Source organism: Rattus rattus, chromosome 11, assembly GCF_011064425.1.
Source record: "Rattus rattus isolate New Zealand chromosome 11, Rrattus_CSIRO_v1, whole genome shotgun sequence".
NCBI lineage: Eukaryota > Metazoa > Chordata > Mammalia > Rodentia > Muridae > Rattus > Rattus rattus.
The window spans coordinates 8,498,882-8,557,550 of NC_046164.1; the positions used below are offsets into that span (position 1 = coordinate 8,498,882).

Genomic DNA, 58,669 nt, shown 5'->3' on the forward strand with positions numbered 1-58,669 from the left:
GTCTCTGCTCCAAACTTTGTCTCCATATCTCCTCCTATGAATACTTTTGTTCCCCCTTTTAAGGACTGAAGCATCCTCACTTTGGTCATCCTTCTTAAGCTTCATGTGGATGATGATAGGTTTTGCTGCCCTCACCACACTCCATACCCCACCCCCACTCCCAGGCCCCTTACTCTCAATGCACACAGAGTTTGACTGATCATTGGAAGAAATGTAGTTGAGTTTGAAATTAAAAAAAAAAAAGTCTGTTAATTTTAGTCCAGTGCTTGAAGAGGACATGAAAGCAAATATTGTTTTGGGAAGAGACCAGCAATGTCTAACACATGTTCGGTCTGTTTCTTCACTTAGGTGTGAGGGGAGACAGCACTAAAATGATTTAGCTGTGCAGAAAAGGTTCTGTTTGGACACAACAAAGGAAAATTTTTACAAGGATGGAAACCTTTGAAAATGCAGCCTGGGGGGACCTAATCTAGATATGGGGTAGGTCTGGAAATCCTTCTTAGAAAGCAGATTTTAAACAGAAGGATTGAAATGAAGAAGCACGTGGGAAATGGTTCGTTTGTGGAGGGTTCGTTTTCAAACTCAGAAACCCAATACCTTCCTCTAATCTTCCTTCACAGTTTCTCACGATTTCCATGAAGCATCGAATTTCATATGGCTTCTCCTTAAGTTGCATATTTGTCATTTTTCCTTATGGCGAGTGTGTGTGAGTGACTAATGCGGTGCGGGGAGGCACTGGTGCCACGGAGTATGGGTGGAGCTTACAGGTGTCATGGCGCATGCGTAGAGAGGCCAGGGCTAACAACTTGGTTTCCCTCCTCTCACATTACTTGCATCCTGAAAATTAAACTGAAGTTGCCGTGCTTGAAGCGTCTGAAGTTGACATGTGCCTATACCCACTGAGATAGCTCCCCGGCCTTACATAGCTAGAGCAGACTAAAACCAAGGGACAGTCTCGGTTATGGTGATTGTTATACAGCCATGAGTTCATCAGAACTCAGTTAAGTGCACTTCAGAAGATGAGTTTTACCACATGGATGTTTTAAAAAAAAAATCAAATCAAAATGCAAATTAACCATGCCGCTCGCTACTGCCATTCGGTTCCTCTCTCAGTTTCACACTGAAAGTTCCATGGAAGAGTAAGCGGAATTGTGTGCTTCTGGTAAACCCTAATACACACGTACACGCACACGCGCATGCACACGCACATGCACACGCACACGGGAATGCAATAACCCCTCTTGTTTTTATTCGTGAACTCCTAACAGAAATGATAGGCCTTCAATATGAAGGCCGACTAGGGAAATTCTCAGACGAAAGTACACTCCATAACTTCCTGATTTGACGAACGGAGGGCCATTTTAAGGCTTTATTCTGGCACCACGAGGCAAGTGCCTTTGTTATCTGGAAGAGATACAACTACCCTCGTGGAGAACACATGATGTAGCCAACTGAACATCATTATCAGTAAGGTAAGGCTCGGGAGTCCACTGTCGCTGTCTTCAGACACACCAGAAGAGAGTATCAGATCCCATTACAGATGGTTGTGAGCCATGGTGTGGTTGTTGGGATTTGAACTCAGGACCTCTGGAAGAGCAGTCAGTGCTCTTAACCGCTGGGCCATCTCTCCAGCCCACATCTCTGATATTTATGTCAAAAGAAATCCCTTGCGACTTTAACAACTTCCAGTTGAATTGCATTTTCTTTACAGAATTGACACCATCTCACTTAGAAAGGGGAAGCCTGTTTGAAATGTGGTCTGCCACTGCCCGGGAAGGATTTCCTGTCCGTTCTTGTGCACAGGGTGGGCAGGACTGATTCACAAGCTACGCCATTTTCACACAACCAGTACAGGAGACAGACCTGGTTGCTGTTTCTCCTTTACAAAGAAGGAATACAAGGCTCAGAGAACTTGGACGATTGCTCCATGTTGGAGAGCCAGGAATCTGGAGCGGGAAACCTATCTTAATAGAATTTGTGTGTTTCCTGCTCCCAGGCTGTTGGAGGAAACACCATAGGACAGCTCATCCAGCCAGTCCTCCTCATCCTAATCATCATCATCTCTAGGGCCTCCTGTCTTTCGAGGGTTAGGCATATCTTATCTCACCGAGGCCAGACCAGGCAGTCTCCTGCTGCATGTGTTGGGGCTTCCTAACAGCTGATACATGCTGCCTGGCTGGTGGCTCAGTGTCTGAGAGATCTCAGGGGTCCAGGTCAGTTGAGACTGCTGGTCCTCCTATGGGGTCTCCCTCCTCCTCAGCTTCTTTCAGCCTTTCCCTAATTCAACCACAGGGGTCCCCGATTTCAGTCCATTGGTTGGGTGTAACTATCTGTGTCTGTCTCAGTCAGCTCCTTGTTGGGCCTCTCAGAGGACAGCCATGCTAGGCTCCTGTCTGTAAGCACACGATAGCATCAGTAATAGCGTCAGGTCTTGGAGCCTCCCCTTGAGCTGGATCCCAATTAGGGGCTGTGAATTCGACCTCCTTTCCCTCAGCCTCTCCTCCATTTCTTTTTTGGTCCTGCAGTTCTTTTAGTCAAGAACTGTAATGTTTACGTGTGTGCTGATTTCTTCCTGCTTGAGTCAGCTCATGCTGGTACCAAAGTACAGATCCTTTCCCACCATTGCCATGGACCAAAGCTTTAAGGAGCTATAAGCAAGGAGGCTTTGCTTGGTTAACCATCCTAGCAGGGATGGTGGTGTATTAAACGTCAGAGAGTTACGAAGGCAGGATGTAAATGTTTTCTCCTTCCTGTCAATGATCAGAAAGGTAATAGAAATTCTTAATAATAACTTCAAATGTCAGTGGCAAGCCAGTGCTAATCCGGTCTTTAACCCTGGCACAGACCGTTCCTTTAATTCTCGTCTTAGCTCCTTTGTTTGTAGCTGTCTGGTCCCACCACCAGCTTTGCCCAGTCTGATTCTTTCCCTTAAAACACACTGACCTTTCAAATTTCTAACTTGGAGATGTTCAATTCTTTTTCACTAAAAAAATGCCTATTATATTTAGACACGCGGCGGCGTGAAACGTCTGTCCAAACAAACCCCAGGCCGTATCAAGTGGTGTGGTTAAAAGGTCCTAAAGTACTTTGCAACTCTATCTGAGCAAAATTCTTTAAGCTTCAGATTTGTCTCTCGGTTTTGAATGGATGGAGAAACCGATGCGGAAAGGAATGAAGCTCTTCTCGTCTCTAGCAACTTACATGGCATGAAGTTATTCCGCTCAATCGTGAGGGTTTTCTATTTTTGGGCTACCCCGGCGCGAGAGCGGTTGGTGTAAAATGTTCTAAGGTGGAGACCTGGAGCGAAATCCCTGTTTTTAAAGAGTAGCCAGATGTCTATCCACAGGCCCCCACACTGCAAACTGCTGCTGGGGGCTTCCTTCTGCGTTAAAAGAGATGGCGGTCAACTGTAGCTCTTACATAATGGTAGCAGCAGAAACCGATGCTGGCGAAGACCTTGGAAAGCACACGTGGGTCTTTATAGTCATTACCTTCCTTTCTTTGGCATTGTTGGGGAGGGGGGAAGGAAGGCAGCTACAACCTTCCCATATTCACTGGAATTGCCTTGAGGCTGCCCAGAAGGCTGCACCCGCTTGTCAAAAGATGCTAGGTCGTCCCCTTCTACTGTAAATCACCATGTTCAAAATCATTGATCTTATTTTATTGTCCGCACTTCTCCGAGTCAAATGGATGAATGAAGACCCTTCTTATCACTGTACTTACGCTTTTTGTGTATTTGGAAACTGTCATTTAGACATATTCAATGCAAAGATTGTACTTGTGCAGTGATTTTATGTTCACAGTGACACTCAGGCTCTCATTTTCTCCTAAAACAGCAAAAGACGGGAAGATAAAAATTGTCCCCTGATCTTGCAGAGAAGGAGCATTGAGTTCTGAGGGTTGATGGAGGCTCGTCAGTGTCCATGTGTTGGGGTGGGCTGTAGGATTGGTTCCTGTTATCAAGTCCTTCGTTTTGAAGCACTGTGGGCTTCATCCTTCTCCGCTCATGTGTCTTTGCTTTCGTGTAGGTAGCACAAAGAGCTGGGCTCATCTGTCACACCGTCCCTGTCCTCTGGTACCGAATCCAACTGCGTTTGTTCCTCCAGCGAAATCCCCATAGGGAGTGAGGTCTCATAGCTTATGTGCTGCGAAGTGTGTGTGCACAAGAGCGAGAGTGAACACTCGAGGTGTCTGTCTGTCTTGTGTCCCTGTCGCAGATGCCTACCCCATTTACCGAGTATGTAGAATTGAAGCGAACTTCACGGCACCGTTGGGGCAGTTTGACACATTCACAAAGGATACCATGAAAGGGAATGCCTGACCCCGTCCTCCCCTTCAAGGTACCTGAGAATTGGTTCTGGCATGACCCAGTCAGATTTGTTTATGTACTCTACATACTTATTCGGTACCCACAGTTTGTCAAGCATGATTTGTGGACATTGGTCTAACTTTGGACAGAGGAAATATTCTGATTTCCATCGAGCTTACACGCTAAGCAACCGATCGACACAGCCGGCTCTCACAATCCTGACGTTCTCCTACAGCAGCTTAGAGGTGATTAATTACCACAAAGACTCAAAAGCCTAGCTTCTGGGACAGACTCCTGAGCTTAAACCTCAGCCTTCCAAACTACATGAAATAAGGGTGTCTCTCGGCTTCTTTGCCCCTCGTGTGTTTTTAGTGACCTAAAAGAAACGAGAAGATGGTTCCTGTTTCTGAAAAGTTTTTGTGAGCATTTGGTAAGTTAGTACCTGACCAGAAGGCTTGCCTTACAGCACAGCCTTTCACACGTTTGTGAAAATAAAAATAAAAGACAATCGCTGTCGGGGAAAGAACCAGAAAGCAGCGTGGATATCACAGAGGGGTTTTATACTGACTTGCTCAGATTTGAGAGGAAAACATCTGAGGAGAGGTGATGGAGTTAGTCAGACGTGTATACCGGAAAGCCCAGACTCAGCAGAAGCAGCAGCCCTGGTGGCCAACGGGAGATAAGGACGTGGTTCCTGAGGGGAAGCCAGTGTGGCCTCAGTGGGGAAAACCTTATCAGGTTGGTGCTTGAAGGTCACTGATGACACTTACTTTGAATGGAAGGAGAAACGATGGGGAGTTTTAAGGAGGGTGTTATGAGCTGAGGATAACTTTCAAAAAGATTACTTAGCTACGCTATGACGACGAGACCAAATTGCAATTGCCCAGGGCCCAAAGCAAGGAGCTCTGAGGTTGGGAACATTCACATATGGTGTGATGGCTGCTTTGTTCCAACTGTGTGCCATGGGGGAGGGACAGGGGGATAAAAGGATTCTTGATGAATTGAATATGGAACATGCAAGAAGAGAAAACCCAGCAGTGAACCCAAGAGTAAAATCCTCTAAATGATTCTTTTGTTGTCCCTCTTCCCCGTGCATGATTTTTTTTTTTAACCTACCTTAAATTTCCCTTTGGGGTTAAGTGCAAAGAGTGTTATGAGGGACAATAGGACAGAGACAGGAAGCACACCCATCTGGAGGAAGAAGGAGGGCTGGCAGCTCCTATCAGAGAGCATCATGGGGAGCTGTTCCAACTCAAGCAGGTGCAGATGGATCCTTAGAAGTCCCAGCTCTGTGGGCAGTCTTTCACAGCACGAGGCAGGCTCCAGAAGTTTCCCGGTGCCAGTATGAATTTCTATACATATTGAGCCAGGGGAAGAAAAGGTTAGAACATCTGAGAGTGAACAGTGGTGCTGAAATCTCGTTGGAAAAGAAAAACCCGTGAGCGTTTTATTTTTGCTCCTTCTCATTCCTCAATGCCTGCTCCATTTTGCCCCTTCCCTTCTCCATATGAGGAGAGAGACTATTGTCAATTCTAACCTGTCCAGGAAATACGGATTACTTAGGAAATCGATTATGGTTTTTCCAGTGATGTCTAGTACAGCACATTTGACTGTCCCCTCGAAACGCCACTTTTGTGCCACCAACTCCCTCAGAAGGGTCCTTTTCTGGACTTCTATGGAGAACAGGTTTGTCTAGGCTTTTCTGTTAATATCATTGCTTCCTTTCCTTTCATACCCCTCCTTCTAAATTACCAGGTGGATGATTACCCAGGAAATCATTCCTACATGGTGGTAAACTACAGCCTCCTTTAAAAGGAGTTCTCCTGGACTCTGAGCTCCTTCATTTGCTCACGAGCAGATGTTGCAGCCCCAGGCTGCATTTCTCTGAGGCAGACAGAGGAAGGCCAGCAGCCTCATGGACATCTTCTGTTAGAAGTCAGTAAGCCGCCATTTGTTCGTCCTGGGGGCCCTAGACAGTTGCTCATCCTTCCTTCTGACAATTGCAAAGGTTTCCAGGACCCTGAGACAGCCCTGAGTGGCTCTCCTAACAGGTGTTCCTCTGAATAACCAGACAACAGGTGTTAGCCTGGAATGGCCTGCCAAAAGCCAGGGAACTGGACTAGAAACCAGAGTGCATTATTTGAAAATGATTACTATAATTAAGATCTATGGTAATGCAAATGATGAAAACAGACACACACACGAGTGCTCACATACTCATGCATCATAGTCACCCAAATCCTCGGGCCACTTGGTTAAGGAAATGATGGAGAGTAAATTAGCCAGCACCGTTAAATGTTAACTTCCCAATGTTAAAAGTGCTCACCACTTTTGCGGAGATCTTTAAACAATTATTCAGCACCACTGAAAACATTTCCCATGAGGACCCTGCCCAGGACTCGCTTTCAATGGTGTATCTCAGGAAAAGTGAGACACTGTATACTAAGGAGAGAACAACGGTATGTCCTTTCCTTCCGGAGTGACTGTATCACCACACCCAGTTGAAACTGTGTATCCTCTGGTCACCTCCGGAACTGCTTCATTTATAAGCAATACAAATTTCCATTCTTGAGAAGATGTCTCCTCTGCTCCTTACTTCTTTCCATCAGAATCGCCCAGAAACCTCCAAGACAGGGCACCCAGAGTGATTTACAAAAGGTAAACCCTCCCCCTACTTCTCCTCCTCCCTCTCTCTTCCCTCTCTTCACTAGACAGGATTTTGCCATGTTGCCCAGGCCACTCTCCAACTCCTGGGTTCCACGTGATCCACCTCCTCACTGAGCTGGAACTGCAGGCAAGTCTTACTGACTGCTGTGCCCAGAACTCCTTCCCCTTCCCTCTCTCTCCTTCTCTCTCTCTCCCTCTCCCTTTTCCCCTCTCCCACCCTCCCACTCTTCCTTTCCCTCTCCCTCTCACTCCCCCTTCTCCATCTCCCTTCCTCATCCCCCTCCCCCTTTCCTTCTCTCCTCCTCTCCATTTCCCATTCCTCCTTCCCCTTCCCCTTCCCCTCCCCCTTCCCCTCCCCCTCCCCCTTCCCCTGGTCTCCCATCCAGCTAGGAGCTAGGCTGGAAGCCTTTCATTGCTCTAACCCAGTCAGCTACAGGAATGACCCAGGCAGGAATTATAGTAACATGATTTTCTGGTTGTGTATCTATGGTCATAATAATCAAACTGATCCACATAGGTTAGGCCCGGGTTCTACTTTAGATTTCTTGGTTTGCAAAGGAGAGGAATGGGGGAATTGGGTAAAGTTCCATTCCAGCTAGTATAGACTATGGGTTATCAATAATTTCCACACCACTTTGAATAAACAGTCTGGATTTTTAAGTTAGCTATTGCCTGGTTAGGAAAGACTGGCTTGAAGAACCCAGAAGGACTGTCCAGTAATCCTCCTTGTAGAGACTGCAGCAGGAAGATGGCTTCCTTCCTTCCTTCCTTCCTTCCTTCCTTCCTTCCTTCCTTCCTTCTTTCCTTCCTTCCTTCCTTCCATCCTTCCATCCTTCCTTTCTTTTCCTCTTTCTTTCCTTCACTCTTTTATTTTTTCCTTAGCATCTTTTGGCTGAGCTAAAATCACTTTTTTCAACTTCTAAAAGAAAGTACACAGCGATTCTTTCTCTACAATGTTTTGCCTGAACCAGGTGTGAGGTGCACACCTCTAATCCCAGCACTTGAGAGACAGTGTCAGGTAGATCTCTGTGAGTTCAAAGTCAGCCGGGTCTACATAGAGAATTCTAGGTCAGCCAGGGCTACGTAGAAGATCCTGTTTCAATAAGCAAACAAATAAATATTATGTATTCGTTTTTCTTGGAAGAACAAAAACTATCATCAAACCAAACTTAAGTAAATACCCACATGCTGTTGTTGACAGCATCTTTCAAATTTGGTATACACTCTCCTTCCTATATCTAGATCTTCCTCCTTCCTGATCACATGGGAAAACAACTTACCACCCGAGTGTACAGACTTAGTGTGAGACAGCATCTTCAGAGTCCCTCACTGAACAAAGGCTGGTGAATAGACAACATTGTGAGGTCGGCAGCAGCGGCCCCGTCAGCTTAGGGCCTGCGGTTCCTGTTTACTTCCCACCTTTTCCATTTGACAGGAGCAGAATCTCCCAGGTGACAACACTTCTCTTCTTCCTACCCTCTGCCCATCTTCCGTACTGCATTCCCATTTGCCCTGTCTTGCCTCTCTTGGTACAAATAAACTATTCAGAGTGCTAGAGGGAGCGATCTGAAGAACAGAGTTGATTTTCTTCCTTCTCCTTCTTCACATATGTGAAAAGCCTATGGTTTCCCACCCAATGTCCCATGGTAACCTGCTGAGACTCAGGACACTGCACTTGTCCCATGTTCTTTGACATGATTAGAGATAGATAGCGCCCAGAACAACAATCTGTCACGTTATTGTCTGGGGATCTTGCACAGGGTTGCAGGGGCCTCTGTATTGAAGGAGGGCTTGAGTTATGACTTTGGTATCCATATGTAGTAAATCCTCCAGACATCTCATCTTCTACCCCTGACCGTCGAATACCCTCAGACTCGTGATTTCTCCCACTGTTGGATCTTGTGCTTTGAGATAATTTGGCAGTGTTCTGGGGGAGTTGTTGCATGAACTTTAGCAGAAGCTCAAACGTGAACAGTCACTAGGTTAGTTCGAAAGCCTAGGAACTGAGCTATACTGAGAAAGATATGGCTGACTTTGTTGAGTTCGTTCAGGTTATAGGAGGTCTCTTTTTTTATTTTATTTTATTATTTTTTTTATTAACTTGAGTATTTCTTATTTACATTTGAATGTTATTCCTTTCCGGTTTCGGGCAAACATCCCCTAACACCTCCCTCCTTCTGTATAGGTGTTCCTCCCCACCTCCCCCATTGCTGCCCTCCCCCAACAATCACGTTCACTGGGGGTTCAGTCTTAGCATGGGACCCAGGGCTTCCCCTTCCACTGGTGCTCTTACTAGGATATTCATTGCTACCTATGAGGTCAGAGTCCAGGGTCAGTCCATGTATAGTCTATAGGTAGTGGCTTAGTCCCTGGAAGCTCTGGTTGCTTGGCATTGTTGTACATATGGGGTCTCGAGCCCCTTCAAGCTCTTCCAGTCCTTTCTCTGATTCCTTCAACGGGGGTCCTGTTCTCAGTTCAGTGGTTTGCTGCTGGCATTCACCTCTGTATTTGCTGTATTCTGGCTGTGTCTCTCAGGAGAGATCTACATCCGGCTCCTGTCGGCCTGTACTTCTTCGCTTCATCCATCTTGTTTAATTGGGTGGCTGTATATGTATGGGCCACATGTGGGGCAGGCTCTGAATGGGTGTTCCTTCTGTCTCTGTTCTAATCTTTGCCTCAGGAGGTCTCTTTTTACCTGATGCCACAACCGTCGATGAGGGTGGTGACCAATTCCAACCATCACCCTTCGTAGAGAGACCAATGGACTCTGAACACGAGGGAAGAGATCTACTCCTCTTGTGCTCTCCTTGGCTTTCTTCTCCCACAGAAGGCCCTTCCCACCCTTCTCAACCTGTTCAGCCTGCTCCGGTAGCCACAGGCAATTTTACTGCTGTGGTGGCTGCCAACTTGGCTGGTGGGAAGCCAGGCCTGGAGGTGAGTGACGGTCATGGCAACAGCATGGTCTGAGGGCCCTACAGGTCAGCTCCAAACTCTTCCCACAAGGCAACCTTGTTGCTTTTTGTCTTCAGCTGTTTCAACAAGAGTTTGTAAGATAGGATGGCTTAGAGAACATGAGGCTGACTATGCAATCGGGAGTCTGGGAATTCTCAGATCAAGCTACCTTATGGTCAGGCTCTTACGCGGAGGCAGGGGTGGGAAGGGAACTAGGTATTTCCTATCCCTTCCTATAAGAACTGATTCATGAGGGATCCATCACCAGGGCCCACACACTCCTCAGAGTTCCATGACCGAATACCACCATGCTTGAATTTAGGGTTCCAATGTAAACTTTAAGACAACATACACCTGAGGTCCACAGCAAACTTCTTGAAAAATTGTATGGCATCCCTGAGAACCTGGTTAGCCAAATATGACGCATGTTGCTCTTTGAACATAACCTCTCTGAATCTCAAAGGGAGACAGGACTGGAGTTAAGACAGCTTTTGTAGGAAATAAAAAATTCTGATTGTCTCCTCATATCAAGGAGAGGCCTTACCTTCCAATCAGACCCTCAAACATTCAAACTGACCAAGCACTTGCATCTCTGGGAGCAGAGATTTGACTCAAATGAAGCTTTGGGGCAGAGGTCTAGGCAAGCCTCTGGCACTGGAGTCTGCTTCCAGCTGGGAGGGCCTCTAGCACGGCTTGCACTGCCTTGGGTGCTGCACCCTAAGCCATTATCTGCATCTTTGCCTACATCCTGGTCCTAGCACGATACACATTTAGGAGGGATGCCTCGGCGAAGCTAGGCCTTGACTTACAACCAGTGGAGCATCATTAACCATGAACCTGTTCCTTAGGTAAAAGGAAGCCTTTACCTGAACCTGAAGCCTTTACCCCGTCTTCTCGGACTTCTGAGGTCTAAGCTGAGGATAGGATATTGTGTCTTCCTTACAGATGATTCTTGGGGCTAGAAACTGAATCAATGATGTAGCTGATATTCTTCTCAAATAGGAGAGGCCTGGAAGGGTCTAGATACTAGGGCCAAGGAAAAGGGAGTCTGAGATGTCAGGGCTTCCAAATGTGAGGTTTAAATCAATAAAGTGACAGCAAGTGAGCCTGAGGAAATACGACCGTAGAAGGCCACCATGATGGGGTAGGGTGGAACAGACTGCACACCCCTAGCCTGGAGCCTAGGTGATTGGTGGAATCTATCAGCTTCCTGAGCTTTTCAGGCAGCAGTGAGTACTTGCACACTGCCCTTCCAGAATGAGGACGAGCTTTGCAATGCAGACAACATGGGTTTTCTCCAGGTCCAGCTTCTCAGCTCTGAGAGAGTAGGGAGTAGGGGATGACACCATGGTGCTGGCTATAGGCACAGGCTTTTAGGAACTGTGTCCAGGTTTCAGTGGCTCATATATAGCAACTGGGGTACTATCCCCAGCGGGGGACTTAGCGTGATAGCCTTGTAGAAAGCCACCCGAGTGAGTGAGTGAATGTGGTACAGTGTCTCACTCATTTTGGGAGCAGCCAAAACATAGAAATGAGAGATTTTTACCTCCAACAGTGAATTTCCTCTGAGCCCAGCTCTGGCTGAGACCAGCTAGTCATGTGTGAGAAAGGATGTGAGCACTGTGGGCTTGCACAGCACTGGCGTGCGGAGCATTAACCACAGAGAAAAGCTGGTCACTCAGCTCCCTGGCAGGTGACAGGCATGCTGTCATAGCTTCAGTTCCTTGGCTCAGTTTCGGCAGCCCCCACCCCTTAAAATAAATGCAATCCCAGTTTAACAGTTTTTCATCAATATAAAACTAACGGCAACTTCGCTACTTGCTTACGTGCCACAGCAGGCAGAGGGTCTTAGACGCACACGTAGACATTTCTGCCTTCCGAGGAGAGAGCTAAGTTGCTTTGCCAAATTTAATCGCTTTCCAAGGCAGCTGGGGTTTGTCTCTTTTTAGGGAGCCCCACCCAAACTCTCAAATGCCAGAAAAAGCTCACCTCGCCAGTCCCCGAACTGAGACAGTCGAAAGCCTGAGCAAGTGTTAGCCTTTCTAGGTTACCCTTGGATAAGGAGTTGACCTTCAACTTGGCTCTTTCCAGGGACAAGAGTGACACAGAGATACTGCCTCAGCTGAGACAGAGCTCAAAGAGGAAAAGGTCAAGAGGTTGAGTTTCCATTTTAGAAAAGTCCCAGAGTCCTTTGCTCTCCCCTACTCCCCACCTACACACCCTGCAGCAAGGGGCATGATCTGACACCTAACAGAGAACTTACTCAACTATGCGTTTCATAGACTCCTACGATGGTGGCCGGTGACCCAAGTCAGTCATAGGCAGTGGATTGTGTCTTAGTGATGTCATCCAGAGACACCAAAAGAGGCCCAAACCATGTAAGACCAAGTGTTTCCTCTTCAGAAGGCACATCTCAGCATGCTAAATTCATCCACCCTTGAAGAAGTGACTCTTCAAATGGGACTTTTGGTAGGAACCTTGGTGTTGTTCCCAACGTTCACAAGCTAGAGATTCACGCTGCAGAGCTCTGTACCAGGGACACAGCCTCAGGTCACTATCTTTTGTGTTGGATATCCCCTTTATTCCCTATGGTGACTTCCCTGTGTTGATCAGGTGACCGGCTGTCTGTCATAAAGCTGCCTTGCTGCCCCATACTCTGTGCCCTGTCCAGGGAAGATTTGCAATTCCGAAAACAAATCTACATCTGTTTTGTAGGTTTGCACTGTTCAGAAAGGAAATCCGAAGCAGATACTCAGTAATGAATAAAGCCATGTCTTAGCATCAAGCATGATTGATGTGAGTTGACCTCCCGGTGGTGGCCGGTTTCATTGACTCTTCATTGAAATGACCAATGAGCGATATATCACAGTGTAGTTTAAAGTTTCAAATATGTCTTCAGACAGAAGTATTCCAAGAATGTAAGTCAGGTATATTTCTCAGATAAATAGCAGCCATAGCATTGCATACAGGGAAACTCTCCCTTCTCAGGTTTCCCTAGCTTGGGATTCAGGGGCTGCCATTAATCATTCATTGGGGTCTGGGGTCGCTCTTCCAGTCACTGGAAGTTGAAGAGTGCTGTTGGCTGACTCCTTTAGGCAAGGGATCATGGGGTCAGAGAGGACAACTGGGCAGTCCTGGTGTCCAAACTCAATTCATCCTTGCCTGGAGTTCAAGTGTGTGTGTGTGTGTGTGTGTGTGTGTGTGTGTGTGTGTGTGTGTGTGTGTGTGTGTGTGTGTGTTCACCTGTTTCAACACAGAAACTGGTTTTCCTGAAGAAAAAGAAAGACATGTCGTTCATTGACAGAGTTTCTTACAGGGCAGCCTGAGTCCTGACATAAGATTCAGGGTGGCTTTCTAACGGAGAAATAAACGCCCATCTTAGTTGTTTAATAAATCTGTAACAGCAAGAAACCAGTTTTCTTTCCCACCTGGGCCACCCCAAAGCCTTCCCAAGTTCCGTGGCCAATCAGTTTTTGGTTCCCTTCGGAAAGTGGTTCCCAGGTTCCAGATGGCAGGGGCCAGCTCGCTGGAAAGCGGGTGCTGGGTGGGACACATGTGACCACAGAGGAAGGGAACCCGTGCCCACGTTGCCTGCGGTCCGTCCGTGCCCCTTGCGTGGAGAGCAGCGCGCGCGGAGCCTGATTCCGGAGCAGCTGGCTCGGGCAGGGGGTGGGGTGACTGGGTGGCCCTCCGGGTTGCGTGGCCCGTGCGTGGTCGCAGCCAAGGTCCAGGGGGCAGCTTCTGAGGGCAAGACACCTCCTCCCACTCCCGGGCTCGCATCTCCCTCCTCCTTCACACCCCCGCCCCCGGGACCACGGCGCTCCCTCCCCGCACCGGCCAGTGAGTACACAAAGCGGCGGGTGAGGGGAAGCTTCGCAGGCGTGCACGGAGCAGTGAGATCACTGGCGTTATAAATATCCCGGTGCCAGCGCCGAGATCAGCTCGGGTGGCCCCTCTCTCTCTCTCCCCCTCTCCCTCTCCCTTCCCCGAGGCTATGTCCACCCAGTGCGGCGAGGGAGGCAGCGCCAGAGGCACGCAGCCGCGCGGGGGCTACGGAGCCCGGAGCCAGCCCTGCAAGATGCACTTCGGACCCCCGCGGCCGGAAGAATGAGCCTGTCCTTGCTCTTCCTCATCTTCTGCAGCCACCTGATCCTCAGCGCTCCGGCTCAAGGGGAGAAGCGTCTCACTCCCGAAGGGCAACCCGCGCCTCCTAGGAACCCGGGAGACTCCAGCGGCAGCCGGGGCAGAAGTAGCGCGACGTCTGCTTCGTCTTCTGCCTCTTCCCCAGTCGCAGCTTCTCCGGGCAGCCAAGGAAGCGGCTCGGAGCACAGCAGTTTCCAGTGGAGCCCTTCGGGGCGCCGGACCGGCAGCCTGTACTGCAGAGTGGGCATCGGTTTCCATCTGCAGATCTACCCGGATGGCAAAGTCAATGGATCCCACGAAGCCAGTGTGTTAAGTAAGTTGCTCACTCTCCAACAGAACCTGGTCTGGGAGGGACGGTCAGTGTTCCTTTGGGCCACGGGGCACCTCTAGGAACCCCAGCGTCTGGGACTCAGTTGGTTCTGGAAATAGTCCGGTAGGGTTTCCGCGGAGATGCGTCTACTCGGGGCGAGCAGACGCACCCCTCTGTGGTAGCAGGCATGGCTAACCCCAGGTGAGGTTACTGAGTGAGACAAGCAGCTCCTTTCTAGAATGCCCTGGCCGAAAATACCAGCCACGCACCATAGCTGGAGGAAAAAAAAAATAATGAAATAATGAAAAGAAGTAACACTCTTCCTCCTGGTACAATTTCTTTCTACTTATCAACCAGAAGCGCATTTTTCTTTAAGCGTCAAAGTCTATCTCTAATTCCCTGTACACAATTTACGTTAGTTTATGAAAAGAACAGATCTGAGTACTTCCAGTGTCCAACTGCAAATATCCCATGTAGCCCATATTATGTTTTTATATGAATATGAGTATGTAACTTTATATGCACAGGCATCTTTCACACGTGTGCATACATATACACATACATACATACATAGATACGCACACAGACCAACTACATATGTCTACGTAGGATTTATGCGGACATACATCGGGAGGACAAAGTTCTGCTTGCAAGAAAGCAACACTATCTGGAAAACTGGACAGACGGATGGTAACTAAGTCGGGTGCTGGGTTCATCAACGTTTAGTAGGCTGAGACCCTGACAATACTTTGTTAGCCTTTGGTTTCCAGGGACAGATGAAAGTTCTTAATTTTAAAAGAACTACAGAGGAGGTTGAAATGGTTGTAAATTGAGCATAACTTTAAAAAAAAATCGACAATCCAACTTGAAAATTTTCTGAGTTCTCTCTCCTTTCCTCTTTGCTTCTACCCCACCCGCGTTCCATTCACTACATCCCACCCGCGTTCCTTCCACTCCATCTGCCTTTCGGGACCATCACAGTAGCCATTTGCACTCCCCTCGCTGCTCCTAGGCCGCCGAGGTGAGCGGTGTTTCCGAGCGGTGCGAATGGAGCTGTCTCGGCAGGGTAGACCAGCGAGGTGTTTTCTCACTAGGTTCACCTCGCGTTTCCAGCAGGGCTCAGTCCGCCAGATAAAAGCCACAGCAGGGACCGCTCAGACAACCGTGGAGAGCGGAAACCGGGCAGGAGAGAGTGCTGTGTGGTCACCTGTCCCCTCTGGTTTTCCTGGTGACTCTCAGGCACACCTCACTAGACCAGTGTCCCCAGAAACTAGAACACTTCTGTTTACTCAGCTCCAAGAACCACGGACTTTATCGGCTGGGGCCTGTGGAGAGGGTTTGGAAATTCAAATACAGGTGGCAAGGCTGACCCACCAGCCCCTTTCAGTGAGTTAAGAGGATCGGCTCGTGAGGACCGACAGGTGCCGCCTGAAAGCCTGCAGGCTTCCTGCTTTGTCTTTGGAGAGCACTCCTTCAGCTGGCTGAGGTGCAAGTGGAGAGGCTGTGCCCAGCAGAAAGGGCCCTAGTCTCTCTCTGATCCTATTAGAGTCACAGGGCTTCCAATATGGTCCACACTGGACCTCCTCTCTTCACGAAAGAACGTTGGTCTTTGTGTATGAAAGGAATTATCTGTTTCAGTAAGGATGGAATTTTCTGATGCTTCAGGGAGATGTTACTTCTGTTTCAGTATTTCTACTCACTCTCCTAGTTTGACAGGATTCAGTTCTACCTCGAGAGACAGCCTTTCTCTAGTTTGCTGCTGCGGGCGAGCAACAACTGTGTGTAACCTGTGCTTGCTCAGGAGAGGCCCAGGTTGCAGGGATCCAGCAGTAGATTGGGATGCCCTGCCTGGGGTAGCTTTGGAGTACTAGGGAGTTCTGGAAGCAAAACACTTCAGCCCAGTGAAGCTGAATGTGACTACAGTCTAGGCCCCACTAGAAGGACATTTACAGAAACACAAATGGAAAAAAGCGAGAACAGATAAGCAGACTTCATTTATCCAAAGAAGAAACTGGCCAGCTACCCATTATTTCCAGGGGCTAATTTATTTTAAAATCCTCATGGAAAGGTGGCCACAAGCCAGCAGGAGATGTATCCTAGGCAGAGACTATTAGAACTTTGTAAGTTGCCTTTTCCTAACTCCCAACCTTGCAATTTTAAACAACCGTTCAGAATTTAATTTGTATCTTTCAAAAGACTGGCATTCATTCATCATTGATTCATTAACTCATCCATTCATTCACCCAATGTAGGGCACCTGCCTCACCATGCATGCTCTGATTACTTCCCTGCTATGTTTTCTTTTCCCTTTTGCATTTTCTCTGGCTTTGCCTTCCGCAGGAATTTCTCAAAGGAAAGCATAACTTAAATCTCACAGTCGTAGCCCTTTGGATGTCAGGAGTTCCCAACACACCTTTGTGAATGATTTTATGTGCAGTGGGAGAGGCATGGAGTTTGGAAATTTAAAATGTCTCTTTACACTTAGGTAGCCATGGAAGAAAAGGAAGCATCTACTTGCAATTGACTACTGTAGGGCACTTTGAAGATATATATACATATATATATGCATATGCCTTGGACTATATTACTTAGACTATATGTTTGTGTCTCATAAGAAAGGCCAAAATGCATTGAGGAAAAAAAAAACACCCTCAGAATAAAAGTTATTTTTTATTAGATGTCACAATAAGACTTTTTTGTCAGATAAGATGTCAATTTTTACTTGATAATCAGTGTACTTGCCAATCATGAAAATTTGTTTGGTTTGACTATCAAAATCATGCTCCAGCCACAGATACTAAAAGGTCTCTTTAGGTACTTGAATTAGTAAGGCCCCGGTTTGCCTCCCTCAATAGTGGTACCATGCTTTAAAGGCAGACTGTGGTATTTAGCATCTTGCATATGAACCCTTGTAGGAAGGAAATGCTGGGGAAAGAGGAAGGATAGACAAGACGAGGGGTTATGAGCTCTGACCTTGAAGAGAAAACATCAGCTGCTCTAACTTATAAGCTGTCAAGTTTAGCTTTCAGACAGTGCTTTCCTTGAGCCACTTAAACTATGAAATTAGATAGTTAGCAGTTCAGAGGGACAGCTTTAGGTGAAGGATGTACAAAGTAGCCACACAAAATACGAACATTTCATTCACATGTTGGTTAAGACAGTCCTCAGTTGTACACTTTGTTCTGAAAGTCTGATTCGACTATCCATTCTGGTATCATACACTCATCAGACATTTCCCCAGGCTGAATAAACCAGAGTTTACTGTGCAGAGAAATTCAAGGGGAAATTTTGTGACTAATTTAATCAGCAAAGACTGTGCTAAATTGAATCATTCAAGACGAAGATTTGATAACTTGGCAGAGCATATCTGTTGTCATGGGTGAGAGTAGAGAAACCTCGGTTCTCCATAATTTTTCTTTGGGAATTTTCAAATGCTTTATTGAAAGCTTTGAACACGTGTGCTGTCTATGTTGTTCTAGCATGCACTTTCCTAGTCTATAATAATGTGTCCCCGGTCATCAATAGCACCTTCTGATATTAAGAGAGCTAAAGAAGAGCAGGAAAGGAAGCTGTGCATGCTTTTCCTTACTAAGGTAAACTTATTCTTAAAGGGTAGACATCCTTTGAAGTAAGTGGATTAAGGACCAATGGTAGAGACACCAAAAACTTTGTCTCTTTCAATCTTGATATCAACCTTGATTATTTTACGAAGAAAGGCCTTTTCCTTCCATCTCTGTCTCTCCTTTTCTCTTCTCCTAACCATAAGCATCTTGGGAAAGATAACACACCATCTTTAGTACCCACATATGAATTAATTTATCCTGAGTTCTCTATGCCCACTCCCAAACAGGAGAGAGACACAGAAAATAGTAAGAGCAGCTCAAAACACATGTACCTACAAGGGGTTTGTCCCCAACACAGTGCAACATCAAAGGCAGTCACTGGCCCCTACATGAGTCTCCTTGGGGTGTCCCCAAGACAGTAGATCATACCAGATAGTCACTGGCAGGTCTGTAAGACAATTGCCTTCCACAATTTTGCTTAAGGACACTGTCTTAACATCCACAGGGTGAACACGAAATTTCCCTTAAGTTTATACTGAATTTTTTATAGTCAGTTTTAGAGAAATGTTTCTTGGGAGGCGTTAATTCATGATTTAATGCACATGGGTTTACAGTATTTTCTAGAATTCTTTAATGAGTTACTGAGATTTGCATTATGAAGCAGATAACACAGATAGATAAAGAAAGCCCATTGTGAGTCGTGCAGAATTGGGCCGGTATTCTAGAAAACCAGACTGTGTGAAATCATTATTGATATTAGTTTAGAAATTATGATTTTAACAATAATTCCAATATCAGGTAAAAATTACATTAAGGATTAAAAGATTAATTACCAACTTGCAATTCTTATATACACATATACATATTCACATGCACACATACATACCTGCATACACATACACACATGATTATTAAGCTTTCAGGAACACTAAATCCTAAAATTACATACTTTCCATTATAGGGCAATATGTGCATTTTATATTAAAATTTATCATACAAACAATGCAATGTGTAATAAAACAACACTTTTAAAGGCATTATTTCATCATCTCCCCATATTTAAAATTAATTGCAATGAAAATGTATATAATGAACACAAATAGAATAAAATACGCAGTGTATTGAGATACAAGTGAGCTGAAACGAGTTCTTAAAAAAAAATCTTAGGTCAGAAAGCAGTTGTTCAGTTAAACAAGGACATATATGTTTTGTAAACCAAGTAAATATAAAATTATTTAATTTCAACATCTCAAAAGTTAGACTGAAAGTGCGAGAGTTCGATCTTTGATCCTGCTGTATATTTTCACTAACATATGACCAGTTTACATTAATAAAGCTGAGTACATCCATACAAAGAACAGAACATTCTTCAAGTTCATTGTCATGGCTTCCTAATAATTAAGATACAGAATATACTGAATTTAAAAAGGCATCAGAAAAATATTTCTTGGGCTGCATAAGTATGTGAGTTAACTCGTCCCCAGCCACTTAAAGCCATGAGTACACTGAAGACAACCATGAACAGCTCATCATCCAGCCCTATTGCCCTCCTGTGTCAATCACTCTACAAAGAAGAGCTCTCACAATGACCCTTCTGTGCTTCTGATCACATGTGTAGTGTTCACACGTTCATCCCCAACCAGCTAAACGCTGGAACTCTTTACTGATGCTTCCAATATCATTCTTAAATTCTGACTCAAACATAGCTTTTCATCAGATATGCCAGTCCTGTTTTAATAATAATATGTAACATCTTTATAATTTATTTTATTAAGTTAAATAACATACGTGTGAAGTATACTTTAAATTTCAGAAGGTTAAATGCACCATGTGTGTGAAACCTCTTATACCCTATATAAACTGGTGCATGTGCCTTTACAAAGTATTCCGTGTGCTTCGCCAGGATCTGGTAATGTGATGGTGCTTCTAACTCCTCGGACGCACATCACAATCAAACCATTTTTATATTAAGTTCTACACAAATTAAATTTTAGAAATATTTGAGAGGAAATGGCATGCAGGACACTAAAGTCTATTAACACTCCTCTAACACAAGATCCTTGTTAGGTGAGTTTTGTTTTGTTTTGTTTCTTTTTGTTAGTTTGTTTTTGGTTGTTTTTTTCTTCTTTCTTTTTGTTTCTTTTAATTCTCACGAAAAGACGACAATGCTAGAGTGATTCCTGCAATTTTTCCAAGATGTTTTTCTCATTCTGGGCTAAGACTGTTCAAAACAACAATGACAAAACAGTTTCCTGGGTGTTCCCCTTCCTCTGTGGAGTTTCTAAGTGTTTGAACAGGCAGAGCTGAGCGAGTACACTGCGGTATTTGTGAGAACCACAGGTGCCCAGCTTGCACTGTGCCATGTAAGTCTTCAATAAGTCGATTCACCTATGTGGACTCAGCGTCCTTGTTGGCAAATTTAACCATGGTGCACATGGGTCAAGTCCTGCAGGGGACATTGCTCTTTCAAGGAAACCTGAGGAAAATGTCCCCTCTGTAGAGTTCTCACCACATACCCTAATCAGGGTACAATCTTGAAACAGTTGTGTCCAAGTGTTGAGATCTGCCAAGTGTTGAGATCTGCTTTCTCCTCCTCTGTGTTTTCTTTGTTTTTTTTTTCCCTTAGCTCTGATGAGCTATATTAATATATTTCAGCCCTAATGAAATACACTATATATTTTAACAATATCATAAGTACAACTAACAAGAATATTGTCTCTACTCGTATTTATATAAATTCCTTTGTGACTTTATTACTGGAAAGGCAGGCTTTCTAGCTCTGTGCAGAATGCACACTGAATCTAATTTAAAGCCCTCAATGAATTGCAGTGAACAGTTAGGCACATGGCTGCATGAAATGACTGTAGGAAATGAAGAGACAGGGTCTTGGCACACAGACTGCACATTTCACGGTCACAACACTATTCAGATCATGACATTCTTTTCTAGGACATGACTTAAAGTGCAATCCTTCTCCAAATGTAATTCATTACACCATTCACAGAAGTAATGTCATTTATATCTTTTAGTACCTTAGGTGTGGTTTTTACAGTTTTAAAAAGATTGTTTTATGTAAGAAATTATACATTTCCAGGCTTTTGACTTTTTCTTGCTGGTGAAGTAGCAACAAATTAGAATATTTAAAAAAATATTTTAAAAGCCTCTTTCAATACCTTTAGGGGTTGGAAAGAATTTATTGTCAAATTTACTAAAACAAACAAACAAACAAACGAAAAAACCCAACAACCTGCTATTTGCAAATACAGAACTACTGAGGAAGCAGAATAAAGTTTCTGAATCTTGAAATAAGTCGTTCCGAGTGGAGACTCAGTGCTACCCATTCTTTAACATACTGAATCTCGCGAAAGGTCATCACGTGTTCTTTTATTTGGTCTCAGTAGTAAAGACTGAGAACGGTCTACGTAGACATTGAATTCTTCACAGTTCTGTGTAGAAGAGTCTGTGTTTTATTTTGGGATTTTTTGTCATCCTAGGTATTTTGGAAATATTTGCTGTGTCTCAGGGGATTGTAGGAATACGAGGAGTTTTCAGCAACAAATTTTTAGCGATGTCAAAAAAAGGAAAACTCCATGCAAGTGTAAGTAGAAACCGCTTTGTGTTTGTTAAAAAGTGCTCCACACGTTTTTACATCTGTAACAAAGTGAAGTGACTGTTTTCAAAATGAGTAGATAAGATAGACAATTTGCTTAAGGAACTTAATTTTTTTCCTCTGGTAAAATTATATGTTTGAATAACCAAATGTGTATATATCTGTAAGTAATCACTGGGATATTTCGCTGTCTTGAGAACAAATAGAACCTCCGAGACTGTAAAGGGCAAATGTATTTGTACACAGCCTTTGCACATGAATGGACGCTGTTAGTTTTCTAGAGAGCCCTTGGTTAGTTCTCTAGAGACTTGTCACAGCAATGAGCCATTCCGTGGCATCACATAAATTTTACATTTGGTGGCATGTGCGTTTGATAGATAGGGGAGTTCTTAATTGATTTAACAGGTCATTCATGATATCGAACTCGGGTCTAAGTGCTGTCATGTATTTCCATATAAGGAAGTAAAAGACAAGACAAAGTCTGTAGAGCCTCTCACCTCCCAGAAAGAAACCGTGCTCGATGAAGCAGGGGGATTTCTCTCTTGTATTTTTGTCATTTCAACTATAATTACTTAATATCAATCTTGCATTCAAAAGTTTTCTTCAGACGACTTACACATTTCATAATCATTTTAAAACTTATTTGTCTCTTTGCTTGCACTATACCTAGAATTTATTTGTCTTAGTGTCTGTGTACGGCACTTAAAAATTACTTAGGATTTTTCTATGACAGAAGAGTCTTTTTAACACCAAATAAATTTAAGAGGCAATTACTCGTTAAAGGTAGTTCTTTAACTAATAGGAAATGAATAGCTGAATATTTATTTTGTAACTTTCAAAGCTAACGTAAGGATGAGATCAACTGATGCTTGTTTCTTAACCTTTTACTCTGTGGATCTTTAGGTAGCCAGTAAGAATCCCACACATTTCTATATGGGGAAACTTTACAATTTCCTTTCCTCTGCATGGAAGGAATTAATAGATTCTTGAAGAACACTGTCACTACTTGGGATTTTGTGAGATGGTTCACGTAAAGTCCTTAGGGGCAGCCTTTGGGACCTTCTAAGTACTCCATAAACAGTGTGCATTATTAAATGCATTCGGCTAAACACAATGTAGCAAACCACTGCAATCTAGGACTAATGGAAACCTTTTGTTAGACTCTTTAGTCATTAATTTCAAGAATTACAGAAGCAATTTGTTTCATTTCTGGGTTGTTTTACTTTAGCAAGGACTAACAATTTTTCAAAACAAAGGCTGGACAAGTAAAAGTAACCTTTTACTCATTTCTGTGGTCACTAAAAAATTCACATCCGGGTTAGAAAATAATGGCTTTCCATCGTTCCGCTTTGAGGCTGTCAAACCTTCAGAACCTCAGTGCCCTAAGATACGAGACAGGAGATCACCTCTTGCGGGTTTGTCTGAGGGATGTAAAATCGTAACACTGAAAATCTTCTCATCTGTGTACTAGTGCATACAAAAATAGCCGAAACTCGGGCCAGCAAGAGGATAATTGCTGCAGAAAGCCAAGTATTATAAGTGGATGCCAATTAGAAGGGTCAAACCGAGAGGTTAGGATACATGATTCCTCTGTCAAATGCAAGTAACTAATTTCTAGAAATTTGACCCAAATGTCTACGGATGACTGGGAGAAATAATGCAGATAACGCAAAAACAGCATCTGTTATTCTTTCTCATCCTGCCAGGCCAAAGTTATTTCATGGAATAATGACTTTTAAACAGTACAAAGCAAGCCTTGGTCTTGTCACTCACTGGGGCTCTTAGATAGAAAAGTCATTCTGATGACTTTGAGCTGAACTGTAGATAAAAAAATTAAGCCCCAAGATTGTGTCCAAACCTCCATTCTCTTATCTGAGCTTTTATTGGTGCTTTTTTTTCTCTCTCTCTAGGTGGAAACCTAATTAAATTATGAAGTGATTTATTTTTAAAGAAGTCAAGCTTAGAGACAGCATTAATCATAGCAATTATCGGCTTTATGCCTAGCTTTGTTTCCTGTTTTCGCTGTAGTGGAGCACGATGAAGAGGCATTCCTCTAACTTTCAACGTGTTTGCTTGACTTGGTTTTGATATTTACAGAACCGTATTATCACCCAAACCACGACCCCGCACTCAGTAACTCCGAGTTTGTGAGTTGCTTCATATCCATACCCTTGCAGTGGCCTTAGAGAGCACCTCTCGGCCTCTTCATCCGAACTGAAAGTGAGTTAGATGTGTAAAGTAGCCAGGTAACTGTCGAAAATAATCCCCCAACAGTGGGTTGTCCATTTCAACTCGGTTCCGATCACAGAGCTAAGGCTGGTCACCAGGCTACGGTGATGTAATTTCAGGGTTCTGCAAAGGACCTTGCACTCCCATGACCTCATCAGACTCTGAGGCAAGGAAAGAGGCTTGAGAGGGGTAGTTACTTTCCTAAGGTTATGCAGTTGTAGGACTGAAGGAAAACCGTGCCCTCTTCAAACTCCCTCTTTGGATATCCAAATGGTTTGGGGGCATATGATAGTTGAAGATGTGGCCTTGTGTTTGGGAATGAATTACACTGTTTTCATGTGCTTATAGGAATTAGTCAGTGTCTGATTAAGTCATAGTCTTACACCATACATAAAAAGTGAAGACCAGCAGATTGTTAAGAACATTACAGGGCCCTGGTAACTAGCGGAGGAGAGGAGAATCCTAGACTAGAGGTGTAAAGTTGTAAATTATTTTCCACCTTCTCACCTTCCCTTGGATTCAAAACATTTATTTCGGCCCTAGCCTTCCCCTCAAACTTTCCAGTACTTCATTTTAGTCTGCAGGGGAGGGGATGTGTCTGCGACAGAGCTTTACACAGACATATCCGGGGTAACGTTGCATTGCTTAGGGAACCCCTCAAAGATAACTGTCAAACAAAAAAGAACTGCTTCGTTCCTAAAAGTATTCATGCTCTGAATGCTGCATTTTTATGGGTGTAGACAAAGATGGCGTACTACAGCAGCCCGGCCCTGACTGAGCAGCATGAGTGAGGTGGCGCTGGTGCTGACAGAAATTGTCCTGCTTGTCAGTTTCACAATGGAAGTCTTACTCGAACCTCGAGCGGACAGGTGGTGTGGCAAGTTCACACCCCATCCCCTCTTCCACGTGCACCTCTCCTCAAAACCATCCACGGATTCCAAACGCACAAGATAGCCACCTCCCCACTGTGTGAGATTCCCAGCATGCTCTAAAAGAACTTAATTGAAAATGGTTTTTTTTTCCTTCATACAATATATGGTTTTCCCTCCTGCAACTCCTCGCAAGATCGTCCCCACTTCCCCCACTCACCCAAATCCACACCCTTTCTCTGTGGCACGCAAGAGAGAAGGGTGTTATGGGCTGAAAGTGTGTCTGGTCCTTTGGTGAAAAGGTATGAGGAGCTCTGGAGAGTAGGGGAAAATGATTGCTTCCTAGAGAGCCAGCAGGGTTCGTCAGGCATCACCGTGGCTCTGTTCTCTGCCTTAACCTGTTCTGGATGGAGGCCCTTTCTGAGGCTATGTGTCCTCCTCAGACTTTTAGCTCTTCATGTTCGAGGTCTTTACGGAAAGCCCTCCAGAGGACCTTTCTGGCTTTTTCTACACAGTTGAGGAGTGAAGTGTGAATCCCTCTGGGTGTGCAGTTAAGCACGCAGACCACTTGTAGACCAATTCCACTCCACACTGTCACAGTTATCGAATACCCTGTGTTTGGCTTTTATAGTAGAAACAAGTAGGAAAATTATAGCTGCTACCTGCAGTAGTGACAGTGGTGTTTTACACAAGACTATGTACAGAATTTTTGCTGTAGCGTCTAGAATTTATTACTACTCTACTATCTTCTGGAATGTTCTCTGGTAGCTGGTGGGTGATCGCCAATGTCACCTTCTGATTTCAAGGTCAAGTACCTGTGGTTCCTCAGTTATTTAGATTAGCCCAAATCCTACTCACCATTAGCCTTTGTTCCTTGGGACACCACTGTTGGCCTCTGATCTGCTAGGTTTTCCTTTTGCCAAGGAATCAGAATTAAAGCAAGGTTCTCAAGCTCACACTGGCATGGAGGTGGGGGGCAGGGAGGGTGATGTCCCTGTTCCCATAGTATTCTAGTCCTTTTGGAGTCCTACGGTCCATTTTAGTATCTTAGACCCGGGAAGGAAAATTCCGAATGTTGGGAAAGTTGGATAGCACGTGTGTTTCATGAAGTATGTTTCATGAAGTGTTTCATGAACTATGCATGATAGCTTGTTATGCACTGGGAAAAACTGTGTTGGCCTAGCTATCCAGAGAAAGGCATGTGGTCAAATGGTTATTTTCTTATGTCTCCGGGTTTTAGGGGATCATGTTTGGAAGGAAGGCTAATTGCAGAGTTTACGAAACAGGCTTGGAATGTGTGCTGATCAGCCCCGAGTGAGGACTAGAAGATTCTCCTTTCCTGGGTTCAGAGTGTGCCAGCTGGCTAGCCAGGAGGAGATTCTGGACTGGACATCCAGCGCTGGGGGGCAGTGAATGAGGAGCCAACAGCCCCCCAAGCTCAGCATGTTTAGTAAAAGGGGAAAGAGAAAGACTAGAGCAACATTATCGCTTAGGAAAATAGCCTATTATGAGGTCCTCTTCCTGTCAAGATCATGGGATCTAGGTATAGAAATGCCATTAGCATTGTAAGAGCTCATTTATATTGAAAAAGGAAAGGGCCAGTAATTTGCCGTCCAGAATGGGTTTGCAGTTAATTCTTGTATCAGACTCTTAAGTTTTCCTTCTGTCAGGTTGGCGAGGAGGACTTTGTTGAAGAAATGTGGGCAAAACGAATGGACTTGTTGATTCAAAGTCCAAGTTGCTTAAAGCAAGGAATAGTGTGTCGTTTGTCTGATGGTTTGGGGGATGGTACTTAGCATTTATTAGTCTTTGAATATGGGAGAAATTCAGAGTGAGTGGGCTGCACAAATGTGAGGAGACAAGTCTTGAGTCTCAGAGGTATGGAAAGAACTGTAGTCTTGGTCAGGAGATGAGAGCTATGCGGCCAACCTGGTACATGAAAATGTGGGACTTTAGGTGGTCAGTGTCTTTATTTGGACTTAGGGCCAAGTAATAGCATCTTGATGGTTGCAGGAGGTACATAATGCAGGGGAATCACGTGTGTGGAGTGGTGCAGTTTGCCAGGGCTATTAAAGGCACCAGAAATCAAGACCTGTTTTCTACCCCTGGTCTCCATATACGACCCTTACCTCGACTCCATCACTACTCTTTAGTTGTTGGTGATTCGAGTCCAGACTCCCATCTCACGCTTATTAAACTAGAATCTCTAGAGATACAGCCAGGGGAATAGGCATCTTAAATCTGCTCTACGATTAATTTTTTAAAAGTTATATCGACGTCCTTTAAGTTGTCTATTTTGAAGCCATTTAAATATCTGTATAAAGTTCTTAAGCCTTCCGAGGTTATGTAGAACTAAAACGTAAATCTGCTCTCTGATTTTTTAGGACAATTCCTAGTTGGCATTTGCCACTGTATTACTGGAATGGTTATTATTAAACCCAATAATCCCTTCTGTTGGTCCATAGGAATAATGAAATGTAGAATGGTAAGATGTTCAGTGTCCAGCAAGAGCTGTGGCCCTGCTGGGATAGCATAACAGGGTTTCCATGGACCTCCATACGACTTACATGGTAAAGGGTAAAGGCAGCTCCATTGGGCTCGCATTGCCCTACACCAGGACACGGCTGTACACAGCAACATGGGTGAGAGTAAAGGTAGGAGCCCAACCTTCCTGAACGTAGGTAGAGCCTGAAGCTGGGATCCACGCATTCGGCAACTGCTTACAGCACACGTTGGCTGATACTCGTTTTTATTCCAGTATGTAATAACATGTTAATTATTGAGATTAAGTCGATTCTTCTCAAATTTATAATTTTTAGGAGAAAGAAGGCAACCAACGCAAACATGGTAAAATGGATAGATAGATAGATAGATAGATAGATAGATAGATAGATAGATAGACGGATAGATAGATAGACGGATGGATAGATAGATAGATAGATAGATGATAGATAGATAGATAGAGGGATAGATGGATGGATGGATGGATGGATAGAGAGAGAGAGAGAGAAAGAGAGAGGGAGGGAGAGAGAGAAAGAGAGATGAAATGCCCTATAAACCCTGTGTGTTAGGTACCATCTATCGAAGTTCGCTCCAGTGGACACCTCGTTCATGAACTGCATCTTCATCTGTCGCATACACTTTGAGCACTGTTGTTTGCATAGCCCTGGCCTGGACCCAGAGATCCTTTGGTTCAGCGTTTCCAATGCAGAGATTACAGGTGGGCAGCGAGAACTTTTGAAAAAGCACAGATCGTTTAGAATTGATTCCACACTGCGAGAACACACGGTAGAATCAAAAGCACTATTTATTTATTTATTTATTTATTTATTTATTTATAAATAAATTAGCCCACAAAGTAATAGATTTCACTGTTTTCAAAGACAGCTTGTAGTTATTCATCTTCTGTCTCCTTTCCCTCAATCCCGAGCCCTCTCTTGTAGTCATATGCTAACTCCAACAGCCACTTGATGTCTCACATTTGTTTGCTACCAAGCTTGGCATCAGCTTCTTTAACTCCCTTCCCCCTCCTCTGGCCTCCTTTCTAACCTCACGGCCTGTACCCACTTTCACCTCTCACCTGCATTAATAAAAACATCCAAAGACTCGTGGTTTGTCTTTCTATGTATCCCTTACCTAGCTTGATACAATACTCCCCACCAAATGTTTGAAACGTTGGTGAGTTCACTGTTCTTTACAGCAGAATAAACTGCTACTTTGTATAAGTACCACATTCTCCTTACCCATTTCTTCTCTGGATAGTCATCTAGGATGGTTGCAGTTCTCTTCTTTTATGAATAATGCCACAATAAACATGAGTGTGTAAATGTCTCTACGGTGGGCTAGAGTGGTGTCCAAAGGTGCCCGGGCTGATATAGCTGGGTCCTATAGTAGGTCCATATAGATTTCCATGGTGTCCACACTGCTTTAAAGTCTTCGTCAGTAGTGCATAAACTTCCCTCCTTCCTCCATCCCCACCATCACCTGCTGACGTTTCATTTCTTGGTCTTGCTATTCTGATGGGGAATTGGATGAAACTCAAAGTAGTTTTAATTTGCAGTTTCCTGATGTGCAGTTCCCCAATGGCTGAGTGATGTTGAATGCCTAAAAAAAATATGAAACAAGTATTTCCTTTGTGGAGAGTTGCCTCCTCATGCCCACTTATCAACTGGCAGTTTGATTTTCTTGGTGTTTAAGTTTTACAGGTCTTTATGTATTCTAGACAGGACCTCTCTGCGGCGTTCCGCAGGCTTCCCGATAGTTTTCTTTGTGCATAGGAACCTTCCAATTGCAAAGGATTCTATCCGTTGATTCTTGGGGCATTCCCTGCATGACTGGAGTCCTGGTCAGGAAGCACTTGCCAGGAGCTAGAACTTGAAATACACTGCCTGTTGTTTTCCTCTGGTAGTTTCAACACTTTGGGTGTTCAGTTGAGGTCTTTGATCCACTTCACGAGTGTCTTTATGCGGTATGAGAGATGAGCTTCTAACTCAATTCTTTTGCAGGCAGAGGTCAGTTTCACCAGCACTGTTTGTTGACCCCTTTGTCAAATATTAGGTAGCCATACCCGAAATCTCAGCCATTTGGCAGTAAAAAGTTCTTGCTTTCATTAGCAGCCCATGTATCCCCTCCCTCTGCGTAGTGATTGGATATCTAAGCAGGCATAATTTAATTGGTTAAATTTTATTTGTTTTGACAGAAATAGTAAACTACAATAAATTAGTTGGTCTAAATATTTCACTTTAATGTTCAACTCAGGGCCTCTTGATTGTAATTTGTCCAGACGCTTGTAAAATGAAAGAGAAATACACAGATACTTTAATTCATTATGGGAGACGGCAAGGGCTTATGTCCCTATATAGTTTTTCTCTATAGAATCTGAAGATGCCATGCCATTTGGCTACACAGTCAGCAACAGTTATCAAATCAACTCAAACATAACTGAAACAAAGATAGGGGAGAAGTCTCTTTTTGATTTTTTTCTTTCTTTGCTGAGACGAATGTTCACTGAACTCCTCGCCATTCTTGTTTTCCCCTCCTGAGTGCTAAGATTACAGGTGTATCCTGTCCAGCAAAGACAGAGATCGGAGGCCCTGCTGCCCTAGTGGCAGACAGTGTGTGACAAAGCTATGGCTGGTTTCAGTGGCTCATTGAGCATTTGATTTACCTGTCTATATCATACCTTTGATAGATGAAAACACGTATGCCAACTTTACTCTTCCCCCCCCCAGGGAAATGATGCATGTCAATGATTTAAAAACCATATACGGGGTTGGGTATTTAGCTCAGTAGTAGAGCACTTGCCTAGCAAGCACAAGGCCCTGGGTTCAGTCCCCAGCTCCAGAAAAAAAAAAAAAAAAACAAACAAACCATATACTTTGTTAGAAAATCTCATAATTTAAAGGAGAATGTGGCATGAAATCCCCCCTAGAAACACTCAGGCCTAGATAGGATGTCATCATCAAACCCCTCCCCCTCAGGAGTCAGGGAAAGATGCAGAAGAAAAGGAGGCAGAAAGCCTGTAAGAGATGGAGGGATTGGAGGACATCAGGGAAAGGGTATCTCCCAGAATCATCAGGGCAGATGTGCACACGACAACAGAGACTATGGCAGTGTACATAAGGCTTGCACAGCTCCAAGCCAGATGGGGTCCCAGAAGTGAGAGGAAATTGGACACTCTCATTCCTAACCAAGAAGCTATCCAAATGACAGCTCGATTGCCGAAAAGAGTCAGTTTTCTCCTGTGGAGTCTCACTGGTGTACAAATCACATTTAAGGGCAGACCCGGTGCCCCGTAGTAGACACTGACACAAAATGAACTCGGGGGTGCTTTTGTAGGTTTTGAATGTTTGTTTGTTTTGCTTTTATTAGTTTCTTTTTGTAATTTTTCTCATATTCCCTTGGGCACTTAAAAAACTCACTGGTCTTTTGCTTGTATTTTATGGTTTTTGATTTTGTGATTTGTATGGGTTTTGTCTGCATGCGTCCCTTGTGTTTTTTTTTTTTTTAATCCTAGTCTGTTTTATTTCCCTGTTTGTTTGAGAGAGAGAGAGAGAGACAGAGAGAGACAGAGAGACAGAGGCAGAGACAGACAGACAGAGACAGACAGACAGACAGACAGACATGGCATCAAGTTGGATGGGCAGGAGATGGAGGATATTGGAGGAAATGAGGGAGGGCAAAGTAATCAAAATATGTTGTTTGATTTACTTTTCATAAAAAAGGTAAAAAAAAATCACTCTAGAAAGCCATCCTCCAAACAGTTTTTACAGAGTCATTGTATTCACTTGGTAAATGTATACGTATTGTGCTAGGCCCATGTTTCCCCGGTCGCTCGCTCTCGAGATGCTCCACCCTGACCATTGCATTGGAGATCCTCCGTTTAGTCACCGTTAGACCTTTGAGAAGGAGAGGGTATTGATAGCAACCATCAGTCCTTCGAGATGAAACTAGATTTCCTAATTAAGAAGGCCATGAAAAGACTTATTCAAATAGCTCTGGTACATCACAGATGTGGGAAATATTCAGACCAACCACAAATTAGACGTCAATGCAGAAAACCCAAACAGTCTGACTCTCTTTACTCCAGCTTTCACCTAGGATGTGGAGGGAATGGGGACTGCACATGGCATACAGGGCATCAGCACAGTGTCATCTCTCCTGTGACCTCTGAAGGAGGAACAGTCTCCCTGGCCGTCACATATGAACATGTGCATATGTACAAGCATGTGCCAGACATGTCCTTAGAAAGACGATGTGTCTTTACCATGAGAATAAACAAGACTAAATGCAGCCCTTGGAAAGCCCGAGTGCCCTTGTCATCTGGCAACATTGTTAAATGAAAAGAGTTTTATTGTTTGAGATGCTAAAGACTAAACCCAGGCCCTCCCAAATACCAAGAGTCTAACTCGGACCTGTTTGCAGCTTCGGCCTGTTATTCTTGTTAATGAGATGCACCTCGTCCTCCTAAAAGACTTGTCTTTTTATGGCGCTGCAAACAGCGAAACGGTGACATTTTTATTTTAAAACTGTGACTGGAAGCCAGGCATGGTACACACCTTTACACTTAATCCCAGGCAGAAGCAAGCCGAGCTCTGTGACCTTGAGTCCACCCTGGCCTGCAGAGTGAGTTCAAGGACAGCCAAGGCCACGTAGAGATACCCTGTCTCATAAAAGAGTAAAGTAAAAACAACAAACAAAACAAACCCGCCCTCTGTCAGGAGACAGTTTCTGGGAGTTTGAGGCCAGACGGGTCTACATGAGAGCTCCAGTAAGGGGTATGTAGTAAGCCTTTGTCTCACAAAAAGCAAAACAAACAACAACAGAATATTAAAATCATAGGTGTGTTTATTTAAGTTGAAAACCTTTTAAAGAGCTAAACAACTATAGATAAAAATATGTTGAATTTACAAAGACAAACCAGGAACATATTATGTATATTATTAATGGTATTATTATAAGGGTCATTACAGAGCCCTCTCTGCAGACACTGGCAGGCAGTTTCGGAATTAAAGACAAGAGCGTGTGTGTGTGTGTGTGTGTGTGTGTGTGTGTGTGTGTGTGTGTGTGTGTGTGTGTGAAGAATATATATGTATGTATATATATATATATATATGTACATATATATATATATTCTTCATAGCCATTGCAAAGAAGCTTGCCTGAACCTAGATGTAAAGACTAAGGAGACCACTGGGTCGTGGTGGCACATGACTTTAATCCCAGTACTCTAGAGGCAGAAGCAGAAGCAGAAGCGGGCAGATCTCTATGAATTTGAGGTCAACCTGATCTACAGAGCAAGTTCAAGGACAGCCAGGGGATTCACAGAGAAAGGTGTTTGGATTTTTCCTGTCCCTTTACCCCCCAAAAAACTAAACTGTGAAACATAGGTAAAAATGTTGAAAACACTCTAAAGTGGGTTGTGTCTTTGGATTTGCAGAGGTAAAAACTTCTTTAGGGGAGTGTTATTAATGGATTTGTGTGATTTTCCTTGAGGGTCCAGACGTTCAGATTTCAGTGTGTGATCTTCATTGCAGAGAAAAGTTTGGTATTATTAGAAAAAGCAAGGAACAGAACATTTTCTACACAGAAGCATACCGCAGCGGGGAAAAACCACCCGTTAGTCTCAGACGCAGGAACTCTGTACAAACGGGACTCTGTGAAATTGTGAGTCTTGTTCGTCTGGACTAGCACAGGAACTCCTAAACCATTCAAGGTTTTGGGCTCTCTTATGTTTGATGGGAACTATAGATCCTTATCTTGGGAAATGTGTTGGTCCCCATAGTGGCCATATAGGCCAGGCTTCTGCATAGGAACGGAAGGATAAGAGCTTAGATGGCAGTCCCAGGCCATGGTAGGAAACCGAAGTCCACCCACACTGTCCCTCTGTCCTATACCTCCAGATTGCTCAGCTTGGGAGACAAGCTCTTTTAGGGGTGGCACTGGCTTGCTTTGTCAGTCCCATCGCTTCTCTTTTCTATCAGAGCTCCAAAGTCACATTGCAGCATTTGTAAGGGTTCCCAGTACGTCCACACGCATTCTCATGCACATATATACCTTCTTACTGTCTCACACAAGACACAGCCGCAATGCTGGCTGTCCTGAGCTCCTGCCTACCACCTCTGCTGCTGTCATTGTACTCCCAGCGCACGGAGGTCACATGACCTCTTATCATAAGCTGCACCTTGACAGACCCTTCCAATCTACCTTTCTGTGCATCGAAGCGAGCTTGACTGTGTGGGTGTGGATAAGACTCAGGTGAAACGTGGCTGATGACTTTTTCCTTCCTGGAATCAGCTGTACTTTCTTGAACCACATATGTGGAGCTATATATTTTTTTCCCTGAAGAACTTTAACACACGCCATATTAATAAAGCCATATGCTACCCCTCTCTTGGCATCAAGAATCACACCGATAACACTGAGAATGTACGCCTGTTTGAAAAGACTCACAGGACTCTGCTAACTGCATCCCTAGGAGGAGCATGGCTCTCGGTGTACACAAAGGCACGTTTGATTGGGCAATTGTTTCTGAGGAATATAGTTCTATTTTTTTTTTCTGACTCACAGGGGAAAATGTTAAGTTAAATTTTAGGTACAAATTTCAAAGTATTTTAAAAAAGGGTAATAACATTTATACGTAATAAAATGAGAGTCCATAATGCTTAAATATAATAGTTCCAAGTGTTTGTGTTCACAATGACACCACCTAAACATAATGAATAAAAGCTGTGTTACAGAGACAGCTTAGGAATATAGAACCCACCCGTAACACACACACACACACACACACACACACACACACACAAACACACACACACACACACATTCTAACTTTAAAGGGAACAGAGTACGAGGATCCAGATTCATACGATTTTTGGATTTTTCAAAACTTCATATTTATTGTGTGCTGAAAAACCGTCGCAACTTAAATTTTCTCTTTCCTCCCACCTCTAGGCCAAATTTACAGATGACTGTAAGTTCAGGGAGAGATTCCAAGAAAACAGCTATAATACCTATGCGTCAGCGATCCACAGAACTGAGAAGACAGGCCGGGAGTGGTATGTGGCCCTGAACAAGAGAGGGAAAGCCAAAAGAGGCTGCAGCCCACGGGTCAAACCCCAGCACGTCTCCACCCACTTCCTACCCAGGTTCAAGCAGTCCGAGCAACCGGAACTTTCCTTCACCGTCACTGTTCCAGAAAAGAAAAAGCCACCCAGCCCCGTGAAACCAAAGGTTCCCCTGTCGCCACCTCGCAGAAGTCCCAGCCCAGTGAAGTACAGATTGAAGTTTCGCTTCGGATGATGCTCGCCCGGAGCCTTGTGGGAAACCACTCTTCTCCTCAGGACCTTCTGCAGGCATCCTCGGAGCCCTGAAGGAAACTTTGGACACAGTGTCCATCCACTGTGCTCGCACGAGTGGAAGTCAGGTCATTTGTTCCGCTTTGACTGGAACTAAACTGCTTTCTAAATTTTAAATAGAAACAGAAGTGGGATTCTCCGTAGCGATCCGGGGAGCACATCCCTTCGGATCACTAAGGTTATAAAGGCTTCGCGATTAGAGGATGTTTAGCATCATGGATTTTTCAGACCGTTCAATACCCAGGACTGTGTATTTTTCTGACTTTTACAGATTAACCGGAAAGAACACACATGATACATTTTTATTTTTGTTCTCCAAAGAATATTTTGATGCAGATAAAATATTTTATAAACTTTTGGTTTTTTTTTTAAGGTACCTCAACATTGAGCATACTTTCTTACTTCTATCATTTTAATTAACGTGACACAAGCAGTCGGTTTGTTGCCGTTCGCCGATTGTAAACATTTTGGTAGCTTGTGTGGTAGGATCTGGATCTCCTTCGAGTTTTTCTCTCTCTACAGCATTGTTTACTTTATTTTAGCGATACCTCAAATCGTATAGGTTTAGTTCTACGTTTTAAGACTTTTTTTTAGAAAATGTGCTTTCAAAGCGCCAGAGGCTCGGCGTGGAGGTGTGTTATTTGTGTATAAAGTCATGGATTCCTATGTGGAATCCGGCCACGTTAGCGGCTGGGCTCTCGATCGGAAGGAGGAAAATTTGAGGACGTTTTGATGGATTGAAGGTTGGGTATAAAGAAGGACGGAGGCAAACACATGCTAAGTGTGAAGTGTTGCCTGAGATTTGACTCTGCCTTTGGCTTCCTCTCCTTTTATCCGTGCCCCGCCCCCCACCCCGCCCTCATTCAAGAACAGCTGAAGGAATACGTTTTATTCTGTCCGTCAAGCATACACTATGAAACTGGAGGAAACTGGAGTGCTTAAAAGTACTTCTACGACTCCCAGTCATCCTTACTGTATGAACCCACAGGGAGCAAAAATCAGGGTGCGCGCATGTGTGTGTGTGTGTGTGTGTGTGTGTGTGTGTAGCTGAAGGAGAAGAATCACGAACCAGGTTTTCACGTCAAGTCTCATGCTCAAGCACACTTCTATTATTCAGTCAAATACCCTTTGAGCTTTCTATCCTAAAGGTCACGACCTCGATGAGTGGGTCCGCTCTGCTCTAAGAAAACCTGACGCGCCCCAGAAGCATCTCGTGATGCAGGAGCTTAATTTGGGAATTTGATGAACTGAGAATGACACTTCATCCTCAACCGGAATTCCAAACGCTGGGTGGACATCACAGATAGTTTAACTTACGAAGAGTTACTAAATTTATTTTCTTGGATAATCATTTTTTTATGGAGATCTATGGAGTATAAGTGTTCACCTTATGTTCCTAAGTGTTGCAATAAAGACTCAGAGGTGACCATTACATGTGTGCCTTTCATAGAGCAAGTCAGAGATGACCATTGCATGTGTGCCTTTCATAGAGCAAGTCAGAGGTGACCATTACATGTGTGCCTTTCATAGAGCAGGTCAGAGGTGACCATTACATGTGTGCCTTTCATAGAGCAAGTCAGAGATGACCATTACATGTGTGCCTTTCATAGAGCAAGTCAGAGATGACCATTACATGTGTGCCTTTCATAGAGCAAGTCAGAGATGACCATTACATGTGTGCCTTTCATAGAGCAAGTCAGAGATGACTATTACATGTGTGCCCTTTGTAGAGCAAAAAGCATTCATTCACTCGAAGTCTGTGCTCTATACTCTGATATGTTTGAGGAATACTGAGATCAACTCTTTAATTAAAATGAACTATGGCTTGCTTTGGGACACAAATGCAGTTAAGACACATCAAAACTGTACTTAGTGGCACACATACAAGTTGCATTATTTGAATGGGAACAAGCTACTTGTTATCTGTTATATATAATATGCTCAGAATTAAAGTCGATAAGTTGACCGAATATCACACTTAACACATATAGAAATGAATTGCTGCAAATTTTAATTAGCATATACCTGAGAATTCTCCCGAATTCAAGGAGACAATGGTATTCTGCAAGAACAGATTATGTCAAACTCCTATATGACTGCCCCATGACCCTGTCTACACAGGACCATGCTATAAATCCTCTTCTGGTGGATTTAAGTGTCATGTTGAAAACCGTGAAGTATCTATCAAGTTAGTAGGCTACACAAAGAAACAGATCTTCCTCATCCTGTTAATAAATAAGGAACAGATGATAGTTAACATATTAGTATATATCAAGTCAGCTAAATACCACTCTGCTCTAAGTGTAGCTTTTCTTGCACTTTGAGTTTGGTTTAATTAACATATCAAGGTTACGTCGGGAGAGCAGCCGAATATGTAGTATATACAAGTCAGGATTCATTAACTTCAGAATTTGAAGCCATACTAAAATTGAAAAGAAATTAAATTACACTGATCTGGAATTTACAGGCACTAGGCGGTGAATTAATTAATTAATGCACAGTTGAGCAGAACGCTCCTTAAGTGAAGGGAATCATGTACAGGGGATATGCGTATGTACTGTTTCCTTCCTAGAACAACTTCCTAGGAGACACATAGGTGGCTATGTGGTTTCTGATTATTTTTAAATACCTGGCCTGTGTCATCAGTCAAACAAAGCCGCCTGAATACATCCTGTCCACCCCAAAGTGTTAATGTTTGGGGAGCTAATTTGTGCCAAACAGACATAAACACATCGGATGGGGTGCGTCAGGTTTGCAGCCTGCTTTCTGTTTGATTATTAGCTTGCTCTATTTGTTGTCTGAAACACACGGAGATAAGAGAGGAGTCTAAATAAGATGAGAGCATGATAGTTCCCCTAATCAACCTCTGCTCCCTTCTAAAGAAACCAATTATGTGAATAGAGAACTGTGAATACAACCCCTCTGTCCTTTTAGCTGAATTACAGTGGTCCCTGCGCTGGGAAGTGCATGACAATAATAAAAGAAAGGTACCAGCGGAGTCATTTCTAAAGAACACACAGCCTGGGAACAGAAAAGAGAGCACAGATCAGATTGGCAAATTTATTATATAAATTACTCATGAAGTGCTTAAAAATTTTTTTAAAGTAAGGTGGGACGGCACTCCATTTTCTTTCATTGTGTAGCTTAATTATACAAAACCGTGGTGGAAATAAAATTCTCATCTCAGGGAAGCAGAGACAATGTTACCTCCAGCCTTGAGCTCTGGAGAGAGAAGAGACAGAGGTCAGTGGAGGCTGTGTGTAGACCTAATAGTCAAAGGCGGCGGACCCCAAACTTTCCAATGCTAAGAATGTCGTGGTGACCCCCAACCATGAAATTATTTTGCTGCTACTTCATAGCTGAAATTGTGCTGCGGTTATAAATCCCCATTGTAGATATCTGATCTGCGGGATGATCTTAGGCGATCCCTAGGAGAGGGTTGTTTGACACTCCCCAAGGTTCGTGACCCACGGGGTTGAGACCCACTGGTCTAAACAGTACTAGATCATTCAAGTGTGCTTCAAGTCATCAACCGGCATTGAGATGGCTATGAATTAAGGAACATGGTAGTTCATAAGTTGACAAATCTTCATCACCTTCCAGCTTCCTCCTCTCACCTTTGATTCTTATTGTGGACACTACAAGTCACTAACATGACCTCTGCCCTTTGATCGTTAACATCATCCCCAGCTTTATCGCAATAAATTGTATGACCTTTAAAATATGAACAGTCCTAGTTAGGTTTCAGAGAGGGACATGCTCTGGTTTAGATCCAACTAGTAATCTGCATCTGGATGAAATAGTGCAATCACTGGGGAGAAAAATTCAATGAGGTAAGAAATATGCACTTATTTATGTATTTACTTCCTTTTTTACTTATTCACTTATGTCCTGCTCACTGCCTCCTTCCTGGTCAACCCTTCCCATAATCCTTCCCTGATCCCCCCTCCTCTTCTCTGGTAGAGTCACCATTCCCCAACCCTGGCTTATCTAATCTCTGTGAAGCTAGATGCACCCTTTCCTACTGAGGCCAGACAAGGCAGCTAGAAAAACATATCCCAGGTTCAGGCAACAGCTTTTGGGATAGCCTCCACTCCTGTTGTTCGGAACCCAGATAAAGACCAAGCTGCACGTCTGCACATATGTGCTGGGAGGGTTAGGTCTAGCCCATGTACATTCTTTGGTTGGGGGTTCAGTCTCTGAGAGCCCCAAGGTCGGGGTTAGTTGACTCTGTTGGTCTTCCTGTGGAGTTCCTATCCCCTTAGGAGCCCGAGATCCTTCCACCTATTCTTCCAAAAGAGTCCCCAAGCTCCACCTAATGTTTGGCTGTGGGTGTCAGCTGCTGGGTGGAATATATCAGAGGACAGCCATGTTAGATTCCTGTCTGCAAGCAAAAGAGAGTATCTATCATTAATAGTGTCAGGAATTGGTGCTTGCCCATGGGATGGGTCTCAAGTTGGGCCAGTTATTGGTTGGCTATTCCCTCAGTCTCTGCTCTATCCCCTGTCCTTGCAAGGAAATACATGTATTTTTAAAAGACAAATTCTTAGTTCAAAAAAAAATTACTGGAGATAGAAGTCAGTGGGGGAGTACTGATTAGAATTCAGAGAGCTCTGTGTTTGATCCCTAGACTTAACAACCAGCCAAGATGGAGATTGGATCAAGGATCAATAGACTCATAACACTGAGGTTATCCTGGGAGTCCGGTATTCTATGGAAGACACAGGAGGTGTGAATTATTACAGAGAGCAATGCTTGGAGTGGTATCATTGGTCACAGTAAATAGTTCTCAGACCCCAAGTCATCTTTTAATATTCCTTTTGTGACAATAATTCTGTGCTCTGTAAGCCTTCAAGAAATGTACGAAGGGCTAGGAGCCGCTCTTTCTTGACTTCACCACAAACACACAGTCATCTTTTCCCTTCTTTCTTGCCATTCAGGAAGTTTTCTCTAAAGTTCTAACTTGCACAAGTCACTCAGCTAGTGAGATACATTTGATTTGCCCAATTCTTTTTTTTTTTTTTAAAAAAATTATTTTATGTATTTACATTCCGGCTGTTGTCCTCCCCTCTATGTCTCCCCTCCCACAGTTCCTCATCTCATTCCCCCTCCCCCTTGCCTCCAAGAGGGTGCTCTGCCCCATTAGGCCTCCCTCTTCCCTAAGGCCTCAAGGATTAAGTACATCTTCTCTCACTGAGGCCAGACCAGGCAGAGTCTGCTATATATGTGCCAGGGGCCTCAGACCGGCCCGTGTATGCGTGTGGTTGGTTGCTCAGTCTCTGGGAGCTCCATGGGGTCTGGGTTAGTTGAGACAGTTGGTCTTCCTATGGGTCATTTCCCCCTTCAATTCTTCAATTCTTCCTCCAATTCAACCATAGAGGTCCCTGACTTCAGTCTAATGGTTGGGTGTAAATATCTGTATCTTTCTCAGTCAGCTGCTGGTAGGGCCTCTCAGAGGACAGCATGCCAGCTCCCATCTGTAAGCACACCATACCATCAGTAATAGTGTCAGGCCTGGGTGCCCCACCATGAGATGGACCTCAAATTGGGTCAGGCATTGGGCTTCCCTTCTCTCAGTCTCTTCTCCATTTTTTGTCCCTGCAGTTCTTTTTAAAAGGAGCAATTCTGGGTCAGAAATTTTTACTGTGGGTTGGTAACCCAGTCCTTCCACTTGAGGCCCTGTCTATCTAGTAGAGGTGGACTCTTCAAGTTCCTTCTTCCCAATGTTGGGCATTTTGCCTAAGGTCACCCCTGCTGAGTCCTGAGAGTCTCTCTCCTCCTGGGTCTCTGGTACTTTCCAGACGTCCTATTTCTATTCATTCTCCTGGCCCTCTGATTTGCCCAATGCTCTTTCAATATATTCTTTGTGCTCTCTTATCCTTAAATTTTGGAAGGGCCTTAGCTGCACTCGTTACACTTTACAACCTGACATTAGGCAAGTCTTTCATCAGAAGGCTCTTGTGAAATTCTCTTAGCTGGTAGTAATTTCGAATACGTTTCTGTGACATATTTTTGTAGAGATGGGCGGAAATGCGACTTATCCACAGAGCATAATATACACATATAGGTCTAGGTCCCCGGCATATGTTAGCTGCTCGAGAATTTTAGGGTGGAATGAGTTGGTGAGTAGGATGCATTTGAGGAAGTCTATCCCAGGTAAATGGAATTCATGTTAGGTGTAGGATAGCCCCTTCAATATGAGTGGGACACCCACTCTTCTTGGCACTATAATTAAACACAAATTGTGATGCCAGGGCACTTATAAGCTTGTTTTGGCACCAATAGACCAATACATTAATTAGTTAGCATGTGACTACTCAGTTCCATTGATCATCATAAAATTAGGTCACTAGGCAAATCCCCATGTTTCCGCTATTTGTAAACCAAAGAAGCTGTCTAGTCAAACAGTCCGTAGGTATCAGTGGGGGAGTGGAGACATTTCTCTTTCTGTAATTTATTTCTCGATGCGTTTTTCCCCCTCTCTCAGATAAACTCTCTCAGAGAGGCCTGAGTTCTTCTGTCCCCTACAGTGAGAGATTAGTGACTGCACAATCACACGGCGACAGGTCCTGTTCCAACGTGTTTCTCATTAAATTCTCTGTCGTTCCCTCGGCAGGAAACTGGAAAATTTATCAGATTTTCATACAGGGAGGTGAATTTCTGCTGAGGAGGCAACCTGACTGCTTATACTCTCGGGAGAGCAATTATGGCTCTGCGTCCGCCTGCAGTCCTGCATTTTATGACGGCTTTCAGTAGAATATGTGCATTTCACACGCTGTCCCATGCGACATTCTTACATTTTTGTAAAAGTTGGGTTGTTGTCCTGCATCTACCTCCACTGAGGGCCCCTGGTAATTATATATATATATATATATATATATATATATATATATACACACACACACACACACACACACACATATATATTCCTGCAACAGTCCCTATTCTCTTAGAGCATGTGACAAAATGCCTTTAAATTTTGGAGAAGAAAACAGTATACAAGTAGCATATCTTCCCTTAACGTCAATTCTGATTTTTTTCTTTTTTCATGTAGCGTGCATTAGCATGGGGTGAAGGTGTGGTTTTGTTTAGTGAACATAATTTTTTTTTTTATTAACTTGAGTATTTCTTATGTACATTTGAGTGTTATTCCCTTTCCCGGTTTCGGGCAAACATCCCCTTCCTCCCCCCCTTCCTTATGGGTGTTCCCCTCCCCACCCCTCCCCCATTGCCGCCCTCCCCCGACAGTCTAGTTCACTGGGGTTCAGTCTTAGCAGGACCCAGGGCTTCCCCTTCCACTGGTGCTCTTACTAGGATATTCATTGCTACCTCTGAGGTCAGAGTCCAGGGTCAGTCCATGTATAGTCTTTAGGTAGTGGCTTAGTCCCTGGAAGCTCTGGTTGCTTGGCATTGTTGTACATATGGGGTCTCAAGCCCCTTCAAGCTCTTCCAGTTCTTTCTCTGATTCCTTCAACGGGGGTCCCGTTCTCAGTTCAGTGGTTTGCTGCTGGCATTCGCCTCTGTATTTGCTGTATTCTGGCTGTGTCTCTCAGGATCGATCTACATCCGGCTCCTGTCGGTCTGCACTTCTTTGCTTCATCCATCTTGTCTAATTGGGTGGCTGTATATGTATGGGCCACATGTGGGGCAGGCTCTGAATGGGTGTTCCTTCAGTCTCTGTTTTAATCTTTGCCTCTCTTCCCTGCCAAGGGTATTCTTGTTCCCTTTAAAGAAGGGTGAAGCCTTCACATTTTGATCATCCGTCTTGAGTTTCATTTGTTCTAGGCAACTAGGGTAATTCAAGCATTTGGGCTAATAGCCACTTATCAGTGAGTGCATACCATGTATGTCTTTCTGTGATTGGGTTAGCTCACTCAGGATGATATTTTCCAGGTCCAACCATTTGCCCTAATTTCATAAAGTCGATTTGTTTTTTTGATAGCTGAGTAATATTCCATTGTGTAGATGTACCACATTTTCTGTATCCATTCCTCTGTTGAAGGGCATCTGGGTTCTTTCCAGCTTCTGGCTATTATAAATAAGGCTGCGATGAACATAGTGGAGCACGTGTCTTTTTTTTTTATATGTTGGGGCATCTTTTGGGTATATGCCCAAGAGAGGTATAGCTGGATCCTCAGGCAGTTCAATGTCCAATTTTCTGAGAAACCTCCAGACTGATTTCCAGAACGGTTGTACCAGTCTGCAACCCCACCAACAATGGAGGAGTGTTCCTCTTTCTCCGCATCCTCGCCAGCATTTGCTGTCACCTGAGTTTTTGATCTTAGCCATTCTCACTGGTGTGAGGTGAAATCTCAGGGTTGTTTTGATTTGCATTTCCCTGATGACTAAAGATGTTGAACATTTCTTTAGGTGTTTCTCAGCCATAGGCATTCCTCAGCTGTGAATTCTTTGTTTAGCTCTGAACCCCATTTTTTAATAGCGTTATTTGTCTCCCTGCGGTCTAACTTTTTGAGTTCTTTGTATATTTTGGATATAAGGCCTCTATCTGTTGTAGGATTGGTAAAGATCTTTTCCCAATCTGTTGGTTGCCGTTTTGTCCTGACCACAGTGTCCTTTGCCTTACAGAAGCTTTGTAGTTTTATGAGATCCCATTTGTCGATTCTTGATCTTAGAGCATAAGCCATTGGTGTTTTGTTCAGGAAATTTTTTCCAGTGCCCATGTGTTCCAGATGCTTCCCTAGTTTTTCTTCTATTAGTTTGAGTGTGTCTGGTTTGATGTGGAGGTCCTTGATCCACTTGGACTTAAGCTTTGTACAGGGTGATAAGCATGGATCGATCTGCATTCTTCTACATGTTGACCTCCAGTTGAACCAGCACCATTTGCTGAAAATGCTATCTTTTTTTCCATTGGATGGTTTGGGGCTCCTTTGTCAAAAAATCAAGTGACCATAGGTGTGTGGGTTCATTTCTGGGTCTTCAATTCTATTCCATTGGTCTATCTGCCTGTCTCTGTACCAATACCATGCAGTTTTTATCACTATTGCTCTGTAATACTGCTTGAGTTCAGGGATAGCGATTCCCCCTGAAGTCCTTTTTTATTGTTGAGGATAGTTTTAGCTATCCTGGGTTTTTTGTTATTCAGATGAATTTGCAAATCGTCGTTCTGTCTAACTCTTTGAAGAATTGGATTGGTATTTTGATGGGGATTGCATTGAATCTGTAGATCGCTTTTGGTAAAATGGCCATTTTTACTATATTAATCCTGCCAATCCATGAGCATGGGAGATCTTTCCATCTTCTGAGGTCTTCTTCAATTTCTTTCTTCAGAGTCTTGAAGTTCTTGTTGTACAAATCTTTTACTTGCTTGGTTAAAGTCACACCGAGGTACTTTATATTATTTGGGTCTATTATGAAGGGTGTCGTTTCCCTAATTTCTTTCTCGGCTTGTTTCTCTTTTGTGTAGAGGAAGGCTACTGATTTATTTGAGTTAATTTTATACCCAGCCACTTTGCTGAAGTTGTTTATCAGCTTTAGTAGTTCTCTGGTGGAACTTTTGGGATCACTTAAATATACTATCATATCATCTGCAAATAGTGATATTTTGACTTCTTCTTTTCCGATCTGTATCCCCTTGACCTCCCTTTGTTGTCTGATTGCTCTGGCTAGAACTTCAAGAACTATATTGAATAAGTAGGGAGAGAGTGGGCAGCCTTGTCTAGTCCCTGATTTTAGTGGGATTGCTTCAAGTTTCTCTCCATTTAGTTTAATGTTAGCCACTGGTTTGCTGTATATGGCTTTTACTATGTTTAGGTATGGGCCTTGGATTCCTATTCTTTCCAGGACTTTTATCATGAAGGGGTGTTGAATTTTGTCAAATGCTTTCTCAGCATCTAATGAAATGATCATGTGGTTTTGTTCTTTCAGTTTGTTTATATAATGGATCACGTTGATGGTTTTCCGTATATTAAACCATCCCTGCATGCCTGGGATGAAGCCTACTTGATCATGGTGGATGATTGTTTTGATGTGCTCTTGGATTCGGTTTGCCAGAATTTTGTTGAGTATTTTTTGGTCGATGTTCATAAGGGAAATTGGTCTGAAGTTCTCTTTCTTTGTTGGGTCTTTGTGTGGTTTAGGTATAAGAGTAATTGTGGCTTCATAGAAGGAGTTCGGTAGTGCTCCATCTGTTTCAATTTTGTGGAATAGTTTGAATAATATTGGTACGAGGTCTTCTATGAAGGTCTGATAGAATTCTGCACTAAACCCGTCTGGACCTGGGCTCTTTTTGGTTGGGAAACCTTTAATGACTGCTTCTATTTCCTTAGGAGTTATGGGGTTGTTTACCTGGTTTATCTGTTCCTGATTTAACTTCGGTACCTGGTATCTGTCTAGGAAATTGTCCATTTCCTGCAGATTTTCAAGTTTTGTTGAGTATACGCTTTTATAGTAAGATCTGATGATTTTTTGAATTTCCTCTGAATCTGTAGTTATGTCTCCCTTTTCATTTCTGATTTTGTTAATTTGGACACGCTCTCTGTGTCCTCTCGTTAGTCTGGCTAAGGGTTTATCTATCTTGTTGATTTTCTCAAAGAACCAACTTTTGGTTCTGTTGATTCTTTCTATGGTCCTTTTTGTTTCTACTTGGTTGATTTCAGCTCTGAGTTTGATTATTTCCTGCCTTCTACTCCTCCTGGGTGTATTTGCTTCTTTTTGTTCTAGAGCTTTTAAGTGTGCTGTCAAGCTGCTGACATATGCTCTTTCCTGTTTCTTTCTGCAGGCACTCAGCGCTATGAGTTTTCCTCTTAGCACAGCTTTCATCGTGTCCCATAAGTTTGGGTATGTTGTACCTTCATTTTCATTAAATTCTAAAAAGTTTTTAATTTCTTTCTTTATTTCTTCCTTGACCAGGTTATCATTGAGTAGAGCATTGTTCAATTTCCACGATATGTGGGCATTCTTCCTTATTGTTATTGAAGACCAGCTTTGGGCCGTGGTGGTCCGATAGCACGCATGGGATTATTTCTATCTTTCTGTACCTGTTGAGGCCCGTTTTTTGACCAATTATATGGTCAATTTTGGAGAAAGTACCATGAGGAGCTGAGAAGAAGGTATATCCTTTTGCATTAGGGTAGAACGTTCTATAAATATCCGTTAAGTCCATTTGGCTCATGACTTCTCTTAGTCTGTCTACGTCTCTGTTTAATTTCTGTTTCCATGATCTGTCCATTGATGAGAGTGGGGTGTTGAAGTCTCCTACTATTATTGTGTGAGGTGCAATATGTGTTTTGAGCTTTAGTAAGGTTTCTTTTACGTATGTAGGTGCCCTTGTATTTGGGGCATAGATATTTAGGATTGAGAGTTCATCTTGGTGGATATTTCCTTTGATAAATATAAAGTGTCCTTCCTTATCTTTTTTGATGACTTTTAGTTGAAAATTGACTTTATTTGATATTAGAATGGCTACTCCAGCTTGCTTCTTCCGACCATTTGCCTGGAAAGTTGTTTTCCAGCCTTTCACTCTGAGGTAGTGTCTGTCTTTGTCACTGAGGTGTGTTTCCTGTAGGCAGCAGAATGCAGGGTCCTCGTTGCGTATCCAGTTTGTTAATCTATGTCTTTTTATTGGGGAGTTGAGGCCATTGATGTTGAGAGATATTAAGGAATAGTGATTATTGCTTCCTGTTATATTCATACTTGGATGTGTTATGTTTGTGTGCTTTTCTTCTCTTTGTTTTGTTGCCAAGACGATTAGTTTCTTGCCTCTTCTTGGGTATAGCTTGCCTCCTTATGTTGGGCTTTACCATTTATTATCCTTTGTAGCGCTGGATTTGTAGAAAGATATTGTGTAAATTTGGTTTTGTCATGGAATATCTTGGTTTCTCCATCTATGTTAATTGAGAGTTTTGCAGGATACAGTAGCCTGGGCTGGCATTTGTGTTCTCTTAGGGTCTGTATGACATCAGTCCAGGATCTTCTGGCCTTCATAGTTTCTGGCTTAAAAAGTCTGGTGTGATTCTGATAGGTCTGCCTTTATATGTTACTTGACCTTTTTCCCTTACTGCTTTTAATATTCTTTTTCTTTATTTTGTGCGTTTGGTGTTTTGACTATTATGTGACGGAGGTGTTTCTTTTTTCTGGTCCAATCTATTTGGAGTTCTGTAGGCTTCTTGTATGCATATGGGTATCTCTTTTTTTAGGTTAGGGAAGTTTTCTTCTATGATTTTGTTGAAGATATGTACTGGTCCTTTCAGCTGGGAGTCTTCACTCTCTTCTATACCTATTATCCTTAGGTTTGATCTTCTCATTGAGTCCTGGATTTCCTGTATGTTTTGGACCAGTAGCTTTTTCCGCTTTACATTATCTTTGACAGTTGAGTCAATGATTTCTATGGAATCTTCTGCTCCTGAGATTTTCTCTTCCATCTCTTGTATTCTGTTGGTGAAGCTTGTATCTACAGCTCCTTGTCTCTTCTTTTGGTTTTCTATATCCAGGGTTGTTTCCCTGTGTTCTTTCTTTTTTTTTTTTTTTTTTTAATTCTTTTTTTTCGGAGCTGGGGACCGAACCCAGGGCCTTGCGCTTCCTAGGCAAGCACTCTACCACTGAGCCAAATCCCCAACCCCCCCTGTGTTCTTTCTTGAGTGCTTCTATTTCCATTTTTAATTCCTTCAACTGTTTGATTGTGTTTTCCTGGAATTCTTTCAGGGATTTTTGTGTCTCCTCTCTATGGGCTTCTACTTGTTTATTTATGTTTTTTCCTGGGAATTCTTTCAGGCATTTTACGATTCTCTGTAGGCTTCTACTTGTTCTCTAAGGTAGTTCATCATGTCTTTCTTGAAGTTCTCCAGCATCATGGTCAAATATGATTTTGAATCTAGATCTTGCTTTTCTGGTGTGTTTGGATATTCCATGTTTGTTTTGATGGGAGAATTGGGCTCCTATGGTGCCATGTAGTCTTGGTTTCTGTTGCTTGGGTTCCTGCGCTTGCCTCTCGCCATCAAATTATCTCTAGTGTTACTTTGTTCTGCTATTTCTGACAGTGGCTAAACTGTCCTATAGGCCTGTGTGTCAGGAGTGCTGTAGACCTGTTTTCCTCTCTTTCAGTCAGTTATGGGGACAGAGTGTTCTGCTTTCGGGCCTGTAGTTTTTCCTTTCTACAGGTTTTCAGCTGTTCTTGTGGACCTGTGTCTTGAGTTCACCAGGCAAGTCACTTGCAGCAGAAAAGTTGGTCTTACCTGTGGACCCGAGGCTCAAGTTCGCTTAGGGGTTCTGCCCACGGGCTCTCCATGGGTGGCAGCAACCAGGAAGATCTGCCCGCCTTCTTCCGGGGGCCTCCAGCACCAGGGTTCCAGATGGCCTCCGGTGTTTTCCTCTGAATCAGTAATGTGTGCAGAGAGCAGTCTCTTCTGGTTTCGCAGGCTTGTCTGCCTCTCTGAAGGTTTAGCTCTCCCTCCCACGGGATTTGGGTGCAGAGAACTGTTTATCCGGTCTGTTTCCTTCAGGTTCGGAGGTGTCTCAGGCAGGGCTCCTGTTGCTCCTGGGCCCTCCCCACAGGAACCCAGAGGCCTTTGTACAGTTTCCTCTTGGGTCAGGGATGTGGGCAGGGGTGGGCAGTGTTGGTGGTCTCTTCCGCTTCTGCAGCCTCAGGAGTGCCCACCTGACCAGGCGGTAAGGTATCTCTCCCACGGGTTCTGGGAGCAGAGAGCTGCTGCGGGCTGGATCCGCTGGTGTGGGACTTCCGTAAACACAGGACGTGCCTGGTCCTAGAGGGATTCTGCCTCTGTTGTCCCGATTCCACCAGGCAAGTCACTTGCAGCACATAAGTTAGTCTTACCTGTGGTCCCAAGGCTCAAGTTCGCTCTCGGGGTTCTCCCCACGGGCTCTCCGCGGTGGCAGCAACCAGGAAGATCTGCCTAGTGAACATAATTTAAGCTGTCCACATGGCATCCACAAATATCCTTTGAGGGCTGGAGTTCCTGCAAATGATAATTAGGAAGGGAAGCCATGCTGCTTGTATCATTGAGGATTAAAATAGGGTTGCTTCAGAAGTTCATTTTTACCTTGGAAATAATGATGTCTAAAATCCTTAGCTTTCAGTATGGAGGGGGAGATAGATAGATAGATAGATAGATAGATAGATAGATAGATAGATAGATAGATAGATAGATAGATGATGGACAGACGATGATAGACAGACAGACAGACAGACAGATAGATAGACAGACACAGATAAATAGATAACTGAGATAAGTGCACACATACATATGGCAGCTCATTGTGCAGAACACAGGCTCTAGTCCTGGCAATTTAATGTTTAATGCTACAAAATCAACTCCATTAAACAAAACTCCCAGGTCCAAAGGAGTCAGTGCCACCTAGATGAATAATGACTTCATGGTTGCCAATAATATATGGTAGGCACCACTAATACATTTCACGAAAACACTCAGTGCCCAGTTCACGGCATTACTGTGAGGGTTTAGGGATGAAATTGAACACAATACCTGTTTGAGGGAAGCTTACATTCTTGCTTTTATTCTCGTGATAGTGAATCCTAGCCTTGGAATGTTATATCCAGTTCTTAGTATATATAAAAAAAATCTTTATTTTTGCGTAAGTCGTTTAATGTTAAGATCCTATGTACCATGATAGACCCAAAGCCTAAATTGTAGGTTATGCTACCTATCTAGGAAACAGTACATAAGTGACCTTGGTGTCCCCTTTTAAGAATGCATAGCATATTTTCCACATTTATTGACTTACAGGATATTATCAAGGGCATAAGACTGTCCTATGCCCATTTAAAGATAACCAGGCAAAATAGTACACGGAAGTACAGATGACTTCAGAGTCCATCTGTTTTAGCAAACACTTGACAGCAAGAATTAGAAAAAAAAAAACCAAAAAACAGAACAAAAACCAACCAACCAACCAAACAAACAAAAAACCCCCAGGATTTCTCAGAAAGTGAAAAAAGAAATGACCCGTGCTTTCCAGAGTCTCGCTATGAAGATGTCTGTGTCGCAGAAACAGGTAGAGAATGAAAACACCAGGAAGTGAATCTGGCCCAGAACCTACTGCAACTTTCCAGCTGCTTATGTACCTGCTTGCTCCAGGCAAAAAAAAAAAAAAAATGTTAACAATTTAAATAAAACATCACCTCCCACTGCTGGTCTTAGGCAAGGGATTATGTATCAGACTCCCTCTGAGAACAGCTGCTGCAGTTTGCACCGCTGGGGTGAGCGCAAACGAACCTCCCCCAGGCCATGTGAGGGGGCTGCTGCTGGGTCTACCGTGGGTGTTAGAAGCACCCTTACCGTCCGCGGTTTCCGCCAGCGTTCCTCTCGCATTGGCTTGCTGTCAATAAATATTTCATGTCTTTCCCCCCCCCCGGGGGTTGTGCTCAGAGGACCACCCTGCAAGTATATGGGTCTGTGGTCACAGCTTCATGCCGTGAGCGGTGAGTGGGTGTGCAGCCGGAGGCAGGAGGTGCAGGCAGGATCCAATGCGGTTAAAGTTTGGGGTCACTCGTCTGGCTTTAGGGAATCTGGAGCCTACTCTGTGCCAACACTTGTTCAGGGAGGAGAAGCATGTCCACCAGAGGATTAGCATCTAGCGTCAGCGTGACTCACGCAAGGGCTAATGGAAGGAGACATTCATAAGAGGTGAGGTTTCGGGTTAAAAAAGAAAGAGAGGCCTCCCTAGGTAACACACGACTCTTGCGTTTAGGCAGGTGACGCTCAGTTTTTGAGTGATTTCAAAGGTACTCAAAGGAGGAAAGGGTCTCTTTCTCCTCGGTTCCTTAATATAGGCCACAGGCTCTACATCAGACAATACAAGAGAGCATTTAGCAAACCGAGCAATACAACGATTGGCCAAGAGTTGGGTTGCCTAATGAAGAGACTCAAAGGAAGAAGAGAACAGAGAACAGAGGTGATGTTGCACAGCCTACACTGATTTGAGAGCCTGAGCTACCCATTGCTCTGACAGAGGCAAGCATGGAATGCATTACAATTGGAATAGCTTGATTAGTTGTTCCCTGTTTGTTTTCTACAGACATCAGTAGGGACTAATGGCATGCCCAATGAGGCACTAACTGTTGGGGTGCACAGAAATAAGTAAGACATGGTCTCCCCTCTAGAAGCCCATGTTTTAGTCTAGGTCTCTATTCCTGTATAAAAGCCATCATGACCAAGAATCAAGTTGGGGAGGAAAGGGTTGATTCAGCTTACACGTCCACATTGCTGTTCATCCCCAAAGGAAGACAGGGCAGGAACTTGGTGGCAGGAGCTGATGCAGAGGCCATGGAGGGATGTCACTTACTGGCTTGCTTCCCCTGGCTTGCTCAGCTTGCTTTCTTATAGAACCCAAGACCACCAGCCCAGGGATGGCTCCACCCACAATGGGCTGGGCCCTCCGCCCTTGATCCCTAATTGAGAAAATGCCTTACAGCTGGGTCTCATGGAGGCATTTCCTCAAGGGAGGCTCCTTCCTTTGTGATAACTCCAGCTGCTGTCAAGTTGATACACAGAACCAACCAGTCCAGCCTATAAGGCTGGACGGGGAGACGTACAGTGATACCACAAAGCTCTGCTGTGTGGAGGGGCCGGCCTCTGTGGGCAATAATGCTAGTATTAGTCTTCCTACTGTGAAGGTTGATACTGCCACCTCACACCTGGACAGCCCTTTTTAGTTCCAGCTCAGTGCTCTTATGTTTCCGAATACATTCAGTTACCTTAATAACTAGGTGGGTCAATCACCCAAGGGAGGCGGAACGTTTCCACAGTGTTAGCATTCAAACCTTTGATCCTTTGGGGGTGTGGTCTGTAGTCCTGTGACATAGCGCCCCCAGTGGCTGAAAACACAACTGTCCTAAGGCGAGTCTTTCAACATTAGGGAAGTGACTTGGCCCAGGTAAGGCACATACCCAAGAGCACCCCGAAGCCACAGATCCACTGATTCAGAGCTGCAGTGGCTCAGTCTTGGTTTCAGAATTCCCCATTACCGTGAAGCCATAGCAGCATCCACAGAGCCATGGGGTAAGCTAAGGCTCAGCTGCCACCATGTCCTAGGTCTCATTGTCCATTGTCCTTCTGTCTGCCTCTTTCCACTTCCTTACAGGCAGACATCTTGAAATCCTGAGAAACAACCCATTTTTTAAAAATGCGAATTTAATGTAAACACAGAATGAGCATAATTTGTTGCATTTTTTTGTTGCATCTGAGAGATGGACGGGACACGCAGGGATCCCTTCCAAGAGGACTCAGTCCAGTCCATGGCACGATGACCGACTCAGGAATTTGAGCACAACATCTGGGATCATTCTCGTGTCTTTTTCTTTTGCTCATAACCCTCATTCAAGCTGCTAGTGACACCTTTCATCTAAACCTTCAAAATAAACAAATCCCATCCCTTCTGTCGGGCCTTTATACCTGAGTCTACGATACTCTTATTTTGATCTGTTGATTCAGCCTCCCACCTGGTTTGCCTTCCTATTTATATTTTTAGCCAAAGTGAAATTTTTAGCATAGGAGTTGTCTACTTTTCTTTTCTGCTCAGACATCTTCAGCGGCTTTAGTAGGTCCTCCTGGGATGGTTTGGGTCCTTACCTCACTCTCCTGTGATGTCTCTCTTTGGTGTCAGGAGCTCTGTTTGAATTACAGATGTTTAGAATGCCTCTCCTCTGGTCTTTCACCCACTGCACCCCCTCCCCAGAGATGTCTGCCCTGATGGCTCTGTTTAAAGTGTCTCCTCCACCTACTCCATCAATGTAAGTGGTCTGCCTCTCACTCGGCAGGGTTTCTGGTCCCTCGCAACATACTTAGTACAACGGAGGTACCCAGACTTTGTGGATGAGTAAACTGAGCAGGCACAGTCAGTTCTGCTGTAACGTTTGTGTTGAAAACACTCTTTCCTCCCAACTTGATGTGCAAGAGAGCAGTGGGAGCATAGAGCGAGCTGTCCCTGTCCCATTTCATCTGTGAGACTCGTTAGCAGCCTCAGCTGGGCTAAGCTGAAGACGCACTGCATGTACACGTATTCCTCACAAGACCAGTGAGCCATATCTGCCCACCTTTGATAGCACAACTGTTATGGTGGACGGAATGAACCGTGTGCCTTCTAACACTCATGTGTGCTGAAGCCCTGACCACCAATGTAGCTATAATGACATCACAGAGACAACTAAGAATAAATGAAGTCATAAGGCGGAGTCCTAATTGGAGAGGGCTCATGTCCTAGGACATATAGGAGGAGAGAGAGCACGCTTCCTTTTCTGCCTTGAGTGAAGGCATTGGGGGTGGGGCAAAGCTCGATTACAGCCATTCGCAAGCAGTCAGTGCTCTTAGCCACCTCCCCAGCCCTCTTTCTTTTTTCTCACTGTTACCGTAAAGGGTTTGTCTTTGTCATATTTATTACAGCATTTCATGGTTTTTTTCTTTCATTATTTGACATATCCAAAATCTTTATCACTATTCTTATTAGGTCCCCGTCCTCTTAAATTTCGTGCTCTTAATCCTATTATAGGTCCTAAGACTTTTATGGAGCAATTTTGAATGTAGTGGTGACTTGAAGAAAGTGGTATGTTGCACTCCGTTGAAAACAAAAACTATGGTCTTTTTGCTTTCTGATGGAAAAACTTACCCTCATTCTCTACACAGCACAGAGAACTGGTGCCCAAGGCACAGTTAGTACCACCTTAATGCATATATTCTGCGATGCACCCTCTGACATTAATTTTCATTTAAGGTTATAGAACGGCCTTCATCCGATCATCTCTAAAGTTATCTTCTTTGTGGTGATGTTTACCAAGCAAAGGGAATGAAGGCACATGGCTTAGATGATTTAAACCCAAAGCCTGCAATTGACTGTGCAGTTTAAAATGGGTTTGGTAGTACATCTTTGTTCTTGGGTTCAAACACTTGAGTTAACAATTTCCTAATGCATACTTTATTTTATTTTAGGTCACACGCATTAATTATTAAATCATTTCAGTTTCAAGTTGTATAGATCAGCAGCAATTAAAAATAAATACATTAATATATAAATAACCACGCTTTTTCTTTTTTTGAGACAGCCTCATGCATCTTCAGCTGGCCTTGAACTCCTGATCCTCCTGTCTTCATCTCCCAAGGACTGAGATTATGGGTGGGTCTCACTGTGCTAAACTTTAAGCACAGTTTCAAAAAGCGAGCGTCTTTTTTTTTTTTTATCAGATAGTATTTATTGATTTACCATATGAAGACTTGCAAAAAGGGACTAGAGGGGACTCAGGGTTCCTCTGCTATATTTCTGTGTTTGTCTGGCCTCTTGGCGTATCTGAGCTCCCGTGTTCTGAAAACACTCACTGACTCTGAAGTAGCTCTGCTGTAAATTAACTCAGAAGGTCTAGGCCTCTTGTTGGGGTTTGACCTGATAATTTATAGAACTCTCTAGAAGTTTGAGCTACTATTATTTTTCCTGTTAGTTGTCTTTCAAGACAGTTTCTAAACTGGGTACATGTCACGCTGACATTTCTAGTCATGGGGTGCACTACTGTGGGGAAGCCTCAGCCCTCTCTCCTAACTCTGCAGGTATCTGCAGGTTCCCGTTAGAAAGGACCTGGTAAACAGACATGATTAAGAGAAAGTTATGAGGGCTGGGGATTTAGCTCAGTGGTAGAGCGCTTACCTAGGAAGCGCAAGGCCCTGGGTTCGGTCCCCAGCTCAAAAAAAAAAACGAAAAAAAAAAAAAAAAAAAAAAAAAAAGAAAGTTATGAGTATAGTATACTTAGGTATTAAATATTTAACATTAAATAACAGACTATTCTGGGGGAGGGGAGAATGCTAACAAAACTTTGTTAGCTTAATTACTGTAGCTAATTGAAGAACGAGAAGAGTAACAAGTATTTCCTCGTCCCCCTTTGCTGTTGTACTATTAATTCTCGGAGGTCTTTCAACATTCTACTCTGGGTTCCAGGAATCAACGATTGTGACTTGGAATTGACTGAAACCTTAAATTCTCCTACTAGATTAAACTTCACCTTCATCCTGAGTCTCTTGAGTGAGCTGCATGATACATTCTAATAGGCCGTCTGTCACTGACAGTCATAACAGTTCTAAAACCCTTTTAGTCTTTCTAAGAGTCAATTAGTTTTTTCTAAATTAACAAAAGGGAGACAGCAAATCATAGAACAGCTGTAAATGCGACCACGAACAAGACAAAGTACAAACACATTCACAGATAGGAAGTTGGATTAGACTGCTGCTACCATACTCCCTAAACCTAGGCTTTCGAAAACTATCATGAAAGTAAGTGTCAGTGCTGTGCTCAGCCACATATAGGACACCCATATTACCTTCTCCCTACAAGGCTCAGGGACCATCTTAAAGGAAGGGGTAGAAGGATTTTAAGAGCCAGAAATTGAGGAGCGCAGCAAGGCAGTGTGTTCTGGACCCTGTACTCAGGAGCTCACGGTACCTGTGGTTGTCTGTCTGAAACCTGAACAAGACCAAGCCAGTAGACATTCTAGATTAGGGGTTCATGAGCCTCCATTCCTACCGGAGGAGCTATGGACAGTTGATGGCCTCTGGGCAGGGCAGATTTCCTTAAGGGTGTAGCTCATGGTAGGGTGACCACACTCAAGTGGATGCCCCCACACCCTGGAGTATTTGGTAGGTCAAAATGATGTGATGAGTTTCAAAATGAGAACACAGAGTCAGTGGGGGAGAGGACATGGGATTGGATTTGGGAGAACTTAGGGGGAAGAGTACGGTGTGAATGCAATCAAAATACCTTGCGTGAAATTCTCAAAAAAAAAAAAATAATAAAATAATTTTAAGACCCTCCTTAAATGGACTCGCTGGTTGTAAACACCTTGACTGGATCAGCTGCTACATTCATCATTATTTAAAGCCCTCAATCAAAAGCTCACTACAGAGGAAAAACCACGGCAATCATACTTAGAACTGACCTTACTATGTGACCTTAAGACCTTAACACTGAATGGTTCAGCGATATGACACACAATCAATAAGGAGTTATTCACACAGAAAACTTGGTCTTGGTGCTAAGAGGTTTGGCCAGATTCATTTCTGACATTTCAAGGGTCGGAAAACTGAGGGCTGTATTGTCAACAACAACAATAAAAATGAGCGAGACTGCTGAACTCTACAAAAGATGGCTTGTTTTGTCTTCAAAATCCAGTCAGAGGCGAGGGAAAGGTCACTTGAGCAAGGACGTGTGTATTTTTAGCTGAAGTTGTGACCACTCATGATTCAGTGTGAAATGTGTCACATCTGCCTAACAGACTCCTATGGCGATTGTGCTCACCGAACTGCGTGCTTTTGATGCATTTCTATTCATGCTAAAGCAGCGTAACAAGTGAGGGAACCACTGTCAGCGATTGGACACACGAGGTATCTTTCTTCTAGGACTCTGAGTCAGCCTCCGCGGTGGATTACTAAACACATTCCAGAAATCTCATAAGTTACTACTGCTCTAAAAATGGATATAATTAAGGTTGAGCAAACCTACCGCAGAGCCTGATGCAATCGTTAAGCTAATTAACACAAACTATTTGCAACAGGCGTTTACTCCGCTCTTCTAAAGATTGCATATATGTTACTACAAGTTCATAGACCTTACCATTACAAAAGCGGCCCCTCTCCCCAGCATTCCGAGACCCAGAAAGGAGAGACTGACCTTGAGGTTTAGACAGAAGAGATCCTTTCAGTAACCGTAGTTGTTTACTTCGCCTAGCACCAGCCAGAGGCGTGGGAATGCTTCACAAATCCCATTATTTTAAGGGTTTACCAGTAGATTCCTCTGGGGGTAGGAGTACTAAGATCTGGAGCACACAACACCTAAGATCCCCGACTGCCCCAACAACAGTGTTTTTATCGCTGTGCGACCAGCTTCTTTCTATGGTGGTGAAGGCAATGATTCATCCCCCAAATTCTTCTTTTTGGGACTGACTGACTGTTACTAAACTCTTGAAAATAAGGATCGTCTTCTTGCTGTCCAAAGGTGCTCTCAACTCAGGCACTCATACCACAGCAAGGCTCTCAGTTCCTCGAGGGTTTCCTGAGAGAGCCATTCGTAGAATGTCCTGTCTTTCAATCATATGAAGGTGGTGTTTGGTATAAGCCAGAGAGCATGCTAGGGGCTTTGACTTCAGAACCACAGAATGTGGTTTTCCTTCAGGCTGGACATGAGATTGAAATACTGTCTCCCAAGATCTTGAGGCCAAGTTTAGAAACTGGGGTTTTCCCCCTTGCTCTGTCTTCTAGTTCAATGCCACACAGGGGTAATCATTCATTTCTGTTTTAATTTTTATAAAATGCTTATCCTTAAGACTTCTTAGTACATACCATGTAAAACCTTAGTTTCCCCCTTTTCTATTGAGACGACTATGAGGAGGGGAGGCTTTTTAACCAGGGTTCAGAAAGACGGGGGTATTAGATGTAAATTTGGTTAGCTGAACTGGAACACAGAACGTATGTGATTTGCAAGCTTGCGTATATAAGAGATGCCCTAGGCACTGAGGATGGACTCAATCAAAGGCTGCAAATGAATCATGGACACTTGCTTAGTGACTCTTACTTCCTGTGTACTCTGCAATGAGTCTTTTAGTTGTACTGAATCCTGAATCCTTTTGTTCATTCTGATCTCATATATATATATATATGTGTGTGTGTGTGTGTGTGTGTGTGTGTGTGTGTGTGTGTGTGTGTGAATGTCCCTTTCCAAACTTTTACTTAAAACTATGTTTACATATGCTTTTATAACAGTCATTCAGATCACATTTACCCTTAACATCAAAGAATTAGAAAACAAATCGCAGGCAGAAGCACAGCCCCCGAAGCCTATCTTTGAGATACCTTCCTCTCATTATAATTTGACCTGGTCTTACTTTAGCAGTAGTTGAGAATATTGTTCGTTTCTCTTAGCTGTCAAGATTCAGTTGATCCATCACAGATCCCTAAAGCTATGTAGGGAACTCTCTCCTTAATTCCAGCGGCTTCATTTCCAAGCATCTGTAATAGTCCCTGCTGGGTTCAGGGAGAGTTTTGCTTGCTCTGAGCGTGAGATCACGCCCTAGGTAATTACAGTGAGCGTGCAGCGAAAATATGTGGTGAATATAATGTCAGGAAATCATGCAAATTTTATTATCACCGGTGAAGTGGTGGCTGGTGGAGAACGTGTCAGTATTTGCAACGTGAAGCCTTAATTACCTTGATTTACTTGTACTGCCATTCATAACCTTGCCACGATGTTGCTCCTGACAGCGCCTCTGTATTTTACAAGGAAGGAATAACGCCGTGTAAATAATTTAAAAACAATAAATCATTTAGAGTGGCTTTAAACCAAAACCTAATGCAGTAGCTGGCTGAATACTTGCTACACTTGACAGGTAGCTGGCATGCAGAATTCATCTGTGTCTAGGAGGTATTTACTCCTAAATTCCGTAAATGTGGAGAAGGTAGGTCGAGAGAGATGCAAAGCCTGTGAGCGCATCCGCCCTTTTACCTTTCGGACACGGTATGGAAAATGGGGAAATCAAACTCTAATCAGGGTCCTCCTACTTCAAACGGAGATTTGCTGAGTTACACCAGGCAAATAACTAATTAAGGCTGCCTCTCCGAGCAGAGCAGAGCGGGCTGAGCTTGGAGAGGGGGTATCTAACTTGCCCCGGGCTGCATCCCCACCTCCTCCTCCACCCCCACACCAGAGCTGGGGTGGGGGGGCTGGGAGGACAGGATAGGTTGGGAGCAGGGAGAGGAAACAGGGCTGACAGGTAAGCAGCTCCAGGAGGGCAACACTCTTTTCTCTCTGGTCATTTCTCCACACAAAGCAGATAATGAAAAGCAAAAAAACCCATCGGAAAAGCTTCTACTTAAAGAAGGAAGGTAGGAGGACTCGCTTTATGCCGGAGGGAGCTTGGGGCTGCCAGCTGCTTCTGGACAATTGCGTTCCTACTGGGTGCCAAGCCCGTCATTACCTCTTTTAATCCTCACAACAATTCTCTGAGGTAGGTATGATTATCCCCTTTTATAGATAAGGACAAAACCAGAGTTAGATTAAGTAATTTGCCTGAGATCACCAGCTAGAGAGTGACTATCAGGATTAAGTCTGAATCCTTCTGACTCAGGCTGCACTCCCTCTATCCCCGCCCTCTTCCCTCCCCCACAAGCTGACTTCCTAACTCTGTGGATTCACATGT

At 43.8% G+C, this 58,669-nt stretch overlaps 1 protein-coding gene across 2 annotated transcripts; it reads left to right on the top strand.

Moving 5' to 3' along the window:
• Positions 1–14,035: 14,035 nt before the first annotated feature.
• On the top strand, positions 14,036–34,793 carry Fgf5 (fibroblast growth factor 5). 2 transcript variants are annotated; one of them, XM_032916690.1, is made up of 3 exons: positions 14,036–14,384; positions 21,439–21,542; positions 34,109–34,793. In XM_032916690.1, exons 1-3 carry the CDS (start codon positions 14,036–14,038, stop codon positions 34,454–34,456), a joined length of 801 nt encoding a protein of 266 aa, XP_032772581.1. In that variant the 3' UTR covers positions 34,457–34,793. The 2 variants fall into 2 exon arrangements, with proteins under 2 accessions (XP_032772581.1, XP_032772582.1); XM_032916691.1 differs by lacking the exon at positions 21,439–21,542 and having other exon boundaries at positions 34,109–34,231.
• The last annotated feature ends 23,876 nt before the right edge of the window (positions 34,794–58,669 follow it).

What these genes read in the sequence shown, in the direction of transcription:
- Fgf5 (XM_032916690.1), top strand. Translation starts at nt 14,036, where the DNA reads ATGAGCCTGTCCTTGCTCTTCCTCATCTTCTGCAGCCACCTGATCCTC. An exon ending in CCACGAAGCCAGTGTGTTAA is followed by an intron (nt 14,385 to 21,438) that starts GTAAGTTGCTCA and finishes TTGTCATCCTAG; the next exon opens with GTATTTTGGAAATATTTGCT. An exon ending in AAGGAAAACTCCATGCAAGT is followed by an intron (nt 21,543 to 34,108) that starts GTAAGTAGAAAC and finishes TCCCACCTCTAG; the next exon opens with GCCAAATTTACAGATGACTG.